General features: G+C 40.4%; 1 protein-coding gene across 2 annotated transcripts; it reads right to left on the reverse strand.

Moving 5' to 3' along the window:
* Positions 1-12,601: 12,601 nt before the first annotated feature.
* Positions 12,602-57,284, reverse strand: RAD23B (RAD23 nucleotide excision repair protein B). Of its 2 annotated transcripts, XM_027105291.1 has the most exons (11): positions 57,136-57,284; positions 56,574-56,742; positions 43,674-43,755; positions 40,731-40,810; positions 37,554-37,828; positions 32,648-32,703; positions 26,118-26,245; positions 22,911-23,043; positions 20,911-21,038; positions 19,196-19,366; positions 12,602-14,285 (listed from the first exon to the last, which is right to left on the reverse strand). In XM_027105291.1, the coding sequence occupies exons 2-11, from the start codon at positions 56,637-56,639 to the stop codon at positions 14,172-14,174; spliced, it is 1,233 nt and encodes a 410-aa protein (XP_026961092.1). In that variant the 5' UTR covers positions 56,640-56,742; positions 57,136-57,284; the 3' UTR covers positions 12,602-14,171. The 2 variants fall into 2 exon arrangements, with proteins under 2 accessions (XP_026961092.1, XP_026961091.1); XM_027105290.1 differs by lacking the exon at positions 57,136-57,284 and having other exon boundaries at positions 56,574-57,009.
* Between the last annotated feature and the right edge of the window lie 5,391 nt (positions 57,285-62,675).

Consider the following 62,675-nt stretch of genomic DNA (forward strand, 5'->3'; position numbering starts at 1 on the left):
GGCCCAAGCACAAGGGTGATGAATGGATGGTGTACCTGTGGGTGGAGTGTGCCGGCAGGCCATGAGTGTACTGGACATTTGAGAGTGATGGTGGGGTGGGGAGTAATAGTAACCCTAAAGATACCAGTATTAAACGGCCATGGCTAAGTACTGTTGATACTCCCACTGAGAGATAATGCACAGCTGAGGCCTAGGGGCAGCCAGTGGAAAGCCAGGGATGGAAGCCACAGGGCCTCTTTAATTGCATACAAGGAAACTTTCATCTTCTATCCAGGGCAAGCCCACAAGCCCAAGACATAATAGTCTGAGTGGCTGAACTTCAAAGACAGTTAACGGCCTACCAGGGCAAGACCAGTGAGGGCAAGGTAAAGTCCTGGGATCCCGACCAATGAGATAGGGACATCTGGGGAGAGGCCACTGAATGTGTCAGTTCCCCAGACTCCACTGAACCCTCCAAGCCGGAAGCCTGGTGCAGCCCGCCCCTCCCCCCCAAGACGGTACAGAGGCCCCTTCCTACAAAGCAACATTCGCTCCTCAGAGCCCCACCTCTGCCTGTCTGGAATCTCCTTTAAGAAATCCTTGCCAGGGGCTTCCCTGGTGGCGCAGTGGTTGAGAGTCCGCCTACCGATGCAGGGGACGCGGGTTCGTGCCCCGGTCCGGGAAGATCCCACATGCCGCGGAGCGGCTGGGCCCGTGAGCCATGGCCGCTGGGCCTGCGCGTCCGGAGCATGTGCTCCGCAATGGGAGAGGCCACAACTGTGAGAGGCCCGCGTACCGCAAAAAAAAAAAAAAAAAGAAAGAAATCCTTACCTTCCCTGAGGTTAAAATGACGCTCACATTCCTTTTGTTAGTGTTTGTTTTCTCCCCAGCATCCAAAATCTTTTTCATAACAAGGCAGGCTCTGGGGTTAGTTTCTGTAGCCTTGGCTGGCGCGTTGGCCTCCGGGCGGGCGTTCTTGAACTGTGCGGGTTCCCAGGCCTTGCCCAAAGGCCTGTGCACCTCTCGGCCCTTGCGAGGACCAGAGAGCGGGACGGGCCGCACCCCGGGGGAGCGCGGCGCCGGCGGGCGGCTGTGAGGACGGCGCCGCTCCCCATCCGCACTCCGGGGGTGCGGCTCCGGCGCGGCTGCCCCCGCGCGGCGCAGACCTTCAGCGTGGGCGCCTCCGGACACGCCCAGCCTCCTTTATAGCCGCGCAACCACAGCTGTTTGTTTTTCCGGCCGGCGAACTTCATCTTCCGGATCATCCAGGACAGGGACAGAGGCGGCGAAGCGATGCGACTCATGCACAACCTCTTTAGCACAAACTGGTTGAAGGTGGAGTTGTTTCCTCCGGGCCAGAAACCGTGCAGCTCTGCGAACAGCTTCTGTAGATGTCCTGGCTCCTGGGTTCCGTGCAGCGAGAGTTTTGGTCCTCCTTGTGGTGGATATCGACTCCCGTGATGGCGCCTTCTGCTCAGACAGGTCCCTAAAATGTCCTTTTATTTGTTTTCAGTTTTCCCTTTCACATTTAGGTCTTAATCAACCAAAGATAACTGAAGACACACATACATATGACTTTATTTTTGTCCAGATAGAAGCCAGTCTCCCCAGCAGCATTTACTAAATATTCCATCCTTTGTCCACAGATACTTGGTGTTAACTTCCCTCGCATGTGAGGCTCTCCTATATTCCTAGATCTGCTTCAAGATTTCCGGCTTTCTTCCGTTTGCTTTGTCCTGTGCTGCTTCTTGGGCTATGGCTTTGTAATGCATCTTAATCACTGGTAAGTGAGGTAGGTGTAAACAAGAATTATTATCATTACAGATGAGGGCACTCAGGCTCGGAATATTGGAGTGAGTTGGCCAAGATCGCAGGGCTAATAAGTGGCCACATCAGGATTCAAACCCACGTCTGCATTATTTCAAAGACTGGGATCTTTCCACTCCACAAGGCTGTCCTCAGAGTTGTCTCTTTCCCAGGGAGCAGAAGGGGTTGGTTGCGATGGTAGTTTGAGCGCACTGGCGTCATGCTCCCTGCCTCAAAGGAGGTCATGTTCCGTCCCAGAAGCAACTGACATTTCCTTTGGCTCCTGGAACCAGAGAGAAGCCACATTATCTGCCACTGTTGTCTTCCCTTGGGAGCACCCAGCAGGGCCAAGAGGACCAGTCCCGGGCTCAGGACCCAGAGGAACAGCCTCCACTTTAGTGGGCAGTGGGCTTCCTGCTTCCTGTACTGTGGCTGTGAGGAAGGGCTGAGAAGCCATAGAATTGTCTTCATTTCTTTGAAAATAGATCTGACCACATCTGTCTCCTCTGCTAAAATCAAAATAAACAAATGACACTACCCCCCCCCACCCCCCGCCAAAAAAAACAAAACCTACAGTGGTTCCCCAAGGAAGCAATAGGGTACAGACTTTTGGGTTTTTTTGTGTGTTTCTTATTAGCCAATGACCCTATTTTTTCCTATAACAGAACAATATACAGAAGCCTCAAATGTAAAACATTAAAGTGTAGCTTTAGAGGCAAGTGGTCTGTTCAGCCTCCTCCTTGTGCCTGGCATACAGTAGGTGCTCAGTAAATACTGATGGCTGCAGGGGCCTCTGGCTGAAGAATCCACATGGTTAAGGGAGGCCCATCGCTCCAGCTGGAGAGTGGCACATGGACGGGTCAAGACCAGACAGCAGGGAGCAGGGAGCTCCCGGTGGTGTCAGCCTGGGATGTCTCCCTCACAGCCCCTTGGAGAAGTCTCTGTGTGGATGGGTTTTGAAGGAGAATAGGCTGATTCTCCTAAAGGGAGGGTCTTCTCCACCCCAACCCTGCTTCATGTACAGTAATATAAATATGAAGGAGAAAAAAAACGCATCTGACTCCAAATCCCAAGAGCTTTCCCTGAGCTGCTCCCTCCGGGTGTGCCGTAGGAGGGCAAAGGTACAAGAACATGTCAGATGAAGAAAATCCCACTGTCTCCCCAGCTCGCATGCTCGTACAGACAGAAAATCGGCATAAAGGGGGACATGGGGGTGGCTTGGAGACAGGTCCCCATCCTCCCTGGGCTATGTTCTAGTTATGTCACCCTCTCTGAGCCTCAGCTTCTCATCTGCATGGCAGGATTAAATGAATCAATGTAGATATAGCTTAGTGCCCACGGTCCTGTAGGTTTAGTTCCCTTCCTTCCTTCCCCCCCCGCCCCCCGCACAGAGCACCCCAGCGTTCCTCTGGGCAACAGAGGGCCAGTGTGGGCTGGCTTTTCTAGACCAGCATTTTCCCCCTTCTCCCCTGAGGCAGATTCCCCACAGGTGCCTTCAACTCTTCCACGTTGCAGAGGTGCTGGTTCCCCCTTACGGGCCCATTTCTTCCCCATCCTGTGCTCCCACCTAAAACACTGCTGGCTCTCCCTCACCACAAGGGGGCGTATCAGGGTATGGTGGAGAGCATTCTCCATTATTTCCATTCCCCTTCCCAACCTGTTCCGTCAGGTCCTGGCATTTCCCCATCACTCAGTTGGGCTTTGCATTTTACTTTCCCTCTCCAGGGGCAGACCAGCCTCCCTTCCACCCCAGACCTGTAGCCAGGGCTTCAAAGCACGATTCCTTCCAGTTCCCTTGTTGGCTGTGAGTGCCGAGCTCCTACTGCTGCTGATTGATATGGCAAGTTTTGTTTTTGGCTTTGACGTGTCCATAAAACAAATGTGCACATAAACAATTATGGTCAGATATGCAGTCAGTGCACTACATGTTCAGAGAGTAGAACAAGTGAGCAGTCCTCTGCTGGCTCCTGGGTAGGAAAGCCTTCCCAGTGCATGTAACGCTGAAGTGGGTTTTAAAGATGGAGTAGGAGTTCAGATGAGGAGAGAGGAACATGGGAGAATTTCTAGGCAGAGTGACCAGCACGTGTAAGTGTGTACAGCTGTGGAAAGGCCGGGGTCATGGAGTCGTGTGGTATGGGGTGGAGAGGGAGGGAGACGGGCTGAAGGCATATGCTGAAGCAAGCCTGTAAAGGGCGCTGAAAGCCAAAGAGAGGAGTTCGGAGTTCGTTACCCTGAAAGCAGGAATGGAGGGCATTATGGCAGAGGGGCACCAAACGAGCTCCAGGTATCAATTTCCCAACCATATCTGCAGCAGACAGGAGGAAACCTTTCACCAGCAACCCAGTGACCATCCCAAGTAGCGTTTTTGGGGTCATTTAACAAGTCTAAAGTGGAAAAACCATCAGTTCTCAAACTTTCCAGTTTTAGGACCTCTTCTCCCTCTTAAAAATCGAGCAACCCAAGAGGTTTTGTTCGTGTGGGTTGCCTCTATCAATATATACTTGATTAGAAATTGAGAAATTTTAAAAGTTAATTCATTTGAAATAAACATAGTGTATGTTGAAGTGTTTTTGAATCTTTATGAAAAATAATTATTGTTAAAGGAATTAATGACAGGAACGGTGTTGTATTTGATTTTTGCAAATCTCTGTTATCTGGCTTCATAGACGACAGCTGGATTTCCACATGTGCTCCTTCATTCCATCTGTTGTGATATCACATGCCATGCAGCCTCTGGGAAACTCCACTATACACCTATGAGAGACTGGGAGTGAAAACAGCAAGCAGAGTCAGTGTTATTATGAAAATGGCTCTTATCTCATAGACCCCTCCTGCAAGTGGTCTTCAAGTCACATTTTAAGAACTGCCAGGCACATCATCAGAGGAGCAAATAGCTGTCAGAACAGCAAGGAGGGGCTTTTAAAAAAATCACAGGAAGGAAAAAGACTTAATTCAGGGGATATGAAGAGGCAGGGGTGAAAGCAAGGCTGTGTCACCTAGGGCAACACAGGTTTGCCTCCTGGCTCTGCCACTAAGTAACTATGTAGCTTTGGCCTGACTGACCTCAGTTAACCCATCTGTAAAATGGCAATAATGCTAGTATAAGTAAAGCATGCAGCACAGGGTGAGACATTTGGACTTCTGAAGGTTAGCTCCCTCCTCCTGGGCCAAAAGAGGACTTTGTGAAAACAGCTTTGGTTCAGTAGCTAAGAGATACATGTAAGTCTGGGATAGGCTGTTTTTGCTTCTGTAACATGGGTCAGATGTGAACTCCAAATGCATGGGCACCTTGAAAACTTTGGTACTATTAGCACAGCTGCTCAGTCCAAGGCCGCAGTGTCATGTGGCTGTCAAACCAGCAAGCTCAAATTCAGGGTGCATTCATGGAGACACCATGCACAGAACAAGGGAGGGAGGTGAGAGCTCCTCTAGTATTGGGTTGGCCAAAAAGTTCGTTTGGTTAGTGAATACGTTGTTCAGTAAAGTTCTTCGTGAAAATGAAAAATGTCTTTTATTTACTTAAAACTGACCGAACTTTTTGGCCAACCCAATACTTTGCACTGCTCAGACCGCCCCCCCCCCCTCAAGTATTGTGTTCATCAGGATGGGCAAAGCACTCTGTGTAACTCACTCCAAGTGAGGGATTTTTTTCAGCATGGAGAAGACTTGGCCAGAGGTGGGGAGGCGGTCAGGGAGACACAATCACTCTTCTAAAAGACCTGAGAGGTTGGCACACTGGCTCAGGGTGACCCCCAGAAATGAATTAGGCCCTGAGGATGGCCTGTCCGGACAGGCAGAGGGGAGAGGGGAGCTTGACAATCCCTAGAGTGTAGGAAGTCAGAGCTGGCAGTAGTGAGGGCCACATCACTAGAAGTGTCCAAGTGGAGGCTGGAGATGAGGCATGAAAGAGGCCCTGTGCTTGGTCACTGGGTGGCACCCATAGGCCCTTCCCAGTCTGAGTTCCTGTGCCTCTGGCACCTCGGAGACTGTCAGAGGAAATCAAAAGGGAACACTGAGAGTCCCTAGGGGTGGGTGAAAGGGGCAGTGGGCATTCCGCCAGGCATTTTTGCTGGGTTCTCTGCCAAATTTGATCCAGAGATGAGATGTAGCTGCTAATTCCTTGGCCTAGAAATGGACAGGAGAAAATTCAGCATTGCTCAGAAAGTTCGTAAACATTAAAGCTTTCTGTGCCTGAAATGCCAATGTTTGTGCTGCGCTGCCCCCGCTGAGGGGGAAGCCCCCCAGCCCCTTGGGAATGTGAGGGGCCAACAGTGAAGGAGGGAGGACCAAGGCACCCAGAGATCAAAGAGGCGCACTCAGCATCATTGAAAAGAACTCAGTCACTCTCTCAGTCCTTTAGGGGCCAAGCCTCATCATTGCAGAAAGGCAGAGAACTTCTCCCAGCCTTCAGGACAGGCAGTCTGCAGCCACATTAAAGCCTTGGCCTTGGGAGAGATGTTCACCAATCCATTCTCTAATTTGACCCCTACTAGCAAGCTGTAAGGCGGGCTCTGCTTTACAGATGAGGAAATCGGGACACATGGCCGAAGTCACACAGCTGGCATGGGGTGTGAAGACAGAAATGCAGGCCTAAGTCCAAACCCTGACCCCCAAGACCCTCTGACCTGGCCCCAGCATGGGATTCTTGGGACTGCAGCTGTTGCTCTGCTCTCCATTTAAGTCTCAGATGTAGGCCCATTTGGAATTTGTCAACAGAATCCCGCTGTCCCTGCAACCAGCCAGCTCACTGTATTATGTGTCAGGTCTTCAGAATCTGGTGCCAAGGTCCCTGGGCTGAGGAAAGAAAAACAGAGCAGGCTTTGGGACTCTGTTCATTGTCCCTCAGCTTCTTAGTCGGCTTTTAGAACTGAAGGGATGGCAGACAGGGTAAGGAGAGCCTGGAGCCCTAGTAAAGATGACAAAGGTTGTCCCAACTATTTGTTCATTGCCTGTTTATCCATCAAAACTGACCAGGCATTTCCACCCTTCACTTGTTCTGGGGGTACAGAGATTAAAGGCACATTGCCTTTAAAGAGCTTGTCAGGTGTTCTCTCATTCACTGTACAGTTTAATGGGAGACACAAATAGACACTTTCAATTCAGGGTTTTCACTTTTATGATAGATATGTACGTACAAGTGGCTGAGGGAATAGAGAAAAAGAGGTCTCTGGCCCAAATTGGAGGGCAAAGGGGGTCGTGGGCAAGCTTCCTGAAAGAGGGGTCTTGTATGGTTTTGAACAGAGGAACCAGCAAGATAAAAGCGGTAGGAACAATTCCAAACCAAGTGCCTGCCTGGCTTTAGGCAATTGCTCATTAGTTGCTGAATGCATGAATCAGGGTGGTAGCATGTGCCAAGACAAAGACACCACAGAGCGCAATCCTTGCAGGGGAAGCGTGACTAGTGTAGCACGTGGGCTGCACTCCTGTCCGTTAGTCTGCTCCTCCTGCAGTCTCCCTGACCACCACTAGCACCTGAAACACACTTAGGCAGCTGAGTGCCTACGAAGATGGGTTACACGCAGGGGAGATGACAAATAAGTAAACACATTGAGCATAATGGGAGCTAAGTCTCTCACTGTGCAAGAAAGGACTTATAAATAATGAAAGGGAGAAGCTAGAATGAACCTTGTGGTGCTGGACTAGAATTAAAGGTACCAGTGTGACTGGTCAGAATGGCCATCATCAAGTCTACAAATAATAAATGCTGGAGGGGGTGTGGAAAAAAGGGAACCTTCCTACACTGCTGGTGGGAAAGTAAATTGGTGCAGCCACTATGGAAAACTGTATGGAGGTTCCTTAAAAAACTAAAAACAGAGTTGCTGTATGATCCAGCAATCCCACTTCTGGGCATATATCTGGAGAAAACTCTAATTCAAAAAGATACATTGGGGCTTCCCTGGTGGCACAGTGGTTGAGAGTCTGCCTGCCAGTGCAGCGGACACGGGTTCAAGCCCTGGTCTGGGAGGATCCCACATGCCGCGGAGCAACTAGGCCCATGAGCCACAACTACTGAGCCTACATGTCTGGAGCCTGTGCTCTGCAACAGGAGAGGCCACGATAGTGAGAGGCCCGCACACCGCAATGAAGAGTGGCCCCCGCTCGCCGCAACTAGAGAAAGCCCTCGCACAGAAACAAAGACCCAACAGAACCAAAAGTAAATAAATAAATAAAAATTTTTAAAAAGATACATGCACCCCAATGTTCATAGCAGCCCTATCTACAATAGCAAAACATGGAAGCAACCTAAATGTCCATCAACAGAAGAATGGATAAAGATGTGGTACCATGTATACAATGGAATATTACTCAGCCATAAAAAAGAATGAAATAATGCTATTTGCAGCAACATGGATGGACCTAGAGATGCTATTATATACAGTAGTTTGGAAAAGAAATAGTAGAATGGAAAAAAATACAAAAAATATATATATAAAATATATTACACATATATATATAACTGAGTCACTTTGCTGTACACCAGAAACACAACATTGTAAATCAACTATACTTCAATAAAATAAAGGGAGATGACAACTTGTTAGGAAAAAAAGGTGCCAGTGTGAACTGAGGTGTTCAGTACCCATATGTAGACACAGGAATACAGATGTGATGTTTGTGTATTTATTTTCTATGCATTTACTGAAATGCTTGGGAGCAGTGAGACTCCAGTAGCAATGAACACACCTAGAACAAAGTTTTGGTTTCTACTTGAAAGGGAACAGAGCTCGTTGGAGAAATGGTGAATTCCAGGGCTGGTGCACAGAAAGTACAAGAGCCTGAAATATATTACTGTGCCAGAAAATAAGGAAGTAGTCAAAAGAGATAAAGACACGCCAAACACAGAAGTTACCTTTGAGAACCAGAACAATGGGACATTTGAGCATCAATATAATGAGTTATAAAAATGCATGACTTGAGTCTAGTCATGAGGAAACACCAAACATAAATTGAGGGACGTGGTATAAAACAAGGGCCCTGTAATCTTAAAAAAAAAAGTTAAGCTCATAAAGATCAAGGAAGGACTGAGAAAGAGTACAGATTGAAGGAGACTAACTAAATGCAGTGTATTATTCTGGATTGAAGTCTTCTGCTATGAAGGACATTACTAGGACAACTGCAAAACTTAAATGGGTTTGGGGAAGTATGGGGTGGGGGTAATTGGGAGCTTTTTGTGCTGTTCCCAAAACTTTTCTGGAAGCCTGAAATTGTGTAAGGATGAAAAAATTAAGGCTTTTTGCAAAAATGGTATAAAAATTATAACAACAAAATTTAAGATACAAAAATATTTTACAATGAAAGTAACAATAAATTAGTGAAAAGATTTCTCTCCTTCGTAATTTCCTTACAAGTGGAGATAATATAAAAAGTAGTTTAAATGATGTCAAACAAGCAGAAGCAGGCCTTACTGACAAAAAAAGACATCTGAAAATGAAACAAAAAAAAACCCCACAAAATGCCCCCCACCAAAAAATAGACTAAAATGCTAAAAAGTTGCAAGAAAAAAAAAAAAATCAACTCCAGGGATCATAAAATCACCCAACCAAAAAAAAATAATAATAATAATTCTAACCTCAAGCTGTTCTCAGGCATAGCCCTACCAGTCCCATTCATTCTCATCTATTTTTAACCAATTTTGAGATAATTTATCACATGTTCTTCTAATCTGCTATTGTTGGCAAATAAAACCCAGTTGGCTTCTATGATTTACAATTTTGGACTTTGTTATAGATGGAAGCTGTCAATAACAAAACTCAGGATCTGTATCAAATATCCTTTGAGCCTTAAGGTGGCAATTCAACAAGCAGTAACCAATCCTGGCAGACACATGTTTGAAGTGTGGAAGGCCATGGACAGGAAGCCCATCTACAGCTAGTACACGTGTAGGATAGAGGTGCCCAACATTTTCATCACAGAAAACCTAATAGTTAAACAAAACATTGGAGAAAAAGGGTGAGGCTGCTCGGGGCGAGGCTTGGAGGCCAGCTTCCCCAGGCACCCTGAAGACCACCTCACGGTCTGGAGAGGAATACTATCTACAAACATCTATAACTCATTCTGAGCCAGGTGAGAAGAGAGGATCAGTAAGAACGGGAAATACGTTTTGAGTGAGACATGAGGCAGAAGTCTGGGATGAAGATTTTCGAATCTGTGCTCCTAGAAGACAAGTTATGCTGCACCTGTTGAAGGATCCATTACTATTCAAACGGTCTCTAAGATAGTATATCAAGCTCAATGGCAGAGACCATGTTTCCATTCACTTTGGAATCCACAGCACCACACGTGAAGCAATCTGTCATCGCTGACGTTTCTTTGGTCCTCCTCGCCTCTCCACAGTGCAAACCCTGCTTGTGGGGCCACTTTCCGTCAACTATATCATGATAGGGAAGGCCTTTCATAACCGATTTGTCACTAGCAGCGTCCCTGTGGTTCCCCAACCTTTAGTGCACAGCGCTGTATCTCTTGCCTACCAAGTCCAAGCCTTCTCCTGCCTCCTTGTCACTGCTCCTCCCATCCCCAAACTATCCACACACAGTTCTGGAAACTAGTCTGTCACCCAACAGGTCCAACTGCTATATCCCCCCCTCCAAGGTTCCAGCTACTCTCTTCCAGCTGTGGTTAAGATCCTTGTTCGAATTGCCCCAGCTCTGATCCCAGGGCGCAGGGATTCCCAGATGCATTCATTTGACTTTTCTGTTCTGGTTGATTCATCACTATGCCAGGTGCTTCTGACAGCGCTTAGTGCTGAATTTAGTTATCTTGCTAAAGAGAAAGACATAGCATAGGAACAGCAAAGAATAATTTTAGACACCGCATACATGCCAAACAAGCACACCAGGCACACGATGCGCTCCTCCCTTTGATAACGATATATGGGGGTGATACCACCCCTCTGGAAAGAACCCACGAGGGTCACAAGCAAAGCAAACTGAAGCTAAGACCTCAAGAGGCCAAGAATGCCAAATAGAGGGGGGAAAACATCATAATTTAACACATGATGGACCTGGTTGCAATTTTTTTTTTTTTTTTTTTTTTTGCGGTACGCAGGCCTCTCACTGCTGTGGCCTCTCCCGTTGCGGAGCACAGGCTCCGGACGCGCAGGCTCAGCGGCCATGGCTCACAGGCCCAGCCGCTCCGCGGCATGTGGGATCTTCCCGGACCGGGGCACGAACCCATGTCCCCTGCATCAGGAGGCGGACTCTCAACCACTGCGCCACCAGGGAAGCCCCTTGGTTGCAATTTAAAACGGGGTGGCAAACTTTTTCTGTAAAGGGCCAGATAATAATTATTTAGGTTTTGCTGGCCATAGTCTTTGTTGCAACTATGCAACAGCAAACCTCTTTAGCACAAAGGTAGCTGCTTATAGACAATATGTAAATAAATGAGCATGCCTGCGTTTCAATAAAACTATTTATGGACACTGGAATTTGAATCAATCTTCACATGTCATAAAATCCTTTTTGTAAAAACAAACACAAAAACAAAAAACATTAAAAAATGTAAAGGCCATTCTTAGCTCATGGCTCATACAACAGACGGTGAGCCAGATTTGGCTCATGGGGCTGCAGTTTGCCAGCCCCTGGCTTAGAACAAAGTGGAACAAAATGGACACTGGGCCGTCAATTGGAAGGACACATTGTACCTGAGATGCACAGCTAGGGACCTCACCAGAACACAGACGTGGTCATGAAAGACTCCCCGAAACTGCTTACTTTGGGTTTAATATTTTGTAGCTATCTTAGGCTGGCTGATACAAGAAAAGAAGTATGGAAAAGGGGGAACTCACTGAAATCTCTAAAAGCTCTCATGAACTTTGATTACATTCTATCAAGTATCCCATCTCTGTGTTGATATTTCAGCTGAGAACACAAACAGGAGACCCAATAAAATCGACCTAGTGCCTGGCCTCCTACACACTATGTTCACCAATTAGTGAAGAAAACAGAAGGATAAGTGATAGAGGCACCATCAATTTCCAATCTAAGATTCCATATGGTAAAATCATTTAAAAAATGAGAAATGCCATGTTGGATATATTGAAAATATTTTATAATTAATTCTCTAGAATCCTAGCCATCTAGTACAAGAAAAAATTGTATGGTGGAACACTTCAGTATTTTTAAACAATGTAAAGACATATTTGACTAGGGGATGGCAATAAGAATTGAACAAATATAAACCTAAGCTTCCTCATTTTCCACAAAGCAACTCAACAATAAATATATTTCAGGAAACAGATGACAGAATACCTCAAATGCAAAATTCCAAAGTCATGTAGACACTTAGATTAACCAAAATTGTTTGTAAATTAAAAGATAACAGCAAAAGGTCACAAAAAGCCTATTTCTTTCATAGCGTCATGGGTGATTCTTTAAGCAGATAAACAAAGTACTGTAAAGAATGGTCAAAACTTGGCTTGAACTGTCTTCTGGTAATTATTAATCCCACTATTTGTAGTTTTGTTGTCCAAGGACAAAAGCTCCATGTGATCGATCACCTTCTGCTGTCACTTTCCAGAGAAAAGAGAGGCTGCTGCTGGTTGTTTTTTCCCTTTTCCAGCTTTCACTATGCTCTAAGCAATTAGTGGCAGATAAAATATCGTTAAAATAAAGTATCCCATTTTCCCACCAGAACTGCCAGCCCTCTTCCCAACTCATTGTTCTGCTTTGAAAGATGAACATATTTAGAAATCCTCATTTTATTCTGAGACATTTCTGCATAATCCATTATAAAACATACAGGTAATACAAAATCCAAAGGTCCTGTTTTGTTTATGGAATAAACACGTGAAGATTAAACTACATGATGACACCATGGGGAGAAATCATGGTTTCATTTATTTTCATGAGACAGTTCATGAGTGCATGACGTAAAAGCTTAAAAGTTGTCACCAAACTGTGCTAAGTATTATTAAGAGATTATGCAGGAAGAAATCTGTGCAAATTCATCTTCTTCACTCAGTATCAGATAGTAGAAAAAAAACATTTCTTTAAACAGTTTTTTTTATATTCAGGAAAACAGATTTGAAAAACTGAACAAGTAGACACCTGCTCCCTCTTTATGATCAAATAACAATGACAATGAAGGAGATTCCAAAGAAAAAAGCTGAGATGAAAAAAATCCAAATAAAAGCCAACACTGCTATTAAGATTTTTCTTTTAATATGCCATGAGATATCTTGATTGTATATTTTCCAAAGTACTTTTCCAGCCGCATCTCCCAGCCCTTCCAAAAGATTTCTCCAGTCTGTCCAATGCAATAAAGGATGCTAGATTATAGTTCTGTCCACCTTCTCTTTTCGAAAGCAAATAATCCTAAATGACTTTAATGGTCATACATTCTTATCTAATAAGGAAAAACATTTACAAAGATCAGAAACCCAGTTTTGAGACATTTGCATTAATTTTGAACTGAATCAGCATTTTGTGGGTTTTAAAAAAGGCAGCAGTTGGAATTCATGACTTGCTGACAAACACATTTCTGCTGAGGGAAGGGGAAGACAGGGATAGTGAATGCTGCATTTCTCCATTGGCCCCAAAGTGCTAATTCCACAACGGGATACATCAAAAGCAAACATGCAACTGTGGTTTTAAAACTTTTTACTGCAATATAACAATGAAGTAAACAGTAATTAGACACCTACCAATTTCCCCCCCAAAACAAACCCAAAAAATGTAAACAGGAAAATAACTCTGCCTATACTTGTACAGCTTCTCAAATCATGTTAGAAGGGTCTCACATTCAATGATCAAGAAATTTAAAATAGCAGTAATTATTTTCATTTTAAGAAAAGATTCCCCCCTCTCCCCCCTCAACCCCAAGTATTTATCATGAAAGAATGGGCTTTCTTACACATTAATTTTATACTTATTTGAAGCAGCAACAATAACCATCAATAATTTGGCATTTCTGTTTACAGTTGCTCCAATTTTTTTTTTTTTTTTTTTAATTTCACAAAGCCATTATCCAGTGTTGCCATAAAACAGGGACTGTAGATTCTAGGTAGCAAAGATTCTTTCTGAAACCACTGTTAAGTCAAAGAAATATAAAGCAGGGCATTACACTAAATTTCTGGATCTAGTACACTAAAAAGAGTGAAACCTAGGAAAAGTTACCTACTGTTTTATAGAGGAAATAAAGACCTGCAAAAGCTGACTTTTGGTTGTATAATATTTTACACGCTGTGTGGATCTGCGGCATCTGCTAATTGAAGCAGACATGCACGGTATTTATCCCTGCCCTGTATCCTAGAGCCCCCTCCCCACCCCCAAGAATCTACTACCTTATACCAAGTATTGTGGATATGAGCCCAAGTCATCCCAGACAATCCAGTGAACAAAGTTAGTGTAATGCACTGGTGTGAAGTGTGAGATAAAAAAAAGTCCCTTTCAATCTTCATCAAAGTTTTGCTGTAGAAGAAAATTGGCAGCCAAGTTCTCATTCTTCTCACAAGCAAAATATGCTTGTATCACAAGTCCTTCAGGAAATCCTAATGCCTTTAACTGGAAGAAAAGAAAGAAAACATATAATGGAGTCCAGCATAGCACTACTGACAGATCATCACTTGAAAACATACTATAAAGGACACAAAGAAGCTTGAGAATTTTACATGAATTCACCCCTATCTGAATATGGAGTCATTGTCCAATTCAAGGGGGTAGACAGAACCCAGGCCCTTTCCTGTAACCACCTACAAATTCTTTGTTCCTAGTTAAAGCTATTAGGCTAACAGATACTTTGATAACACTCATTGGCATTAACACTAGAAATTAGCTTCTGTGGTGGTTTAAAAATAAATGACTTTACAGAAATCTGTAAATCAAATGGCTTTTAGTACATAAGTGGTGAAGCTATGGATGAGAGCAACCAGAGGTTGCTAATTATTTGTAAAGAGAGCCACATCTTTCATTAGGGTCATATATTACTCAACCTCCTTGCCTTATGAAACACTTCATACTACAAAAATGGGTGGTCAATTATTAGTAATATTACATGATATATTTTTGAAATCAAGACATATGGTGTTTGATTTTTATTTGCTTAATTTTTATAGCATTTTAAATGGTGATACAACCCATTTAATTTTTGTCTTCCTAGTCTATTAAAAATCACTTGTAACTCAGTAATTGCTGCTATTAAAAGCCTTTAAACACTCAGGTCAACTGTCTAATTCCCTAGGTACAGCCAAATGTTATTATGTCAGCCAAATGTTATTTATGAACCCCCTTCCTCAACTGTCTCAATCGTCTTGCATTAGACTATATCAAGAAATGACTTCTAAAAACTGGGCAAAAGTCCCGATTCAGCATGATTATATTCATCCATGAAAGGAGAAGAAACTCAAAAATGATTTTGTTACCTAGGTCTTGTCCAGATTAAAGCTGGGCTAGCTGAAGTAAAAGGTAGATAGGGCACGATCCAACTATATTGCTTCTACAAGACACACACTTTAGATTCAAAGACACAAATATGCTGAAAGTAAAAGGATGGAAAAAAGATATACACCATGCAAACAGTTACAAAAAGAGAGCTGAAGTGGCTATATTAATATCAGACAAAACAGACTTTAAGATTAAAATTGGTACTAAAACAAAGGACATTTTATGATGATAAAACAATCAGAAAGACTTCATTATAAACATAGAGAACAACAGAGCCCCCAAATACATGAATCAAAAACTGACAGACTTGAAGGGAGAAATAACCAATTCAACAATAGTTGGAGACTTTAATATCCCCATGTTCTATAATGCATACGAGAAGGCAGAAGACTGACAAGGATATAGAAGACTTGAAAAATACTATAAACCAACCAGACCTAACAGACATTTAGAGAACACTTAACAACAGCAAATTATACATCCTTCTCAAGAATACACAGAACATTCTCCATAAAGACCATGTTAAACCATAAAACAAGCCCCAATACATTTAAAAGGATTAAAATTATACAAATTATGTTATCTGACCACGATGGAATGAACTTAGAAATCAACAATAGAAGGAAATTTGGAAAATTCATAAATGTGGAAACTGATACAATCCTAAATAACCTACAGATCAAAGAAAAAAATGACAGAAGAAAATAGAAAATAGTTTGAGATGAATGAAAATAAAACCACAACACACTAAAACTTATGGGATGCTGCTATAGCAGTGCTTGGAGGAAACCTTCTAGCTATAAATATCTACAGGCATACCTCAGAGATACTGCAGGTTCGGTTACAGACCACTGCTATAAAGCGAATATCGCAATGAAGCGGGTCACACGAATTTTTGGTTTCCCAATGCATATGAAAGTTACGTTTACACTATACTGTAGTCTATTAAGTGTGCAGCAGCATCATGTCTAAAAAAAACAATGTACATACTTTAATTAAAAAATGCTTCATTGCCGAAAGATGCTAACCATCATCTGACAGCACAGGGTTGCCACAAACCTTCAATTTATAAAAAATGCAATTAACTGCAAAATGCAACAAAGTACAATAAAAAGAGGTATGCCTATGTATTAAGACAGATATAAAATCAATAATCTAAGCTTCAACCTTAAGAAACTAGGAAAAAAAAGAGAAAACTAAATCCAAGGCAAGCAGAAGGAGATAAAATAGACACTAGAAAAAACACAGAATCAACAAAACCAAAAATTCTCACTTTTTTTCTTTAAATCAACAACACTGACAAACCTTTACCTAAACTGACAGGGAAAAAAAAAGAAATCTGAGGATTCGAATGACTAAAATCAAAAATAAATGTTGGAACATTACCACTTTTTATAGAAATAAAAACTACTATCAGGGAATACTGAGAACAACTAAGTTGTTGTATGCCAACAAACTAGATAACATATATGAAACAGACAAATTCCTAGAAAGATAAAAACCACCCCAATTGACTCAAGAAAAAAAGGAAAAATCTGAATAGCCCTATGACAAAGAGATTGAATTAGTAGTCACAAAACTTCCCCAAAAGCCAGGCCCAGATAACTACACTGGTGAATTCTACCAGCCGTTTAAAGAAAAATTAACACCAATTCTTCATAAACTCTTCCAAACAACAGACGAGGAGGGAACTCACTCTGTAAGGCCAATATTACTCTGATACCAAAACCAGACAAAGACATCACAAGAAAACTACAGACCAGTATTCCTTATGAATACAGATGCAGAAATCCTCAACAAAGTACTAGCAGGCCAATTCCAGCAACACTCCAGGAATGCAAGGTTAGGCCAACATACAAAAAAATCAATCAGCGTAATAAGGCATATTAACAGAAAAAGGGACACAACCACACAACCATCTCAATCAACACACAATTTGACAAAATCCCACACCCTTTGTGATAAAAACATCCAACACACTAGGAATAGAACTTCTTCAACCTGATAAAAGGAATCTAATGAAACGCACAGCTAACATCAAACTTAATGGTGAAAGACTAAATGTTTTATTTTCCTCTAAGATCTGGAACAAGATAAAAGATGTTGGCTCTCACCACTGCTATTCAACTATACAGAGGCGGCTCTAGATAGAACAATTAAGCAAATATATATATATATATATATAAAATATGTACATATTAATAATAAAGGACATCCAGATTGAAAAAGAAGTAAAACTACGTCTACCTGCAAATGATATCTTACATATAGAAATCCTTAGGAACACACACACAAATTATCAGAATAAATGAGTTCAGAAAGGTTGCAAGATACACAAAATTAAATTGTATTTCTATATAACTAGCAATGAACAATCCAAAAATGAAATTAAGAAAAACAACTCTCTTTATAACAGCATCATAAAGAATAAAAATACTTAGAAATAAATTTAGCAAACTGAAGACTAAAGAAATTTCTGAAAGAAATTATGGAAATTCAATATGGAAAGACATCCCATTCTGTGTTCACGGCTTGGTAAAGACTTAATATTGCCAACATGGCAATACTCCCCAAATTGATCTACAGAAAAAAACACAGTATCTATCAAAATTCTAGCCAGTTTTCTTTTTGCAGAAATTAGACAAGCTAATCCTAAAATTGATATGAAATTGCAAGGGAACCACAGAGCCGAAACAATCTTGGGAAAGAAGAACAAATATGGAGCTCTCACACTTCCAGATTTCAAAACTTACAAAGCCAGAGCAATCAAGACAATGAAGGACTGGCATAAGGATAAACATATAGATCAGAACAGAACTGAAAGCCCAGAAATAAACCCTCACATTTATGGTCAACATATTTTCAACAAGGATGCCAAGACAATTTAATGGGGAAAGAACAGTATTTTCAATAAATGGTGCTGGGGCAACTGGATATACACAGGCAAAGGAAATGAAGCTAGGCTCCTACACCTCACACCGTAAACAAAAAGCAACTCGAAATGGATTATAGGCATTTTACATTACATAAATGTAATAAAGTTATAAAACTCTTTGGACAAAATAGAGGCTTAAATCTTCTGACCTTGGGTTAGGCAATGTTCTCTTCTATGACACCAAAAGCACAAGCAACAAAAGAAAAAATTTCTCCAACACAGAAATCAAGATTTGATAACTGTAACCTCAAAAAAAAGTTGCTCTAGAACAAGTGAGGCAATTGTCTATTTTCACTTCTATTTATTTGAGGGGGAAAAAATAACACTGCAATATATAAAGTATCTTTTTCGAAATACATAGTTACAAACCTGAACACTTGATATGTTTGTCATAAACAAAGACTAATTATAGTTCCAATGATTTTCTAAGTATTAAGTTAAAATGCACTTTCTCTGATTTCCATCTCAAAACACTTTGTAGGATAAGACAGGGCAAGTACTATGATTTCCTATTTACAAATGTTAACAATGGGCCTAGAGAAAAATGAATGACTAGTCACAGTATCATAAAAACTAGGTTACTGCAGTGACACATGTATGGGCAGACATAGGATGAAAAGAGAATCAGGATACCAGGTTCTGATGTTTACTACACATGTATTTTATGAAAATATTCATATACATATCTATTTACATTTTAGAGACAACAGTGAAATAAAATTTTAAATATAAATTAAAAATGGATAATCTTGAATTGGGCATATACTTTAAGATCATTTTTCTAAAACATGAATGAAAATTTTAGTTTCTTGATATATTGATAACTATTTCATGCTAGACTGGTATTCAGTGCTAGTCCCTTGGCTTCACAAAGAACACAATAGAGAGCAAGGCTGAGAAGAGACTGTCTCCACTGCAGTCCCTAGGTTAGTAATGCTCTATTTGGCTCTGTCCAGTAAGAGCTATCTACTGTGATGGAAATACTCTATATCTGGGCTATCCAGTGCAGGAGCCACTAATCCCATGTGACTACTGAGCACCTGCAATGTGGCTAGTGTGACTAGGAACTGAATTTCTAAGTTTTACTGAAACTCACCCTTTCTATAGCTTCTTTTTCCTGAGGCGTTACTTGAATGTAGTTCATATGACCACTTCCAGCTTCTGCAATTCCTCCACTGCCACCTCCACTGCCTCCTCCTTGACCACCAGCTTCTTGAACTGGTTCATTTAACATCTGAATAAAATGCTCCTGATGTTGGCTAATTTGCTGCAGTGATTTGAAGGACAGAGAAAAACAAGACATTGATATAAAGTATCTTCAGGAAAATAAGAATTCTAATACAAATAAGAGAGAAAGTTATAACTTTGCAACTGCATTATTTTAGAATGATTCTGGATTATCCAGTCTTTGGAAGGATATGATTTCTTGTACATTAAAGAAACTTCGTATTTCTGAGGTAAACAGTGAAGAATTAAAAGAATCCAAATTCTCTTTCATAAACACTCCCACCACCCCCGTCATTGTTAAAAAACTACTTGATGTATAAGAAAAAATAGAAGTTATATATATATATATATTTTATCCTCCACACTAGTAGGCAGTAGAATGCTATAACAGGGGTCCGTGATCCCCGGGCCATGGACCGGTACTGGTCTGTGGCCTGTTGGGAACTGGGCTGCACAGCAGGAGGTGAGCGAGCAAGCGGGTGGCGGGCAAGCGAGCCAAGCTTTAACTGTATTTACAGCCGCTCCCCATTGCCCCCCATTAGCACCTGAGCTCCGCCTGTCAGATCAGCAGAGGCATTCGATTCTCATAGGAGCGCAAACCCTACTATGAACTGCGTGCTCCTTATGAGAATCTAATGCCTGATGATCTGAGGTGGAGCTGAGGTGGTGATGCTAGCACTGGGGAGCGGCTGCAAATACAGATTATCATTAGCAGAGAGGTTTGACTGCACAGAGACCATAATAAATCAACTGCTTGCAGACTCATATCAAAACCCTATCAGTGAGTGGCAAGTGAAAACAAGCTCAGGGCTCCCACTGATTCTGCATTATGATGAGTTGTAGAATTATTTCATTATATATTACAATGTAATAATAAGAGAAATAAAGTGCACAATAAATGTAATGTGCTTGAATCATCCCGAAACCATCATCCCCCGACCCTGGTCCATGGAAAAATTGTCTTCCACGAAACCAGTCCCTGGTGTCAAAAAGGTTGGGGACTGCTGCTATACAAAACTCAAATATTTCATGACCTGAGCATTAAAATAAGCCCACAGGGCTTCCCTGGTGGCTCAGTAGTTTAGAGTCCGCCTGCCAATGCATGGAACACGGGTTCATGCCCCAGTCTGGGAAGATCCCACATGCCGCGGAGTGGCTAGGCCCATGAACCATGGCCGCTGAGCCTGTGCTCCGCAACGGGAGACGCCGCAACAGTGAGAGGCCCGCGTACCACAAAAAAAATAAATAAATAAAAATAAAATAAAATAAGCCCACAGGTATGTTTTCTATGAGGTAGTGCGCCACTAGTAATAAGCTTGGGAAAGAGAGACCTAGACAGTTAAACATTTCTTTTTGCTAGAGTTTCTCAGATTCTTTAAGAAAGTGTTTCCCAAACAAATATCTAACCCAATCCCCACCCCCAATTCTCGTTTTATCAGTACATCTATCTATAGCATGTTCTACTAAGTGCAGCTTAGAAGAACAGTTTATAGACTTGGTGAAGGAGAAGGGGTGCTCATGGACTTCTACAAAATGTGATATACTCTAAACCCATTTTTGGAAATTAACTGATTAAATAGTCACCTGCAGTAACTGAGGATTTTCTCGACCTATCTGTTGTAGCAATGCTGGAAGCAGGGAAGGATTCTGTTGAATAATTTGTCTCATCTGTTGAAACTGAGGCTGATTCCGTAAAAATTCAAGAGGGTGTCCTAAAATACACATGAACATTTTTAAACAAAAATAGCAATTACATATACAAACATAATCTAGACAGCAAACACTGTCAAGAAAAAATATGATTTGAATTCTCAGATGTATATAAAATGAAGTAAATAATGAAAACATCTTCAAACTGCACCAGCTCGCAAGTCTCATACTGCAGAAATTATTCCTATTAGCTAAGGTAGAGAGTACAGAACACTAAAAAAAACAAAGTTTTCCTACAATTGCCCTGGGCACTCAATATTATCAAGTAACACGGAGAACTTGTGCCCTTCGTGCACTCTATCAAAATAAAAAGTATTAAAAGTTGTTCTTGATGCTCAAAAGTTCCTAAGAAAAATATATACCAGGATTAAGAAACGCAAAAAACTTACCTACTTTAATTGCATTCAAAAGAATTATGCTTTTGAGGTTACTAAGAGTAATGAGAATTTTTTAGATGTACACTGTCATCTAAATTATTCAAGACAATCATTCAAATTAAAAATGGCCACATCGGGCTCCCCTGGTGGCGCCGTGGTTGAGAGTCCACCTGCCGATGCAGGGGACGCGGGTTCGTGCCCTGGTCCTGGGAGATCCCGCATGCTGCGGAGTGGCTGGGCCCGGGGGCCATGGCCACTGGGCCTGCGCGTCCGGAACCTGTGCTCCGCAATGGGAGAGGCCACAGCAGTGAGAGGCCTGCGTACCGCCAAGGAAAAAAAAAAAAAAAAAAAAAAAGGCCACATCATATGGTTATTTATTCTTCTTTGTGTAACACCAGTTTTACAGAAGAAGAAAACAAGACTCAGAAACTAAGTTACCCAATAACTGCCACTGAATGGGACAGCACCCCAAATCTGAACCAAAGCTGTGGCCTCCTCTTCTATTTCCATGCTGAATCTCAGGAAATGAGAGCCTATCCTCCGGGAGACTGCACACAAAGTGCTTAGGGATTTCTGTCAACCAGAGATGACTGCCACAATTAGAGCTAGGAAATACATAAAAGAATGGTCTCTTCAAAAGTAACAGTTTGGGGGCTTCCCTGGTGGCGCAGTGATTGAGGGTCCGCCTGCCGATGCAGGGGACATGGGTTCGTGCCCCGGTCTGGGGGGATCCCACATGCCGTGGAGCGGCTGGGCCCGTGGGCCTGTGGGCCATGGCCGCTGGGCCTGCGCATCCGGAGCCTGTGCTCCGCAACGCGAGAGGCCACAATAGCGGGAGGCCACAACAGGGAGAGGCCCGCGTACCGCCAAAAAAATAAAATAAAATAAAAAAATAAAATAAAATAAAATAATAAAATAAAATAAAAGTAACAGTTTGAATTACTTTATCAATTTTACAAAGAAATAATGAAAGAGAGCATTAAATAATTCCTAGGACTACCACGGGCTCCAGGCTTTGCTTTCTAGTCAAACCTTTGCCAATGGAAGAGTGGGTGCTGTAAAGACACCTGAATTCAAGCTCTGCTTTCACCTCTAGATTCAAGATATTAAACCTCCCAGGTTTTATTTCCTTGGTTCTATAATAACCATTAAGATCCTACTGGTTTTGAAGACATTTACTGGGAGAGAAAGAGACAAGGTGAGCAAACCGTTCCAAACGGCTTCAGAATATAACACTAAATGCAAACTGGAAAGCATCTCTTCCTTAGAATAAGCTAAACAGAATATGCCCTTTACCAAAACTGTAGTAACGATGTTTAATATAAATGAGAATATCTTTTATAATTTCTTTTGGGCCCTTCTCTAACACTGAATAGAGAATATAAGAGTTACTGAGATGCTCTGGGAATGAACCTCATCTCAAAAGTATTTTAGATTAAATTATTTTTTACTAAAGATTCAGGACCATTTCCTCCCCATTGAAAGATTCCACTTTACCTCCAGAACTTGTTGTCGTAGTCGTTGCTGTCGTAGTTGCTGCTGCTGCAGCCACTGAAGACTGAGGAGCCCCAGTACTCGCTGCTGGAGGGGGGTCAACCACAGCCTGACTTTCTCTATCTCCGGGAATTCCCTATAACACAATTTCCAAGCTTTAACATAGCTCATCATTCAAAGTTAGTTAAATATTACACAGAGTAAGAGACTTATGAATCTATTTAATATCCTTGTCTAATTTCTAAAAGCATCAAACAGATGTCTGCTTCAATTAAATGTAAAGGATCAAGACATATCTGAAATCTTCACATATTCAAATCAGATTAGAAATGGCCTCAATGTGGTATAGATAAACCCATACTGCTATAATATACAGTAGCATTGTCCAACAGAACTTTCCATGATGACGGAACAGCTCTATATCTATGCTGTCCAATAAAATACCGATTAGCCCCAAGTAGCTACTGAGAACTTGAAATGTGGCTAATGGTACTAAGACACTTAAAATTTTAACTTACTTACATAGAAGTAATGGTGTCTAACATTATAAGGCTAATTATTTAAATTTTCAAAGTATCAACACAAATCTTATTAAAATTAGACATACCTGGCTTTTATGTTATATATCACTCTAATTGATTTTTGAACCTCACAGAAACTTTCACCAGCTCAGTGACAGAAAGGATTGTATTTTTAACCCTAGCCTTAAGATCATCCAAAGAGATTTTGATGCACACATGGCAGTTGTGAAGTGATCACTGGAAAAAGAGTCTAATGGAGACAGAGCAGGTGATGACAGTGGCCAAGTGAGGAGGATGTCCTCTACTGATCCATGGTTCTGAGAAAGCGTCATCCAGAAATGTATCACATACAAAAACTTAAAATTGATTATTCAAAAATTACAAAAAATAAAGGGAATTCCCTAGCGGTTCAGTGGTTACGACTCCACACTTTCACTGCCAAAGGCATGGGTTCAATCCCTGGTCAGGGAACTAAGATCCCACAAGCTGCATGGCGCAGCCAAAAAAAAAAGTAAATAGGTATAAAAGAATCTTAAATAATTAAGTATTTAGGTAATGCTTTTTCTAAGTTTGTGGCATTTATCTTCTGAAGTTATTATAACTTAAAACTGCACTAAGATTTTTGGAACACCCCTATTTTGATAAACGATTTATAAGACTTCTCATATATAACTTATTAAAGTCTTTATGAAATCTTCATAGATTTTGGAAGGAGAATAAAGGAGAAAATATTGTATTTGAATATGAGATGGTAATAGTAATTGCTTCCATTTCCCAGTAAATCAGAAGCCAAAATCATAAACATATGAAGAATGAACGGTAATAAACAGCAGGATAATGGCTGCCTATATTAGAAGTTTATTGTAGGCATTGCAAACAAATGTTTTTCACAATCCACCAATTCAAACCCTTAGATGAGGAGCTATCAAGTGCTAACAAACTATATAGACCGAGGATCCAAAAGCCTCCATCAAATTCTCAAACAAATTTGTTAAACTAAAAAGTTAATCACCATTGCTACAGATCTACCTCAAATTCTCATAGTATTTAGCCCTTTATTAGATCATTATTTCTCCTTTCCCATACACTCACCCTCACTTACACAGAAGTGTCAAAAACTAGTAACAGTTAAAGGTAGCCCCTTTTTTCCAGTCTATGAAACAAACAGTAAATATATAAAACTTTAAACTGTTTCATGAACTTATCTCTCATCTATTCATTTGTATTTGATGCTAAATAGCAGCAACTGTGAAGAGTGATCCATTTTTTTATACCTCAAAATTTCAAATCTATTAGATCAAAATATTTGATATCATTAAATTTATGCAGAATTCCAAATCAGGTATAAATTAGAGCCATTCTATGAAAGGAAAGGCAATATTTTAACATAATATGTATTTTTTGGGGGAGGGGAGGAATGAGCGGCAACCACAAACAGATCCACAGTAACTATCAATCCAGTATGATTCCTCAATTTCAAACAAAATGATAATTAAATGAACTGCCAGCATTTTAAAGACTCTCAAGAGGACAATGGGAAAAATAATTCAAATGATATGCTAAGAAAAGGTTTTGTGACTCTCATGCAAATAAGTAGGCAAATGACTGGTGGTAGAGAAGCACAGTTATCTGCTCATGACAGGGACTCTCCTGAAACTACGCTCTCAAAAGGAGTTTCTAACAGAAGTACAACTGGAAACAAAGGAATGGATTAAACTTGTAGATGGTATTCCCCAAAGAGTTAGGATCTGAGATGATATTTAAGGTAATTGAGACTTTTGATAATATTCCAACACACCAAAGAATTATAGAATAAAATGTTAAGACTAAAAAGTTAATCCAATGTTATTGCAAACTTCTACACTTTGCTTTTGACCCATGTCACATTTGTAAAACAGACATTCATTGTCATAAAATATCACGGGTTTCAGTCCATGCCCACAACAATCTATTTCTCAAAAACCTTCATTAGTAGAAAACAAAACCCAATAATTTATTCAAAATTCCCTCGACTGCTACTGACTATAAATAAGCTAACAATTCAAATGCCAACAGAACCAGTCATAATATCATACATTAAATTAAATGCATGATGCTGTCAGGTAATAGGGAATGGACAGGAAGACAGTGAATTAAAGAGTCTACAACCTAAAACTTTTCCTAAATCTGGGATCTGAGTTGTCCAGATAAACCAGATTATCTGAACTTTTAAGTGAAATCTCCCAGTTTTTAAAAGCTGGCAACTAATTAAGAAATTTACACATAGTACAAAATTTGGCTTGGGCTTCCAACTTGAAACTTTTGCTCTAAATAGCACATCCAGGATTATGCTTGGCAGGCAAAAAAGCTACTAAAATGTTGGATTCAATTAGATTTAAAATCTGCCCCACCCCTAGCCCTCTACCACACAGCTGTCATCCTTTGAGGGTACTACTCCAAGTGGATAGCAAATTTTACAACCCATTTAGCCACGTTGTTTTCTAATTGAAAATCCTATCAAAATCTTTTAGAAGAGGTTACATTTTATTAACACAAAATGTTAACATACTAAGAAAAATAAAAGCGTTATGTAAATTATCTAGCATACATCATTATTATCTTCTGAATTGTTACTATCCCTTTAAAATCTCTGTTTCTTTGAGATTTTGTTCTTAAACAACTAGAACAAAGAAAGCAAAATGTTTCTCACCATTAAAAGATACTCCACTGCTCTGTCAGGGTTGTTGAAACTGGCTCTCAGGGCTGCAATTACTTGCTCTCGTTCGTAGCCCATTGACATGATCTCAGTTACCATATTCTCATAAGACTGACCTGTCACTGAAAAAAGGTGTGTGTGGGTGGAAGAAGGGGAAAGAAAAAGAAAATTTAATAAATAAACAATCTCCATGTAATGTGAGTGCATATACGTATACACTGTTTCAGGCACTACAGTGCCAGGAATACAAAGATGAGTAACAGTTATCAACTACAACATATATGTGGTAGGTAGAATAATCCACCCCCTCCCATCCCTGGAAACTATTAAGTAAGTCAGGTTACAAGGCAAAAGGGAATTAAGGTTGCTAATCAGGTGACTTTAAGATAGGGAAATCATCCTGGATTACCTGGGTGGGTCCGATGTAATCTTAAGGCTCCTTAAAAGTAGGAGGGAAACAGATGAGAGGGTCGGAGAAATAGATGTAAGGAAGAGAGGGACAAAAGCAGGGTCAGAGATGCTATGCTGCCACCTTTGATGACAGAGGAAAGGGATATGAGCCAAGGTATGTGGTCAGCCTCTAGAAGTTGGAAAGGACACAGAACAAATTCTCCCCTAGAGTCTCCAGAAAGGAATGCAGCTCTGATTTTAGCCCAGTGAGCTCCATACCAGACTTCTAACCTACAGTACTATAATAAGATAATAAACCTGTTGTTTTATACCACTAAGTTGTGGTACAGAGCAGCAATGGAAAATACAGTATGTTTAATACACATAATAAAAATATCAAGTACAAGTGTAGCACAAACATAGAAAAGAATTAGCAAGTCAGGGCAGGCAAACTGGAAGAAGAGACAGATGAACTGATTTTTGAGAACAAGTAGCAGGGACACTTCACAAAATCAACTGTGCTGTAATAAGTTGTTTTCCTTGGACACCTTCCGTTATCAAAGCAGAGGGGAAAAGGAGGTTGGAAGCTAGAAAGTTAGAATGTCCCATACCGTATAAAACTGGTACAATTATCCCTGTAAGGCATTTCCCACAGGATCTCTCCAACTCTGACTCACTCTTCATGGAAATGTCAGACAACACTCTGATTTAAAGAAAGCCAACTCTCTCCCACTAAACTTAAAGCTACCACACTTCTTGTCCATCTCCCACCCTTTCCTGCCCACCTAATTATCTTGATCAGCAGTTTACTATGTCCTAGAATGTCATCCTAAAAACAAAAACACGCCTCCCTTGACTGCATCCCAATTCTCTTTCAGGAACTGGTCCATCCGTCTGCTCTCCTCCCTTCACAGCCATAGCTGTCTGTACACGCGGTGTCCACTTCTCACATTCTGCTCACTCCACAACCAATACCAGCATGTGACTTTGGATCTCAAAGATTCCCCCTCAAACATGCCTCACCATTTATCATCTGCCTTCTCCACTTCAATTAGCAGCACCTCTATCCATCCAAGTGCTTGAACCAGAAACCTTGGTGATTTCAATTCCCTTTCCCCTCCTTCTGCATCTAATCCACTAGCATACCTGGTAGGTCCTATCTCTAAAATATACCCCAAACCTATCAAGCTTCCTCTTTCTCCCTGCCTTAACTCAAGACCAGTCCACAACAATCTCTGGTCTAGATTATGCCCTGCTTCCTCTTCTGCCCCCAAGCCCACAATCCATTCTTCAGCCAGTTGCAAAAGTGAGCTTTTAAGAAAGAAAACCTAATCTCATTTTGGGCTCCCAACCTCAACAACCCTGCATGTGCCACACTCCAAACAATCCATTTCTTGCTTCACAAGTCACAGCTTCTGCCCCAGGACCTTCACACACACCAGGCTTCTTTGATGGTCTGTTCCTTTACATGCTCCAGTTCTCAATTTAAACGCTACAGTCTCAGAGAGGTACTGCCTGACTAGCCTAAATATAAGTGCCTTTTGTTCTTCTTTATGGAAGCCATTAATTTTTAAAATATCATTTATCATGATTTGCAATTTATTTTATGTTTCACTCTATTTTCTTTCCCCCATCACAGGTTCAACCTTGCTAGGGACCATGCCATTTTTGCTTTACTGTTTCCCTGATATACAGGTGACAAAATCAGTTGAATGATTTTTTTCTGCAGAATTTTTTCTTATTTCATATAGTGTATTACACTAAAACTCTGGTCTATCTACCCCCCCAACCCAGTTTCATTGAGAAATAATTGACATACATCACTGTATAAGTGAAAGACATAGGGCATGATGGCTTGACTTACGTATATTGTGAAATGATTACAACAGGTTCAGCTAACATCCATCTTCTCATATGGATACAAAAAAAAGAAAAAAATTTTTTCTCCTTGTGACGAGAACTCAGGATTTACTCTCAAAAACTTTCCTATATGCCATACAGCAATGCTAGCTACCTAGTCATCATGTTGTACACTACAACCCTAGTATTCATCTTATAACTGGAAGTTTGTACCTTTTGACCATCTTCTTCCAACTTCCTATCCTCCATCCTCTGCCTCTGGAAACCACTTTGAGTTTGATGATTTGTTTTGTTGAAGAGTCTACATATAAGTGAGATCCTATAGGAGCTGTCTTTCTGACTTATTTCACTTAGCATAATACCTTCAAGGTCCATCCATGTTGTTGCAAATGGCAGAAACTCCTCACTTTTTATGGTTGAGTAATACCCCATTATGTGTACACACACACACACACACACACACACACACATATACAACCCCGCTTCTTCATCCATCGATGGACATTTAGGTTTGTTCCATGTCTTGGCTATTGTAAATAATGCTGTTATGAACATGGGGATGCAGGTATTTTTTCAAGTTAGTGCTTTCATTTCCTTTAGATAGATTCCCAGAACTGGAACTGCTAGATCATATGGTAGTTCCATTTTTAACTTTTGAGGAACCACCATGCTGTTTTCCATAGTAGCTGCACCAATTTACAATCCCACCAACGGTTTACAAGGGTTCCCTTTTCCACATCCTCACCAGCATTTGCTATACCTCGTCTTTTTGATGATGGCCATTTTAACAGGCCCGAAGTGGTATCTCATTGTGGTTTTAATTTGCATTTTCCTAACAACTAGTGATGTTAAGCATCTTTTTATATACTTGTTGGTCTTTTGTATATCTCCTTTGCAGAAATGTTTATTCAAGTACTTTGCCCATTTTAAATTGGTTTGGTTTTTTTTTTTGCTATTGAGTTGTATGAGTTCTTTATATATCATGGATATTAACCTCTTATTATATACATGGTTTGCAAATATTTTTTCCCATTCCATAAGTTGCCTTTCTACTTTGTTGATGGCAAAATTTTCAATAAAGTTATCTAGTAACTACGAAAGCATAGCTTAAAAAACTAAGTATCACTGAGCAAATTTAGCATTTGATACCTTGGTTTAGAGTAATGACTTTTCCCTACCTATTCCATAAAGTACTTAAGCTATTTTTATCTTTTAAAATACCCACTGATATAATTCTAGCACAAATCACTCAGGTGCCAATACACTTTCAGTAATCTAGTTCTCAGAAACAGAAAATATTATCAATAATAAACAAAATTAAGAGTTGTGGAATATCATAACTGTACTATTTTAACGTAGTGTTTCTCATTTAATTCTTATAGGAACTCTATAAGAAAGGTTTATTTTCCCTTCCTTTTAAAGATTATGAGGCTGAGGCTTAGAAAGATTAACAATTTGATCAACGGCTGTTAAGTCATGGTGCAGAGACACAAACACAAGCTGTCTAGACTCCAGAGCTCCCATGCCTCTCCTTGATGCTATGCGTCCTGAAATCACACTTCTTAGTCGACTAAGTTATTAAAACTCAAAAAGAAATGCCTACACTCAAGTTTGATACTCTTTAGATCCTGAAAGTATGAGGGAAATGACTCCTAGAAAAATTAGGGGCAATGAACAACATGAGACAGAGCTAATGATGAAGTGATGAAGAAGATGTCATTAAGAATGAGTTTTGGGGGACTTCCCTGGTGGTTAAGAATCCGCCTTCCAACACAGAGGTATATGTGGGTTTGATCCCTGGGGATGTGGGTTTGATCCCTGGTTGGGGGATGTGGGTTCGATCCCTGGTCGGGGAACTAAGATCCCACAGGCCGCAGGGCAACTAAGCCCGCATGATGCAACTACTGATCTCACGCACCACAACTAGAGAGAAGCCCACGCGCTGCAACAAAGAGCCTGCACGCCGCAATGAAAGATTCTACATGCCGCAACTAAGACCCAACACAGCCAAAAATAAATAAATATTAAAAAAAAAAAAAGTCTTGTACTTATCTTCTAGGTTAGGAGGTGCTGTGAAAGGAACAATGACCTCATTTAGATTTGCCTTTTAGAAACTCCACTGTGGCAGAGAATAGAACAGCTAAAAGAGGGTAACAGAAGAGCATCAGTAAGGTAAGGACATGAACCAAGGCAATTAAGTGGCAGTAGAAACAAATATTCCGGAGACTTTAGGAAGGAGGATCAATAGGACTCCTGGCCTCACTGGGCCAAGAGAGGCAGAGGGTCAAGGCTGATGCCAATACTTTGGTAGAGAGTGGAAGATGATGCAAGCAAGAAGGGAACAAAGGAGAAGAATCAGATGGGGGAATTAAAAATGAATAAATTTAGAACCTAAGGAGTTTGTGGAGGTTATAGGTTTTCCAGCTGGCAGCTTAAAGAATGAGTCTGGGAAGTCAGAGGGAGATATGTACTAGAGTTTTAATTTTGAGAACGCTTGTAGTACAGTTAACCCTTGGACAATATGGGTGTGAACTGCATAGATCCACTAATAATCAGATTAAGTCTATTCCTAGTACACTACTACATGATCCATAGTTGGTTGACTCTGCAGATGCAGAACCGTGGATACAGAGGCCTGACTGTAAAGCTATAGATGGATTTTTGACTACATGGGGTTGGCGCCCCTAACCCCTGTGTTGTTCAAGTGTCAACTGTACATGGGTGGTATTTGCCATTCCCATGTCTGAACTTTGAACTATGACCTAGAGCAGAACCAAAGAAAACTCATACATTTAAAAGCCAGGTGAGATAGAAAGAATTAACCAGAAAGCCTGAGAAGGAATAGTCAGAGGTACGGTTCAAGAAAAGAGTGGTGTCACAGAAGTCAAAGAAGAAATATTTAAAGAAGCAAGGTATCAACACAAAGACTGGATAAATTAAAGATGAAAGAGTAAAGGGGTCTCGAGACCATACAGTTGAGAACTGCTGTTCTAAGAGATGCAAGGTGTAAAAGGTAAGACACCACCACCAGAGACTAGAGCAGGAGCAGCTAGAGCTGTGGACTCCTGGGCTTCCGCCCAGCAGCATCAGTGCATTCCAGCTGAAGCAGCAACGGCAACAGCCACAGCCTCCGACAGCAGCAGGGGCACGTGCTAGCTGGTTTCAGCTCTGAGGGTACAGAGCCCTTTACTCATCTCTGGGTAATCTTGAGCTGTTTCAGCACCTCTGTAACAATCTCCTAAGATTAAGCCTTTTCCTGTTTGAAATAGAGTGATTTCTGTTTTCCTGATTGTTGGATACTAACTCATGTGAAGCAGAGTAATCCCAGAGAACAGTCTCTCAAAGATAGGAATGTGGGTTTGGTACATCCAGGTGATCTTAAGTTGATTAAAGAACTATTTTGCCCCTATGTGCTATGGGAAATCAGCCAGCCATTTTCCATGGCAATGAGGGCACCATGGAGTTCAAGTTCAATTAGGTCAGAGGGCCAATCCCATATCTTGTGAGATACTACTGCTGTTGGAACCTTGCTGCTGTAGCAGCTAAACAAGGAATCCAGAAGCCCATACTCTACTGAAGCTGCCATTCCCACCTGTTCCCAGCCTTCTACCTCCCTACCATTTCATGTAGTACAGAAGAGTACCAAAGGGAAGGAATGGCGTTGCCACCCAACAGACCAATAATGAGTACTTATAGCAGGCACTGTACCGGGTATAGTTACAGTGGGAAAATGGGCAAAAAACCCCAAATTGATTTTGACAGATTAGATGTGAAGGGAAGGATGGAAAGACATTATTCAACAGGTAAAACTGGAAGTCGGGATAAAAAGGCACTTTCACTGCAAGTACAATACAAGCAACAAGATGCAGATGGGGACTTATAAGGCTACAAGGTGGAATGAAGGCTGGAGGTGAATAAAGATGAAATGTGAGACAGATTTAGTAACATCTTATACTCATTTCAAAGATACTTTGTAATAAACCTGTACACAGATCAAACTTTGTTAAAACCTCATTTAAAACCCACATTTGGAAAATGGAAAACTATCTGCTTTAAGGCAAGAAGTATGCTTAACTCTAACAATACAATTTAAAGGATTCAATATATAATACATTAACCTACAAAAGTCTTCAGTAACATCAACTGAATTATCTAAATCATTTAGCCACTTGATTGTAAGCAACCATGAAAATGAACATTTTCGTGATCTAGAAAAATGAAACTTAAACCTCCTCCCTGTCTCTTACAAGGTAATTTACAATGTAGATACTTACCAAGTGCACTTGTTGCATCTTCAAAAAGGTTTGACCGAGAAGAATCACCTGATGTACTGTAAAATGTTTTTAGAAAATCATGTATCAGAAAGTATGTAAAATCTACCTTAAAGTTTAGTAGCTATCCAATTTGTAGAGATTCTTTGATTTTAATTGAATGTAGAAGTCTGGCTACAGTGTTCAAAAAGGCTTCCAGATTAAACCCCAAAGCTTTATCCATAACATTTACGGCATGGGAAGAATTTTCAATTTTAATACTCATTCTGTTCTGCAAATCCATCATTTAAAATGTCCAAAGATATAAAAGAACATCCTTACAGAGAGCTTACCATTTAAGGAATACAAAAAAGATAACATACAACTAATTCCCTGAAAGAATTTACAAGAAAAATTAAATAATCTATAAGTCAAGTCACAGTAAAAGAAATATCAAAAGCTGTATATGATAAACAGCACATGCAGAAACTGCATTAGGCTGGAAAGGCCTGGGAAGTCTTTACATAGTAGAATTTCATTAGGTCTTATAGTTAAGTTCTGAACACAGAAACTGCAAGAAAGCCTTCAGGTCAAGGAACGCAGCATAAACAAAAAGATGCAGAGGGAGGATAGACCCAAGCTGTAACCAAGTTTTAAGCCAGTTTAGAAGGACTAAGTTTTGTTAGGCAATTGCAGAAGATGAGTCTAGAAAACAAAGAAGACACAAACACAATAATGAAAGACCATAAAGAGAAGGCCAAAGAAAAATAAATTGAGGTTTACGAAAGTGGTAAAGACAGCAGTTAGCAGTTTGGAGTAAAACATACACACAACACAATACACACATATACCTCTGTCCCAATTTTAGAAACAAAACACAGTAGACTTCAGTTCTGAGAAAACCCTACAGCATAGTAAGAGTGACGGAAATACCTAAGTTTGAATTCATAAATTACTTTGTAAGCCTCAGTCAGTTCTTCACCAATACAATGAGGTCAACAATGGTACCCATGTATCCCTAAGTGCTGTGGGTAGGGTTACTGCTGGTAAAGTGCTCAGCAAAGTGCCTGGTATCATAACACTCAACATGATTGTTATGATTAAGACAATACTTTGGTATAATTTTTAACATATCTTCATCAACTAGATAGTAAAATTAACATGTAGAAGGCAAAATATCAAAAAGAACTATATACTACAGCTCTATACTATATATATAGGAAAACAAATTCTCCTGCCTTAGACCTGACCTGTGTCTTGTTGTTGTGTGTTTGAACAATTACTGCATGTCAGCAGAACTACAACTGCCTAAATTTTCCCCAGGGGTGCATAGTATTCCATTTAATTGACCAAATCAAACTATAAAGACATTTTTTGTTTGGTTTCCAACCTTTAAATTCTTTCTGTAGTCAAATGTATTAATCATTCCTTTTATGACTTTTTTGGGTTAAGATTATTTTCCCATGCTCTCCTCTAGTTTATGGTTTCACTTTTACATTAAATCTCTATCCATCTAAAATTTATTTTTATGAGTGTAAGATGTGATCCATCTTTTTTTTACCTCCAGAAGGCTAGACATTTATCCTAATAGCATTTTCCCCACAGTGGTCTGCAATTACATTTTTATCTTATATTAAGTCCCTGTATGTATTTTGGTCTGTTTCTAGACTACTATTTCACCAAGCAGTCTTTCTAGTTAAGAGCCATACTAAATTGTAATCATTACCATGCATAATACATTTTACTATCTGGTAGAATTAGACCCCTTTGTTACTGTTCTTTTATAGAACAATTTGTGCTATTTTTGCACATTGTTTTAAAATTTCTTTTTAAACATTACAGATAAGACTGAGATACCGTTTAACCACCATTCAATCTTGATTCTGCCTCAACACTCCTCCCCTCCCCATCCGCAGAGGAAACCACTTTATCAGTTAGTGTGTTGTCCCTCTGCTACTGTTTTTCTACACATTAATATGCCACCCACAGAAAATATGCAATGTTGTTATGTGGCTTTTGTTTGGTTTGTGGTTATTGCCTATACTGTTCTGCAATCTGCTATTTTCACTTGATAACAAAGCCTTGAAACCACATTTATTTAATATGCATATACACTGCATACTTTAACTGGCCTGTAGTATTGGATATCAGAGCTCCTCCAACTTTAGGAAGCCCAAGAATTCACCAGGAGAGCTTGTTAAAATACAGATTTCTAGGACCCACGTCCAGAAATTCTTATTTAGAGGTCTAGGGTGGAGCCTAACAATTAATTTCAAACAAACTCCCAGTGATGCCGATGTTGTCTATTCACTACCACACTTGAATAGCACAGTTCTCTAATACAAATAACATGTCGAGTCATGCCCTTACTAATGGATATTTAGGTTGGTTCCAATTTGTCCTCAATTACAAGCAATGCAGTCCTTGTGCACAAGTGCAGTTTCTCTAATGTAGATATCAACAAGTGGAATTTGCACTGCGATATGTGGTTTTTAAAAGAACAAAACTGACCTAAAAAAACAAATCCCTAATAATGAAATGTCAGGCCAGGGTGATAAACAAACTTTCTGACACTCCTCAAAATTCATACCAGCGTATCTCCTGATAATTATCTCACTGAGTTCTGTGCTTTATAAGACACTAAATGTTTTATAGCACAAATGAAGAAACTAAGGCACATTTAAGCAGCTGGTTTTCTGAGCTTCCCTCCCTTCCCTTTCTGTGCTATCCTTCTCTGAGGTGTATAGTTTGGGGAAATAAAGAGTATAGGGTTGGGCTTCCCTGGTGGCACAGTGGATAAGAATCCGCCTGCCAATGCAGGGGACATGGGTTTGAGCCCTGGCCTGGGAAGATCCCACATGCCACTGGGCGACTAAGCCCGTGCGCCACAACTACTGAGTCTGCACTCTAGAGCCCGTGAGCCACAACTACTGAGCCCACGTGCCACAATTACTGAAGCCCACACGCCTAGAGCCTGTGCTCCGCAACAACAGAAGCCACCGCAATGAGAAGCTCAAACGCTGCAACGAAGAGTAGTCCCCGCTCACCGCAACTAGAGAAAGCCACACACAGCAACAAAGAACCAAAAGCAGCCAAAAATAAATAAATAGATAAATAAATTTATATTTTTTAAAAAAAGAGTAAAAGGTTGGTGTACAAAGCCCAAGTAAGTAGGCAACTCTGGAGTCTGCTTTTCTGACCATCAACTCCTTTATGTAATCTCTATGGGTCTGAAAAGATAATCCTGACTCTTGAGAACAGATGAATAAAACTGTACCCCCAAGAAGAAATAAAAAGAATAGAGATAATAAAAAAACTTGAATTGATGATATTAGCACATTAAAATGGATTGATCAATTTGGGAATTCTTACACTATGGAGCTTTTTAAAAGGAGCTTAAAGCAATTAAGAAAATATGATATACTGTACCAACTCAAGACATATTTAATTAAGTTTACAATGTTTAAATGATTTGGAAAACCAATTTGTGAAATTTATAAGTTCCCTCCCATACACAGAAAAGATGTAACAGCCTTTAGATGCAATAGCATAGGCCAACTCTGGGTTGTCTCCCACTAGTTAAGGGTGATTGTATGCAATTCTAGCTGCACATGGGAGAAGTACCAAATTAGGCAACAGTGTTTCAGAATGCCTAAAGCAAAGTACAGCAGGCTGACATAGGGAAAATATTTTACTACCTGAACCTGTGTTCTCTTGGGGAATTAAATCCTTGAAAAGAGGCCCGAAGCAGCAACAAACCAGGTGACTCAAACCCCTCCCAACATGGCTGACTGACTCAAAGAAATGGCACTCAAAGACAAAACACTAAAATGAAAGATGATGAGAAAGAATTCATGACTAAATTCTTTCTCATCATTGTATTTATCACAGACATCCTTCTATGTCAGTGTTTCCAAATGCTGCATAGTTTTCCATTGTGACTGGTCCTGATTCCAGGACGCTACTGCCACTGAGGTCCTGAGTTGCACCAAAGTCACAAAATACAAACCGCTTGCTTCAGTGCCAATACATACTGGACACAAAGCAACTCAGGCTCTCAGATAAAGAAGAGATTCCCGTGTATGATTTCCAGCCAAGAGAACTGAAGCATTGTTTTGGTTATTTTATTTATCATTGGGGAAAAAAACCTTTGTCACAAACTACTCAATAATCCTAACTGCCAACTTCCCATAAGAACTTTTTTTTGCTCCCCAAATATCCCAGCACTTTTTCTTCTGTTCTAAAGATCTACATAGGCAAAAACTTAAATTTCTATACAACTTCACAAAGATGTAGATACTTACTCAGCACATACTGTGTGCCATGTGCTATGTCATATCTTTTACTTATTTCATTTAATCCTTATAACAACTCTATGAGATGGGTCCTGCTGTCATCCACATTTTGCAGATGAGGAAAAATCCAAAGACGTTAATTTCTTTTCTAAGGTTAAGACCTAACAAATGTTAGACCCAAACACAATACTACGTAGCAACTGGAAAAATTTACTGACATGGAAGGATGTTTATGATAGATGTGACAATAGTCAAAGAATATAGGTCAAATATAATAATGATTGGGGGACAAATGTCAAGTTATTTATAATGTGTCAAGCTATAATATACTGTCAGATTATTTTATAATTCTTCTTCTTTTTGGTCATTTGTATTTCCTAACTTTTCTACACAAAATGAATAATGACTGACCCCTTTCCCTTCACCCTGGGAGAAAAAAAACAATGCAGAGTATACAAATTCAGATTACCGAACAGACACAAGCATACTGCTTTAGTCAGGGTTCAAAGTTTAGAAAAAGTTTAACATAGTAGATAGAAAGTTAGTTTGATCAAAACAATAATCAAAATAAATGCATTCATGAAGTCACTGTTATAAACATATTCCTATACAATTTCCTAGAATCCAGTTCTTACCTGTCAGTTGATGTTGGGCTAGCAGCCACTGGTGTTTCTGCTGGCTTTTCTGCAGGTTTCTCTTGTTTCGTTGCACTAGCAGGTGCAGGTTCAGAAGACGCTGTCGTTGATGCTGGAGTGACAGATGCAGGTGTGGGAGTGGGAGCGGGAGCCAAAGTGGGGGCAGGGGTTGGGGCCTGAACCACAGTTGGTGCTGTGGAGGAACTAACTGTGGTAGTGGTGGCAGAATTTGATTGCTGAGTTGTAGCTGGTGCTGGTGTTGTCACTGCTTTGGGCTAAACACATTACAAATCAAAATAATGCATTATGATAAAACACTGCATTATTACCTGATCTCTGGATGCTACAAACATAACACTAATACAAGTTTGTAACTTGAAAATAATTTTGTAAGGTGACATAATGAGTGATCAATAGCGGCAATCTGAATCACTATTTATGTTATTCTTTCAAAGCTGATGAGAGCATATACATTAACTATCAACTTCCATTAGCTTTAGCCAACGGTTTCAGTCTTCGGATCATTATGAAAAAGAACCAAAAGAAGCAAATATTTTAAAACGTACAGAATGTGTATCCAGAAAAAGAACCACATAATTCCCCCCCAAAACTTCACAATTAAAGTTTCTTGGTTACAACTTCAAAGTATTTATCGTCATTTGAAAGCAACAAAAATAACTTTCTTGAAATGAAAGTATAAACAGAAGTATGATTAATGAACATGCCAGAAAGTCTACTGTATTTTAGAGGAGGGAAGAAAATCCCAATATTGACTACAAGCCAATAGGTGTAAGTACAAAGAGATTAACATAACTTTTGAGATGTATATACAGTTAAACCGACAAATAAAGGCCAAATAAAGTTATAACCGCATGCTCAGCACTTTCTGAACTAGAATCAGAGCCATAAACATTCCCACCAAGCAAAAAAGCAATTACATATGGGTAAAAATCATATTATATGAGTTTTATTCTTCTCCAGCCTATCAGTACTCACTACCTGCTTAGCTCATAACTTACCTAAGGTGAAAAGGTAACTGATTTGATGGAAGATGAGATTAAAATTCAACATAATTTGCCCCAAGTATAAATCAACAAACTGTAAATGCAATGAGTGGATTTGTGCCTTGTTCTATTTGAGCTAGTATAGAGTGTACTGGAAAAAAGTGCCTTGTGCAAGGTAGGGGGATGGGACTTACCTATCCTGCTTAACTCTTAGTTATGTTCTAAATAGTCAACGTTACTATAATAATAAAGGAAATAAGACCATAACAAATACATACCCAAATATGTGGCTACCACATTTTCCACTATGTACTATGTATGATAAAACTAAACAAGGGAATACTATTCAGCCTTAAAAAGGACAGAAATTCTGGCACATGCTACAATGCGGATGAACCCTGAAGACATTATACTAAGGGTAATAAACAAGTCACAAACGGACAAATACTGTATGATTCCACTTATACGAGGTACGAAAAGTAGTCAAGTTCATAGAAAGGAGAACAGTGGTGTCAGGGGCTGGGGGGCAGGGGAAATGGGTAGTTACTGTTTAACAGGTACAGAGTTTCAGTTTGGGAAATGAAAAAAGGTTTAGAAACAGATGGTGGTGATGGCTACACAACAATGTGAATGCATTTAATGCCAATGAACCAAACACTTAAAAATGGTTAAATCTGTAAATTTTGTGTTGTGTACCACAGTTTTTGAAAAAACTAGATGAGGCAAAGTTTCCTCATATGATTCTGTTCCTGTGTATTTAAAGTTTAACATTTAATAAGTGCTTAAATATAGCAAAATCAATATGGTTCTTAATAGATTAAAAAAAATTAAGTCCAGTACATGTAAACTGTTCAGCTGCTTTCCATTTCTCACTACAAAAGTATTCCATAATTAAAATTTACTTGTTCACTAGGGGCAAGACGGGAATAAAGACACAGACCTACTAGAGAATGGACTTGAGGATACAGGGAGGGGGAAGGGTAAACTGGGACAAAGTGAGAGAGTGTCATGGACATATATACACTACCAAATGTAAAATAGATAGCTAGTGGGAAGCAGCCGCACAGCACAGGGAGATCACCTCTGTGCTTTGTGACCACCTAGAGGGGTGAGATAGGGAGGGTGGGCGGGAGGGAGACACAAGAGGGAAGAGATGGGGATATTTGTATATGTATAACTGATTCACTTTGTTATAAAGCAGAAACTAACACACCATTGTAAAGCAATTATACTCCAATAAAGATGTTAAAAAAAATTTACTTGTTCAACTTTGTTTTCTACTGCATATATCAATTACTTTGAGACTTTAAAAGAAACTCACATTTATTCTATCTACAGTCTTTGACAAACTGGTTTCCAATTACCTATTTAAATTTATTTTGGGTGCTACAAGTAACACTACTCTTCTGAGATTATTAGGAGTTTAGAATTTAGGATCATAATTCAGTCCTAAAAGTATCATGAGCACCACCACTCCTCAATTTGTCTTAACTCTCTACTGCATGTTTACGTATCTTTAAACAAGTATATAAATAAAACAAAAATCCTGAGAGAATCCATATTCATTCTCTGCTTTAGAGAAAAACTTTTGACTTTTATTTCAGTCCAATAAATCACAAAAAAGTTCCTGTTAAAAACCTTCTCACAATAATCATTCCATCGTTCGCTTAGCTGTCTTTTCCCTTTTTTAGTTTCTAAAAATCTATCCCACTGGCTAAGAAATATCACTGAAATTGTTAATCTATATGTCTTTTTGGCCCTGAAGTATTTGTTAGGTCTAGTACATCAATTAGCAAATCCTTTTAAGGCACTCTTATTAAAAACTACAAAATGAGAAACACTTATTCAATTTCTAAGAATCACATTCTCTAATAATTATACAATTAGTGATTTTACTAATCCAACAATACCTAATAATTTTTAACATGACACTTCACATATCAGTTGTTTTGACATATTTAAAATTATGCTCAAACTACAAATATATGAAACTATTAACTTTATAGTTGACTCAAAGCAAACTGTTAAAATCTTTAATAACAATTAAGTGCATGCCACTATGGATGTGTATAAACTGTTTTCACTTGAAAGTGTAAAGCAAGACTTGGGATCATCTTTTTTTTCTTTTTAAACTCACATGCATAAAGATATATACAACGAGGTTGAAACTTACTTTTGTCACCATAACTACCACGAAGTTTTTCTCATCAATTTTATATTCTTTTAGAGCAGTATCATCATTGAGGATTTTGCCTAGCACATTAAGAAAAAAACATATTACTGAAGGCACCGTAACTTTGTCTTACACTAACTGAGGTTAAAACAATCACCAACATCAATTCTATTAAAACTTTCCCCAAAGAAAAAGATTAACCAGTCAGCCAAGATAAACATAAGTGGATACATGATTAGTTAAGAAGGCATAAATAAGCATTTGACTAAAAGATAGCAAACTCATATACTGTATGTAGATATCTCAATCCCAAACATTTCTTAAAAATTATTACTTATAATAAAAAAGACTTGCTGGGTAAGGAAGTATTAACTAGGTCCTGAGAAAGAGGAGATCATTTAGACAAACAAAATTCAATTTTGAGATGCTCAAGGATTCCCCACCCCTTCCCCGGAATAACCTATAATCCCTCGTGATGGAAGAAAAAATGAACGAACTGCCTGCTCCCACAAATACTGGATACCTGCAACACAGAAATGTTCCACTGCTATAAAAATAAGATACTCATAGTGTCCTGATACACAGAAATGGTAAGATAATATAGAACTGAGTAAGGCACACAGACTATGTAAGATTTTAGTCATGCAGAAGGACAAATGAAAGGTCAGGATTCCTTCAGGCTTCCTTTTCCTTGAAATTCGTTTTCCATTTTTAAAAAGTTATTGAATCAAAAGCTGCAAGCATTAAGACAAAAGGGAATAGTGTCTCTACTCAGCATAGGATTGAAAAAACAGGGCAAGACTAGGAAGCAGAAATTCTAGTTTTATGTCTGCCATCAACTACATGCATCTCTTCAGGCTTCTGATTCCTCATCACAGGGCTGGTGTTTCCTCTAAACCACCTCAGTTAAGAAAATACTTTAAAATCTCTATGTAGGAAGAGACAAGAATCCATGGGCAACTCAAGATTCACCTTACCGACATCTACAATGACAGTGCTCAGTATTTCTTCTCAAGAACAAAGAAAAGAATTTTCTCCACAAAATTCACATATCAAGTCTATTTTTAACACACATTTTTCTGGTTACTAGTGAGGCTAGTTAATTTACAATTTCCTATTCATATCCTTTGTTGCTTTTTAATTGGGTCATCCTCTCCTTACTGATTTGTAAGAGCTCTTTATATAATCTGAATATTAATCTTTCTTCTCCTGTCGCTTATTTATAGTGTCTTTTGACATATAAGGTCTTCTGTATTCTTCAATTTTGGTATTTTATTTAAAAAACAGATAAACTGAAATTTAATTTCACAGGAATGATTCCAAGTACATTAATACACATAATCAGTATAAATGGTTTCATTCCAATAGATTAAAAAAGATGCTCAGCTTGATGGGAAAACTGAAGAAACACGTGGACCCCTATCTTGCACCACTCACAAAAATTAACTTGAAATGGATCAAAGACTTAAACATAAGGTCTGACACCATAAAACTCCTGGAAGAAAGTGTAGGGAAGAAAGTCAGAGATTTTGGTCTTGGCAATAATTTTCTGGGCATGATGCCAAAAGCACAAAAAATAAAACAAAAAAAATGGACAAATGGGACTACACCAAACTCAAAAGCGCTGCACAGCAAGAAACAACAAAATGAAAAGAATTCCACAGAATGGAACAGACTACAGAATGAGAGAAAATTTTTGAAAACCATATATCAGATATGGGGTTAATATCCAAAATACATAAAGAACTCAGTCAACTCAATAACAAAAAACCAAACAATCTGATTAAAAATCATCAGAGTAAACCAACATTTCTCCAAAGAGGACATCGAAATAGTGAACAGACAGATGAAAAGATGCCCAACATCACTAAGCATCAGGGAAATGCAAATCAAAACGAGGTATTACCTCACACCTGTTAGAATAGCTATCATCAAGAAGACAAGAAACAACAGGGGCTGGTGAGGTTGTGGTGAAAAAAGAATACTTATACAGTGTTGGTGGGAATGTAAATTGGTCCAACCACTATGGAGTATATGGAAGTTCCTTAAAAAATTAAAAATAGATCTACCATATGATCCAGCAATTCCACTTTTGGGCATATACCCAAAGAAAATGAAAACAGGATTTTGACAAGACATATGCACTCCCATCTCTACAGCAGCACTATTCACAATAGCTAAGATATGGAAACAATCCAAAATGCCCACCAATGGATGAATGAATAAAAAAGACGTGACCCATATACACAATATCATTCACCCATGAGAAAGAAGATATCTTGCCGTCTGCGACAACATGATGAACCTTGAGAACATTATGCTAAGTATGATATCACTTATATGTGGACTCTAAAAACCTAAACTTATAAAAAAAAAGTATTTTACCTTGGTGGTTACCAAGGGTATGGGGTTTGGGGGGAGATAAGAGTGATGGTGTTTAAGAGTACGAACTTCTAATGAGTAGTAAATAAGCCATAGAGATCTAATGCACAGTATAATGAACACAGACAATAACACTGTACTGCTAACCATGTAATCTGATAAAGATCGTTACACTGGCAATCATATTACAATATATAAGTGTATCAGAGTAACACCCTGTACACCTTATACAATGTCACACAAACTAATTCAATAAAAAAATTTTTTAATTCAAAAAACAAAACGAAACAAATACAGCCAGTTACATAATACTTACAAAAGATAAAACTAATAAGCAAAACTAACATCACTGCATGGAGAAATATATAAAGCAAATGTGAAAAAACAGAGGACTGAATATTAATAACATTCAAATGACTGTTCATTCTCTGCTTTTATTTGTACAATGTTTCTGACAATCAATTTGTATACACTACAGTTTGTAAGATGGCAATTTCTAAAACTAAAGAATGTCACAGTACACAAGAAAATGGCATATTAATTTCAGCATTTAATGCATACCTGCATAAATTAATTTTTGACCTGCTACAGGAAAGGCATCTTTACCCTTTTCAGATTCAATCTTCTCTTTCAGTGCTCTTACCTATAGGAAAAAATTTTTTGATTTTTGAAAAAGTCTAAGCAAATGAAAATCCAGAATCTGAACAAATGATGCAAGATGAAAATTTTATACATACTATCAATGACTCCAAAAACTTCAAAGATCATGTCTTCATAATATTACGTCAAAAAGACCTATTATTAACAACCCATACTACTAGGTAGAAGTATAAACTGTTTTACCATCTGTTCCACGTACACAGTTTTTTAAAAAAAGACTTTATCAGTTGACTTTATAAGTCTATTCAAAATAAAGGTTTCAAAAGCAGAAAGTTTTGATTCTCACTATAAAGTTTATGGGCTTATTTCTCACAGAGTAAGAAAGTAAAGAAAAGCTCTCTAATCTAAAAGGTCTAAGAAATAAAGTGGTCTTGTCCACAATAATAAAAAAAAGTTAAATGTGAATGTTAAAAGGCAAATTATTCACTTTAAAAGTGGCTAATGTTTCATTATAATCACCTGAGGGAGCTTTACAAAGACCAATTAAAATATAATTTCTGAGGGTGGGTCTGGACATCAATATTTTTGAAAAGCTTTACAGTTGGTTTCAAAGTTCAGCCAAACTTGAGAACCACTGTATTACTTCAATGATCTTGAACAGGTAGCTCAGTTTTTCTCAACATCAGTCTCATCTATAAAGAGGGACTGGAATACATGATCTTTATGGTCTTCCATCCCTAAAATTACATGACCACAGGTTCATTATGAAGTATTGATACTTAGAAAAAGAGTGCAATCAATTTCTGAAGTAGGGTGGCACAGGAGTAGGAAAAAAAAAGGCAAGGAGACATAATGGAACTAAATTTCACTACTTTAAATGACCAAGAATCAAGGGGGAAAATTCCATTTCCTTCAGTTCCCAGAATTCTTCTAAAAATTGTCTGGGGCTCCCCTGGTGGTGCAGTGGTTGAGAGTCTGCCTGCCGATGCAGGGGACACAGGTTCGTGCCCCGGTCCGGGAAGATCCCACATGCCACAGAGCGGCTGGGCCCATGAGCCATGGCCGCTGAGCCTGTGCGTCCGGAGCCTGTGCTCCGCAATGGGAGAGGCCCGTGTATCGCAAAAAAAAAAAAAAAAAAAATTGTCTGAATTGATAGCTCTGAGCTTTAAGTGGAAAACTGTCACAATAGGGATACAAAAGGTAGGGTTCCTCCCCAAATCACATTGCTACTCTAAGTAGTAGCTGAAATCCAAAACCAGCTCTTCTGACTCCAAGCTTTAGAGCAGAGTATTTTGCAAATGCCACATAAATCACCCTTGCTATACTGATCTTCCTGAAGTGGGCCAGTAGCATCACTGCTATTCTGATATCCCCAAAGTGGAAATCCATCACAAGAATCTCAACCCGCTATATATATGATTAAGAGTGGGAAAGGAGGACAAACAACAACAAAAAAACCCTCTAGTCATTTTACTACTAAATAACATTGCTTCAAAAAATCAAAACTGTGATTAAAGAATACTAAAACATAACAATGAGAACTCTACATAACAATACCTATATGATGTGGTTAAAAAAGTAATCATAGACTAACACTAAACATGTTTATTATTAAAGAAGGAAAATTAATAAACTAAGCACGCAACTCAAATAGAAATAACAAGACACATAACAAAAGAAAAAATGCAAATAGAAAGTTAAGAGAAATGGTAGAAAATGGTTCTTGTGCCAACAGAAAAATGGACAAATGACAGGGGCAGGCAATTCACAATTATACACCCAATAAAAAGAAAAGCTCAACATCATTAGTAACCAAAAGCACAAATTTTAATGTCAGACATCATTAATCCAATAGACGGTCATACTGGAAAAGACTGTCTTGAACAATTTTTGGTGATAAGTGTGAAGAGACACACTCAGAACAAGGGTATCAAATGATATAATGTTTTGTGGGCAATATGCCAGGACACCTTGACATTTTGGGGGCAGAGGGTGTGTGTGTGTGTGTGTGTGTGTGTGTGGATTCAACGCAGCAAAACCACCTTGGGTCATGTGTCAAAGAAAATACGTGAACTTTTGTAGTATTTGAAGTATATCTCAATAAAGATGAAAAAAATACCCTGTAGTAAACAATCCTGTTTACAACAGCATCAAAAAAAAAGAAAAGAAGTGAACCAGACTTTGGAACCAGGTTCCCTGACCTGTCCAAACTTCTGGCATTGTTCCTTAACCTCAACCCAATGATCTTTACTTCCAATCCACTTAAGTCATCTACTCACAGTCATTCAGGACACAGGCTGAATCTCATCATCCCCAAAATGCTCTTTGAAATGGTAAGTGCCAATCTCCTATTCCCACCAGCTCTCTCAGTAACTGTTCACTACACCTGGTCTTGCATCTCATTACAACTTTGGTTCCTTGAGCCTCTACTTTCATTCATTCTGATCTTTACTGCAAGCTCTATTCAGCTTAGACAATAATGCCACTGCTTCTATCACTTTCTTCCTAACATCACAGACTTGTTTGCCTTTCTGTTGCTCCTACCAGGTAAAACTCCACATCTGGACCAGCACAGTTGAATTTATTTGTCAGTACTCAAAATAAAATTTACTTCAACCACTGTGGTGTCATACTCTTCTACCTCACTTATCTAACACATCTCACCTTTAATGTCTAACCAGCTGCCTATCCACATTTATATCCAGTCTTCTAAATGTTACTGGAGAAAAAGAACGACACCCCCAATCCTTCTGTTCCCCTGGTTAGCCCTCTTCTCCCTCCTCCAAGAGGTTGTTTGAAACCTGTACTCTCCTCTAAATCTGATTCCCAACACTGACCCGCAACCCCCTGCAGATGACCATTTTCTACTTCAAGGTACAGAAGACACCACAGGAACTCACACCCTCAAATTTCTGCTACCAAACTGACACATGGTTTTTTGCGTCCAGATCCACCTAATCTCAATCTTCTTCCCTACTAAATGAAAGCTATCCCTCTCTTCAAATCTAATTCCTTTCTCCAGTACCTTGCTAGATTCATTGTTTCCTACTCCCCCACCCCGCCGAGTTGTATTTTCAACCTCTCCCTCAAAGCCACTTCATTTCCATTCACACTTAAACAGACCCAATTCTCTATCATCTTAAAAACACACAAAATCCCCCACAGTCTCCTCCTCCTCTTAGTCTCAAGTAATTTTCAAAAACTTAACTATACATTGTCTTTACTTACTCATAACCCCACACTTATTACTCCAGGGTGCAACACAATGCTGATAAACTGAGGCACAGACTTTGTTCTCATTCTGCAGCTTATTTTCTGCAGTAGTGCTACTCCCACAATTCCATTAAGACTGCCCTCACCAGTACCACTAAATTCAGCAACATCATCATCAGATACTTCTTAGTCCTCCTCTGTAGTATTACTTGACCTCTCTGCCACATTTGACAGTACTGACTCATCTCTCCTTTACGCACTGTTTTCCTTTGGCTTCCGTAACACCACACTCTTCTGGTTTTCCTCCTATCTCTTTGTTCACTCCTTTTTGAAATCCTCTTCCTTGCCGAGACCTTTAAGTGTTACTTAGGGCTATGCCCAAGACTGCCTTTTCTTCTACACAGACTTCTAGGATAATCCATTTCAACTACTCCTAGTTTTAAGAACCATTCATATGTCATGTGTATCTCTAGCCCAGCTCTCTCCTGACTCTACTTGACACCTTCACTGGATGTCCCATAGGCATCTCAACCATAATGTAATTGCTGAAAGATGGTTTCTAGACTACTTTGTCTAAGTCTTCCCTAACTCAATCAAATTGAGCATACTTTAAAACAGCTATAAAGAAAGGCCTTCTTTCTGGATGTTGCAAAGAAGGAAAAGGTAACAACTCTGCACATGGTTTCCCTTGGAAAGGTTATGTCCAACAGCCAATGTAGTTATGACTCCTCTGTGCTGAGCCCCGTGCCAATACTTCCAATAAGTCATCTCAACAGGATGGATCTAAAACTGAGCACTATGATCCCAGTAAATAACCAGGCTTCTCCAAGGCTAACAAACAAGAAGCAGGAACTAAACTTTCATTTTGCTGCTTATTTCCCCCTAGATAAAGAATGGGAGTTTACCATTGATTCAACTAGAGACAATGCATGGTTAACACTCAAGAAGTCAAATTTTTTCTAGCCACATACTTCTCTCTTACGAAATTGTGCATTTTAAAAGAAAAATATACTCAACATCTAATACTAAACATAGTTGACGTAGTTTTTATTTTTTCCCCAAAAGGGAGATAATCACTATGAAAAAGTGCCAACACAAAAGCAGATCAGTTATCCTTTTTCATCCCATTCCCTTGTGAGGTATTTGTCTCTTCCTTCTCCTATATTCCTCACATTAAATCATTTATTCAGTTGTTCCAACTTACCATCTAACTACTTCCCAATGTGAACACTATATTGCATCCCATGGCACTACCCTAGTTCAGGCCAACCACCATTAAAAGTAGTTCTTTCGGGCTTCCCTGGTGGCGCAGTGGTTGAGAGTCCGCCTGCCGATGCAGGGGACACGGGTTCGTGCCCCGGTCCAGGAAGATCCCACGTGCCACAGAGTGGCTGCGCCCGTGAGCCATGGCCGCTGAGCCTGTGCGTCCGGAGCCTGTGCTCCGCAACGGGAGAGGCCACAACAGTGAGAGGCCCGCGTACCACAAAAAAAAAAAAAAAAAAAAATTAGTAAGAGCAAATAAGTTTTGGCAATTAAACGATTAGCAAAAGGAAACAGAGACCTAAAGCCAAATATGTTTACAAAAGAATTTCATAGATTTACGCTATGGGCAAAGCTTTTTCCTCTTTGGTTCCTTGGGTGGTATCCTTCCATTTGAGAAACTGGTGCAGGCACCAAGGAGTATTTCCTGAATCTCTTCCACAAAGTTGGTTTCTGCTAATTCTAAAAACAGAATTATGAAGATGTTGGTTGACATCAGTGCAACAGGAAAAATCTCCCCACTGGACCCAAGGAATGAAAAAAATGTGGCACAAGAGTTTTTTTTTTTTTTTTTAACTGAAATAACTAAGACTACAGTATTAATAATATGTGGATAAACAGTAAACAAAGGCAACCAATTCTCAAATTAGGGTTATGATCCAAAAGGCTACTTTTTAAAATATAATTTTAAATACAGAATTAATTTCCCCCCACAGAAACTATGGTATTCAGGCTCCTAAACCTACCTATTTACGCCAATTTAATCTCTTCTATTATAAAATATATCCCTAACAGTACGGTTTCAACAATCAAAACAGACACAGACTTTGAAGACTGAAAAGTAGAAACTCCCAAGTTACTTGTAAATTTTCAAGTTTCTATATAGGCAGAAAATGGATCTAACATACTACAAAGAAGCCACCTACCTCATTCAACCAGAAGTGTGTGGCGGAGAGGGCAGAGGGAGAGACAAATAACAATTTTTATCTACCTGTTGAAGTATCTAGGACCTATTCGTACATATTAGTCATTTGTAGTTGGTCTACTTCCTCTGCTGGAATAGGTATATGTAATGTTAAAGGGTTTATAAAGTTCATTCTATTATAAAATTAGCTCTTTGAGACATTACACAAGGAATGTATTTATCCAAACTTATAGGCAACAGACATGGTGTCCTTCAGCAGGATTCACTGTTCTACAGCAGGCTTAAATTTAGCACATTTCTTTCCAAAGGCAACAGAAATTTTATACATTATCTATCAAATAATCTCAATTTCCAAGCTAAAGCTAGAACACTGCTCTCAACACTGAAATTGCTGATTACATCAAGCTAAGAAAATGAGGATATCTCACTTACACAAACCTTGTTCAAAAAGGACAGTGAAAATACTGATCAAAATAACTGTAAACAGGACTTGTTAAAAAAGAAATTGCATAGATTTATTTCTGATTTCACAATTCACCAAAAATTTTTCAGATCCATAATCTCATCTGATTTTCAGATCAACTCTATGAGGAAGGCAGGTAAAGTATTATTACTCCCATTTTACTCACAAGAAAAGAGATTTAAGTACTATGCTCAAGGGCACAGGGCAACTATAAAGTGGGAGAAAACTCTCCTCTAGTTTAGGAATAGCATGATGTATTTGAAAGAGCAAGATGTTAAAAAAAAAAGCAAACAGACTCAAGAGCTACTCTTAAGTTCTGATGTGAGGAAGAGGGAGAAATGGAGGAGTAGACAAATGTGGAGACAAGGGAGGGTTTTATTAAGACAAGGAAAATGTTTAGATACTCTAGAAATGGAAAAATTGGGCTTCCCTGGTGGCACAGTGGTTGGGAATCTGCCTGCCAATGCAGGGGGACACGGGTTCGAGCCCTGGTCCGGGAGGATCCCACGTGCCACGGAGCAACTAAGCCTGTGCGCCGTAACAGGAGAAGCCACTGCAGTGAGAAGCCCGAGCACCACAGACAAGAGTGGCCCCCTGCTCACCACAGCTAGGGAAAGCCCGCGCAGAGCAGCAAAGAGCCAATGCAGAAATAAATTAAATAAATTTAGAAATGGAAAAATCAATGATTGTAGAAAAGGAGAACTGATGGAGTGATGTCCTTCATAAACGACAAGAGTTTAGGATGCTGTGTTAAAGTGGGGGGGGGATTGGCCTTAGATAGCACCATCCACAATACATAGCTATCTCCACAATAAAAGGAGGCTAGCAGGTAGGGAGTTCCAGTAGGATCTTGTAAAAGTTCTGTCCCGACTGTTTCTATATTTTCAATAAAACCTAAAATCTAGGGTCACTGATTGAAAATAAAGAGAGAAGATGATATGAAATCTGCCTATGACAGTGGAAAAGTGAATAGTGAAATGTATGACTGTCACTACAAGGGCCTGATTACGATTATTGTTCAGGAATTTAAGTGAGACAAGTCAAGGTGCCTATGTGTTCGCCTTCTAGCTGCACAGGTACAGACACAGACTTGAATTTAATCATATTTGGAGTATTTCAAACAAGAATAATGGAGTGAGAGTGGGACCATGTTGTTAAGCACTATCACTAAGCACTCTGTGTATCACATCAAACTCATATAACCATCAAAACAATCCTGTGAAAAAAAAAAAAAAAAAAAAAACAATCCTGTGAGGTTAGTACTTCCATGGCTGTGTTCTCTTTTTACAGATGAGGAAACAGGCACAAAATCGGGTAACTTGCCAAAGGTCACATCACACAGCAAGTACTAAGGCCAGGATTGAAACTTAGGCAGCCTGGCTCAAGAGACATGCTATACCTGACCCTTGCAAGGGAGTGATTATAGTCACTGACTCTATCTTAGCTGGGCACGAGGGGAAGGCCAGTGAAAAGGAGTATGGATGGAATAGACTGTAAGTCTCATTAGCATTGGAATCAGAGGGAAGTTAAAGTGGGATACTAAAAACTGATTACTGTGGATGGGGGGAAGAGCTACAGTTACTGGTTGTGATAAGAGGTGGTTACCAGTCATGAGTCTGAATAACTGAGGTAGAGTAGAAGGAAAGATCAATGGATGAGCGATTAAGGAACAGAAGGTCAGAGTATGGGCAAGAACATCATTCACAGACAGTAAAACTACCAAGGCCATTGCTGTATGACCCCAGGCAAGTTACCAATCATGCTGGTCTCCATTTCTTCTTTTTAAAACATACACTATTACATATTTTCCACAATTCTGGTGTGTGTGTGTGTGTGTGTGTGTGTGTGTGTGTGTGTGTGTGTGTGTGTGTGTGTGTGTGTGTGTGTGTGTGTGTGTGTTTTAAACGATGCCTACCATAGGCTGTGACGCTCAGAATTATTGTGATCATTTTCACATGTTTCCCACTCATTCCTCAATCCACTAAATTCTGGCCCTAACACTCCATGGAGACTACTCATTAGGGTCACTAATGACCTCCAAGTTGCCAAAACCAAAAGTCATGTTTCTTGTTTTTATCTTACTTCTGATTTCTCAAGCAGTAGATACATTTGACCTTTTCTTCCTCTTTGAAACTTTTTTCTTCTCTTGGATTCTTCCTACCTCAAAGGTTGCTCCTTAACTGACCTCTTCAGTACTCAATCTCCACGTGTTATAGCATCCCAGGCTTCAGCCCTAAGCCCCATCCCACTACATTCTCACCAGGGTTCCTCAATTCCAGTAGCAGAGAAGTTAATTACACATAAGGGATAATCTAGGCACTTGGACTCAATTTTGCAAGGCATGGACACTGAAAAAGACTGTGGCAAGATGGTCTCATCCAGTCCAATGGATTGAGGTCAAACATATATGCTGCTTATTGTCATGTCTCTAACTCCAGCCCAAATGCCCCTTTGGGACGGAAATTCATAGCAAATCTCCTTGTCATTTCCACCTGAATGTTTAATAGGCATCTTAAACTTAAGTCTTGAGTTTCCACCCCAACCCCTAAACCTGCCCCTCTCCCATCCCTCCACATCTCAGGAAAGAACACAAGTATTCACACAAGTTATACAACCAAAACCTATGTTTAATCTTTGATTTCTCAATTTTCCCCACTCCAACGCATCAAAAAATTCTCTCAACTCTATCCTCCCAATCATATCTCAAATCCCTCCACCTCTCTTTGTATCTCCACTCCTACTTCCCTGGTCAAAGCCTTGACCTCTTAAGACTGTTGTGCAAGCCTTCTAAATGGTCTTCCTACTATCTATTCTCCATACAGCAAAGTAACCTTTTCAAATCATAAAAGAAATAATTTTTCTCCTCTGCTTAAAAGCCCCCAAAGGCCTCCTATTTTACACTGAAAACCTTCAGTTTATTACAAAGCCCTACAGGCCCTGGCCCCTTGCCTAACTCTAATCCCTTACCTCTCTTCTCCTTTAACTACTAGATCAACAATACAGGCCTTTTTTTGATTCCCAAAACACACTCTTAAAGGTCTTTCCCTACAGAAAACACTCTCCCCATCTCTGAGTGCTTACTATTCAGATCTCAGTTTAAATGTCACCTTATTTAGAAAGGCCTTCTGTGACCAATTTAAAAGTAGCCACCCAGTCATACACTATCAAATTACCTCACCCTATTTCAATTCTCTACATAACTCTTACCACTATCTGTTTTTTAAAATTTGCTTTCGACTAATTTATTCCACTATAATGTACACACCATGACAGCAAGACCTGATATTTTTAGTAAGTATTCAACAAACATTAAATAAATCAACATGCAAACACTGAGGGATCATTGACTTGGCAATTCACCAAAAAATGTATTTAATTCATTCAAAAGATCTTTATTAAATGCCTACTGTGTGCCAAGTATAGAAAGAGCAAAGGTCTGATACAAACCATACCAGGCTTCCCAGGTACTACAGTATTTTGTTTTACCAATATGCCAAGAAACGTTAGTTTTTACCTCTGTGATACAGTGTTTTAATATGTTTACTACTTAATGTTTTAATAATCTAGGGAACTTCCATAATAAGGTACTATCTTCAGCACAACTCTGTTAAAATACAATAAGCCACAATGGGAACAATTTGCTAATAAATGATGGCTAGTAAATCCCATGTACAAGACTAGTACTCAAGTAGTATTTTATAGCATAATCACTATTACACAAATATACCACAAAGTGAGGTTAATTCTTTGCAGATTACTGCATAGCATATTAGATATACTGTCTATAGAAATTAAAACTACTGTATCTTCACAATTCTCTTACCAAAAACTTCCAATGTATACACATAACTTTGATGTCACTTATATAATGCAATCATATTTCAGCTTATGCATTTAAAGTCTCACCTGAAACTTACTGTTGGTTTTTTCCCCAGTTATTCTATGAGGAGATGAATTATTATTGTAATAATAAAATCACTGTTTTGTAATGGTTAACACTAAAGGCAGTGCATGGTAATGGTCAAGTAAATGGTACAAAATGGCAAATGAATGTTAAGAAAGTTTCTCTTAAAAAAGAGGCAAGGGAGGACTTTCAACATTCAAACACTAAAGCAAATACAAACACCTTAAAAACAAATCCTCTTGCTTTTTCTACTTTGTGCATCTACTCTATAGCCACTGACGGAGCTAAGACTATGTCAATATGGCTCCCAAGAAGACCCAGACCATGTCTCCCATGTCCCTGTACTCCTCCAGTTCTGCCAGTCAAAGCTCACTGAACATTCACTTGTTGAGCAAATGATTCACTCCCATGATTCCTCTTATCTCTGAGTCCTTTCACTCATTTTCGCTCCTGCTCATCTCAAGCTCACAAGTTTCTATACCGGCCACCTCAAGTTACTTAAGTTCCTTAAGGTTTCTTAGTTCCTTCTAGGTAAAAATAAAACCTTTGAGCAGCCAAAATAGAGGTCTTAGAGACCAAAATCTGTTCATTTTATGTGAATCTCCCTAGAGGTCTCAGTAAAATCCTATTTTTTCCCTTTATTTTAGATCTATTTCTAATATCCTTGGTTATCTAGCTTTCACAAATTATAAACAGGACACTTACAGCCTCCCTCTATTTATGTAATTTTCATTGCTTCTTTTCTTACTGGAATTTTCTCAAATACTGTATCAAAAATAAATATTTAATTAAAAATCACTATAAAGATGGAATTAAAATAGTTCTAACATTTTTCCCATTTTTAAAATTTAAGTCCATTAAAGTAAAAACCCACAAGTCATTTTAATGTAAATGTTCCAGTATATCCAGATTAAGTGTTTTCATTTCTTGTCCCAGCCTAACAATGTTAGCTTTTATATTTACATAAACAGCAACAAAATTATATTTGGACAAACAGCAATAAAAAGCTAAAGAAGCAACTCTCTGTAACAACTGAGCTTTCTGAAAATATACCTCTAGAAGTATGTTTCATATAACTTAAATCCCCTTGGAAATAAACTGGAAAACAGCAAGTACAGTTAAGAATCTATACAAATACAATATTGGCTCTAAGATAAAGAATGCATAAAATGCCTAAAGAGCTATACAAACTTTATAGAACATAAATAATTCAGTGGAGCTGTAGAAAGTCACTGCATAACTTCAATAAATCCACAGATATTTACCAAAAAAAAAAATCCTTTAGGTTTCAATAATCTTGGAATTAATTGTGAATATAAGCTGGTAAAGTTCCTGCAGCACCAACACGTGTCACTACAAAAATCCAAAGTCAATAACATTTTATGAAAAGTTTCGTCTGAAAACATTAAACAGCTGCATTAACTTTCATCCTTTAACTTCCAAGTATACACCAAGCAGTAAAGGAATACTCAGGAAGAATATGATTTTTGTTAGTAATAGCAATCCACAGGGTGTTGTCAATTACTTCTGAGAACACTGAATTTCTCATCTAAAATTGCTATCTCCTGCACCTTTAAGAATTTACCACACAGCATATTTACACATATAATTAAATATCTTGAACTAAAATCATTTAGTACCACAATTCCAAAAAGGTTGGGAACTACTTTTTTTAAATAATTAAAGGTGTAGAAAACTTTAGATTAAATGATATAGGTAAAACATAACACTATACCCTCACTCAAAGGTATGGAGTGATTAATAATCGATTCCATTTACTGACCACCAATTAAATAATATTTAATCTTCACATCTTTGCAAAACAGGCACATAGCAAATAAGTTAGAGCCACACATGGGAGCTCAGGATTATTTAAATAACTAACACTAAGGCCCCAGATCTCCACCAAAATTGAATCACCTATTCTTAAAAATACAGATGGGCTGAAAGTTGCTGCTTTAAATACAGCCTTATGACAACCTCAATGGTGTACAGCATCACAATTCCAGAACACAAATAAGTTTACACTGAATGGCATTTTTAGATCTTGGCAAAAAGTTGTACTGATTTCAACACAGTGCCTTTTTGCACTCACAAATACACAGGATGACATGAGAATTTAACACGTGAACTTCTGAGGTGTTCAAGAGTTTACAGAAGAGATTCAAAGTTTTTATTTTCTTTTTTTCTCCCCTGAAAGGCTATTACTTGGGGGTTGGGTGCAGAGTTCCGACTCCTACAACTTCAAGACTTCTAACACAGGGAACTCATTAATCTGGAGTTAAGTTTGAGCCTGGATTTCAAGGGCTCTAACCCAACAAACTTCACCACCAAAGAGGGCTCAAAGGGCAATCTACACATGGGTGTGGGTTGGGTGGCGGGAGAACTGCAGCGAAACGATTCAAGATATAGGCAAATAAAAGGGTCACCAATTCTGCGGCGAAGGGGGCAAAGAATGCATTTTCACCACCCCTCACCACTCGCCTCTCACTGTGCAGCAGACGGAATCTGATACTTTTTATTTAAGGCTCATTATCTCCAGTTAGCGCTTCCTAGACCTCAGCGCCTAACCAGGTCCACTCAGGGACAGTGGTGACGCCGACATCTCCCTCCCCCACCCGTGCACCCACCATCGGGGAGCCCGGCTAGACCGCCGAGGCAGCCCTGACCTCCCCTCCCCCTCTGGCCCCTCCGCCGAGAGCGCCCAGGCCGAGGCCTCCCGTGCCCAGCGGGCGTGTACTCCACGCCATCTGCCACCAGGGCTTCGGTGTCCGACCACTGCTTCCCCTTACTCCTGCCACAAAGCCCACAGCCAACTCTGAAGGTCCAGTGGGCCGCTTGCCGCCGGGCCCCCGGGCCCTGCCCGCGCTCGGAGCCCGCAGGCCTCATCCAGCGCCCGGGGCCCAAGACCCCGCTCGCCGGGCCCTCTAGGGTGTACCGGAGGTCTCCCCGCTCGGGCGCGCCGCCGGGCCCCTCTAGAAGCTGAGGCCGGGGCCCCGCACACGGCCCCGCCGCACCGCCCCAAGCCCAGGCCCGGTGGGCGCCTCGCGCGCCTCCCCTGCCCGGTGCCGGGCTCCGCGCTCCCGCCGCACTCACCGTCTCGTCTGGGTCGATGTCGATCTTGAAAGTCTGCTGCTGTAGGGTCTTCAGGGTGACCAGCATGGTGCCGCCGCGCAGCTCCGCTGCCGGGCCTGCTCCGGGTGCTGGCCGCTGGGCGGGGTCTGTGGCCTGGCGGGGCCCCGGGGTCGCCCGCGCTCCTCGCGCACTAGGGAGGAAAGCGGTGGGGGTGGGGGCTTGTCACATTCGCCCTGCAGAGCGGCCTCTCCCCCAGCCCTGGCCCCGGGCCGCGCCGCTGCCTCCGCGACTGCGGCCTTCCTCGCGAGCACGAGCCACCGTGCTTCCTCACGAGCCCGGCGCCAGCCACTGAGTCTGCAGGAAGCGCCAGGGGCTCTGCGAGATCAGCAGAGAATCCGCTACCTCACCACAGGATGGTGGCCGCCATCATCGTGACTCGCCGAGACGCACCCCCTCCCCCACCCGAAAAACCTGGGGGATGGGGTCGGGCTGGCTGAACGCGCAGGCGTAGGGTGCGGCGAGCCTGTGCGCAGGCGCAGCCAAGAACTCCGCCCCGGAATTGGGGCGGGGCGGCGCGGATTACCGTTTTGGAATGTCGGCGGCCTGGATTGCGCGTGCGCAGGCGCAGTCAGTGGGCGTCTCGGGGTTCTCGGGGCTTCCATGGAGAGTCTTCGGCCCGGGCGTTCTCCAAGCCCGCCGCGGTTCGGCCTACGTCCAGACTCCGCCCACGTCCAGGCTCCGCCCTGTTGTCTGAGTTGCGCAATCCATAGCCGGGGAAGCGCTACGTGGAGACCGGACTGAGTGGATGCGGAGCCCTGGAGCTGGGGAACTAGAGGGCGGTAGGTCGGGGCGGGGTTTAAGTGAAAGGATTGTGACAGCCACAGTAGTGGGCCGGCGCTTGCAGGGCGCTCGCTGTGTGGCTGAGTCCTTGTGCCGGCGACTGATTCTTTTATTCTGAGAGCATTGACTCCAGCGCTAGACTGCCTTGATGGACCTTGAGCCTAAATACAAGGTCAAGTTATATCACTCCCCCGGGCAGAACTGTCCAGTGGTTCCTCATCTCACCCAGAGTAAAAGTCAAAGTTCTTAGAACTGGATACACAGCCCCTTCCTTTCATATCTTACTCTCACGGCTGGCCCTAGGCGTTGTTGGTGGATGTTAGACAAACGCTCTCACCTGAGAGCCTACCTTCGCCCTTGCTGTTTCCGCTCCGAGTCTTCTTTCCCTAGCTACCTGGGTGGCTCGCTGTCTCACCTCCTTCAAATCTTTGCTCAAATGTCGCCTTCTCAGAGAGGTCTACCCTGGATACCCGACTTAAAACAGCAACTTTCCTAGCTCCATTACCCTGGTGTTTTTCCTATAGCATTTATCATCTTCTAATTGCCATATAGTATACATATTTATTAGGTTTATCATCTTTCTCCTTTCAGTAAATCACAGACAAGCTGCACAAAGGCAAGGACTTTGTTGTATCTCCTGATGTACCCCTAGCATGAAGAAACATGTAATGCAGGCACAGTAAATATTTGTGAATGCGTAAATATGCTTTCGGTTTCTCATCAGTAAGATGGGGATAATAATAGCATTCAACTTCATTGATTATTGGAGGGAGGTGTTGAATAATGTATGTAAAATCTTAGTACCAGAAACATAGTAAGCATTCCCTAAGTAGATAGCTATTTGTAGTATGCCTATTTACAGATAAGAAAACTGAAGTATAGAGATGATGAGTAATGTACCTGGAGTCACCCACCTGGTAAGTGGCAGGTCCAGAATTTGAACCCAAGCAGAATGACTCCAGAGCCTGTGTTCCTAGGTGCCTGACTATCCTGCCTCTTAATAGGTTTTGACTTAAAGTAGTTCAAGTATAAAGTTACAGTTAGGTCACTAGCTGTGTGACTAATTGCAAATTACCTCTCTGGACCAGCATCCTCACTGATAAAATGTCACTGCTTGGTTTTCTGTGGATATAATGCTTCCACGGAACTTTGCTGACCAGCCTCCCTCTCCACTAACCTGGTGTTGCCCCATTCACAGCACATATCTCCCTGTATTGTAATTCAGTATCTAACCTTCCGCCCTCTGTATTCCTGTATATCTACTGCTAGTCACCAGGTGATCTCATCCTGCCCCTTGTTTTGAAATACCTCCAGCCTGGACCTCTCCCCTTAGCTATGGATAGAGTTAGCCAATTGCCTACACAATATCTTCACTTGAAATATAGTAAGCCTCTGAAACTTACCATGGCCAAACAGAACCGTTGATTCCCTCTGGACCTCCCCTCCCTCTGAAACCTGCTCCTCTCCCAGTTTTCCCCCATCTTAGTTCCTGGCACCACCATCTACCCAGGTGCTCAGACCAAAAATCTAGTCATCATCCCTGATAAATCTCTTCCCTCTCTTCCTCCCCCCACCCCACCCCTGCCAACCACCACACCTAATCCATTATCAAGTCCTATCAACTTTATTCTCCAAGTTATATCCCCAATTCAGCCATTTCTCCCAATTCTACTTCTACAACCCTAGGCTAGTGCATCAGTATCTTTCCCCTGCCTCCCAACTGGTCTCTCCACTTCTACTCTTTTTTCAACCTCCCCAGCAGAGTGGTCTTTTTCAAATATAAATCATGTCACATCTACTCTTAATACCTAATTATACTTAAGAATAAAATTCAAACTCTTTACCTGGCCTTGGGGAGCTCACATGATCTGATACTTGCCAAACCCTCTGGCCCCATCTCTTTCCTTCTGTCTCCCTCTTGTTCACTGTCATCCCTCGAACAGGCCAAGCTGGTTCTCGTCTCTGGGCCTTTGCAGCTGAGGTTACTTCAGCCTGAAACTCTCTTCCCAGATCTCTAATTGACTATCTCCTTTTCATCATTCAGGGTCCAAGTCATAATTTACTTCCTCACAGAGGACTTCTTCAACAACTTTAATAATATATAATAAACATACATTAACGCTTTAGGCAAGGCACCATTTGAGGCACTTTCCATGGATAATCTCATCTGAGCCCCACAAAACTCCATGTGATAGTACAACAGTACCCTGGTTTAAAGATTTTCATGGCTCTACCTGAAATTATTACTTTTTATTTGCTTGGCTAAATAGTACAGGTTGGACAGCCTGTATGCCTCCTCGTCTAATGTAGATGTGTTTGCCAAGAGTCCCACCGTTCACATGACAGATGATAAGACCCCCTCCAATCCCCCAACGCAAAGGCCACCAAGATGAGGGTGCTTATGAGCAAGGCCTTGTAAGATAGGCCTTGGGCTTCTTCAAGAGCTATTGGGCCAAGATAAAAAGACAGGAGGGAGTCATTGATTCCAAATACTTGGTAACAAGCCAGGGAATTTTGCTTGCATTTTTGGAAATCAGTCAAGTAATTTCAGGGAAGAAGATGAGCAAGCAGAGATGCAGCAGCTGCTGACTTAGAAAATACCAGGGTAAAAATGCCACACTCCAAGCCATTCACTCATCAAATAGTTCTTGAGACTCTCTCCATGCCAGGAACTGTTCTAGGTGCTGAGGATACAACAAGAAACAAAGTCCCTGCCCTCATGGAGTTTGTATTCTAGTGGAATAATAGATAAACAGATAATAAACTAAAAATCAAAGTTATCAATATTTATAGTATATGGGGTACTGATAAGTGCTTTTTTAAAAAAAAAAAAACATGAAGAAGATCAATAGTACAGAGCCGAAATAGTATTGCTATAGCGAATGTGCCAGATATTTTTCATTCCCCTCCCCCATCTTCTTACCCCTTTTTCACCCAGCAGTTGGCCCCAAGAGGGCTGCCCTGTATGGGCTACCACAGTTGGCTTCCTGGGGAGTCCCAGCAGGAGATAGGACTAAGGGAGGAGAATGAAGTTAGGCCATGTATTCCTCTTTGTGGTTGGCAATGCTCTTGATACAAGGTCATTGCTTCTGTATCCTGACCTTCCAGGTGACTCTCTCCTTCCAGGTTCTGGTACCTGCTCCCCACCTTGCCCCTTCATGCCTAGAGGGCCCCTACTTCTCACTCCAGGGTGCTGTACTGTCCTTGCAGTGTCCCTGTATGCTTCCCTACATGATTGTGAAGAGTCCCTTTAATTGAATCTCCATGAACTGAGTGGCTTAAAACAATCGAAACTTATTGTCTCACAGTTCTGGGGGCTAGAAGTCCAAAATTAAGGTGTTGGTAGGGCAGTGCTCTCTCTGACACCTGTCACGGTGAGTTCTTTGTTGCCTCTTCCTAGCTTCTGGTGGTTTGCTGGCGGTCATTGGCATCCCTTGGCTTGCTGCATCACCTCAGTCTCTGTCTCCATCGTCATGTGATGTTCAACTCTTGTATGTCTGTCCCTCTGTGTCTCTTCTTATAAGGACACCAGTAGAATAGGAAAAACTCTATTGTTTCTCCTCTACTCACCGCTCAATTACTACTCTTAATATTTACTTCCGATCACCAAATGTGTGGGCTTTTTTCCCACACCAAGTAATTCCCCAGTTCTCAGCAGACACCAGCTGGGTGTCCTGCCGTTCAGTTCAGTTCTGACACTACCTGGAGTTAGCACCTGATCACACAAGTTAAGGGCTCAGTCCCACCAGACTGCCCCTACTTCAGATGCCAATTGCAAGTCCTAACTTGTCACCTGTACTTCAAACTGAGCAGCTACCTACTGGGATTTCCACGACCCCCTCCTTGGGTTTGATCATTTGCTAGAACAGTTCACAGAGCTCAGGGAAACATGTTTACTAGCTTATTATATGATAAAGCATATGATAAAGGATACTGATGACCAACCAGATGAAAAGATATATAGGGTGAGATCTGGAAGAGTCCCAAATGCAGGAGCTTGTGTCCCTGTGGAGTTGGGGTGCCCCACCCTCCTGGCACGTGGATACATTCACCAACCCAGAAGCTTTCCAAAATCTGCACTTTGGGGATTTTTATGGAGGCTTCATCACGCAGGGGTGATCAATTATTTACCTCAATTTCCAGCCTCTCTCTCTTCTCTGAAGAATGGGGGGTTGGGCTGAAAGTTACAACCTTCTAATCATGGCTTAGTCTCTCTGGTGACCAGCCCCCATCCAGGAGCCCACCAAGAGTCCCCTCATTACAACAAAAGACATTCCTATTACTCAGGAAATTCCAAGGGGTTAGGAGCTCTGTGTCAGATAACTGCTATCACTCAGAAAATTATAAGAGTTTTGGAGAGCCCTGTGTCAGGAACCAAGGTCAAAGACCAAATATTAGCAAGAACCAGGGGCAGAGACCAATAGGTATATTTCTTATTATTTCATAGCAGTCATATTGGATTAAGGACCCACCGTACTCCAGTATGACTTAATTTAACTAATTAAGGTAAATCTTTTGGAGGGGCACAGTTCAATCTGTAACAATACCTCATTTGAATGTGGTATATTTTTCTGCTGAGACTGCCTGATATATGGGTCAATCAAGGAAAGTCTTCCTGATAGTTGATATTAGAGTAGAGAGAAGTGAGGAAGGGAGACATTCAGCTGCTGAGTAGAATTAGAGGGGACTAAGTAGAGGGAACAACAATAATAGCCATAAATGTTCACACTCACATAGCATTTGTCACATGCAGGTGCAAGGCCATGAGGTAGAAGTATCCTTGACATATTGGAGAAATACCCAGGATGTCGGGTGAAGGAGCTGGGACAGCTGTGGGGAGAGAGTAGCTGGTGGCATTAGAGGTGTAAAGGAAGTGGGGCAGTGAGCACAAAGCCACTGTAAAGGCTTTGGCTTTTATTCGGAGTAACTTGGAAAGTCATTAGAAATTTTAAGGGGGAGGAGTGACAGGATCTGACTTAGGCTTTAAAAGGATTACTCTGAGTGCTGCCTGGAGAACTTCTTGGTGTGGGCTGGGGGGACAGCAAGGATGTACACAAAGAGACCAGTTAGCAGGTTATTGCAGTAATCCATAAGAGACTGGTGACTTGTGTTAGTGTGGAAACTTTACAAGTGGTAAGAAGTAGCTGGATTCTCAATTTATTGAAAATAGAGTTTACAGGTTTTGCTGATGGGGTTGATGCGGGATGTGAGAGAAAGAGGCTCACTGCACATGAGTTTCACATTAGGAAACTTCCTTGGAATTCTCTGGTCCTCCTGACTCAA

Source organism: Aethalodelphis obliquidens, unplaced genomic scaffold (assembly GCF_003676395.1).
Source record: "Aethalodelphis obliquidens isolate GAN/ISIS:26980383/991018 unplaced genomic scaffold, ASM367639v1 scaffold7, whole genome shotgun sequence".
Classification (NCBI taxonomy): domain Eukaryota; kingdom Metazoa; phylum Chordata; class Mammalia; order Artiodactyla; family Delphinidae; genus Aethalodelphis; species Aethalodelphis obliquidens.

Excerpts from the sequence above, each read along its gene's own strand:
- RAD23B (XM_027105291.1), bottom strand. The coding sequence starts at position 56,639 with ATGCTGGTCACCCTGAAGACCCTACAGCAGCAGACTTTCAAGATCGAC. Across the intron at positions 32,704-37,553 it reads AGCCCAACATCAACTGACAG|TACATCAGGTGATTCTTCTC; the intron begins GTAAGAACTGGA and ends AACATTTTACAG. Across the intron at positions 14,286-19,195 it reads AAAAAGAAGCTATAGAAAGG|TTAAAGGCATTAGGATTTCC; the intron begins GTGAGTTTCAGT and ends CTTTTCTTCCAG.